At 38.1% G+C, this 72,089-nt stretch overlaps 1 protein-coding gene across 1 annotated transcript; it reads right to left on the bottom strand.

The window, feature by feature from the left end:
- Window positions 1-12,536: 12,536 nt before the first annotated feature.
- On the bottom strand, window positions 12,537-30,337 carry LOC107782128 (protein GID8 homolog). The gene is made up of 6 exons (XM_016602970.2): window positions 30,113-30,337; window positions 27,767-27,926; window positions 27,557-27,663; window positions 13,775-13,906; window positions 13,050-13,206; window positions 12,537-12,842 (listed from the first exon to the last, which is right to left on the bottom strand). Exons 1-6 carry the CDS (start codon window positions 30,161-30,163, stop codon window positions 12,721-12,723), a joined length of 729 nt encoding a protein of 242 aa, XP_016458456.1. The 5' UTR covers window positions 30,164-30,337; the 3' UTR covers window positions 12,537-12,720.
- Window positions 30,338-72,089: the final 41,752 nt, after the last annotated feature.

Below are 72,089 nucleotides of genomic sequence, written 5' to 3' on the forward strand. Positions count from 1 at the left end.
TACCCTACTACCCGACATGTCATCTAATTGTCGGACTTCCCATGTTTCAACTTTCAACCAACAAAATAGGACATTCAATCTCTCTCGGGAGTTGTCCCTGCCTATCAACGGCTACGATAACGTGCAACACTTTTTTGTATGATGATCACCGTCAGATCTTTTTAGTCCATTGTCAATCAATTAACGACACACTTTTTAGTCAAAAGAAACAACTCGCGCATGCGTTTGAACAGTAATCGCGCACGTGAAATCGCGTGTTGCGCAAAACTTTTTTTATTTATTGGTTTTACACACGGTTTCCGACTAAAGTCGTGCTCACGTTGAAATATACATTAATTCCTCTGTTTCAATTTACGTGAACCTATTTAAATAGGTACGAAATTTAAAAAATAAATAAAAACTTTTAAAATTTATGATTCTAAACAATTCAAAAAGGAACACAAAGTATTTGTGTGATTATAAAAGTTTCTCATTAAGGATAAAATTATAAATTTAAGCAAAATTATTTCCAAATTTAGAAAAGGGTCATTCTTTTTGAAACGGACCAAAAAAGAAATAGGTTCATAAACTGAAACGGAGATAGTACTTTTTAATAAAGATGATCTTATACTTATGTCTCGAACCTCAGAACTCTGGTTAAAAATGAATGAGTACTTACTACTATATCAGTGGCGTAGCCACATACATTAAAGGATGATCAACCGAATACCCTTTATCGAAAAATTATATTTTGTATATAAAAACTTATATTGTGTATATAGATTAAAAATTATTTGTTTTATATGTGAATATTAAATTTGGATACGCTTCTGCCTTTAGGAGCGTGCTATGCATGTGAAATTCAGTGGTCTAAGGTTTCTGTCAGATTGGGCTGTGCTCCTGGACCAATGGGCTTGATCAAGTACAGTTAGGGAAATTTCACAAATAGCCACTTTATACACTCTGTAATTGAATATCAGTCACCATGGAATTTCAATTTTACCAGTAAAATTTTAAAATATTGTCAGGAAGTTTCAATTTTTAGTGGCTATTTTTTAATTACAGCACAGAAAATTGATCCATGGGGACAATTCACAATGAATTGTTGTTAATCTACAAAAAAGACACAGATACAATGCTACAATTTCGGCGTCAAAACGGGTCGGCCCAGCTCAAGCCTCACGGGCTTTTAAATTTGGTGTGCTAGGGCGGGTGGGCGGGCTCGCCATCTAAATGGGCTTTAAAATGGCCAGCCCTAAGAGGGTCGCGGGTTAGGACGGGTCTGCCCTTTAATTTTTTTAGAAAATTTTTCTCTTTAAATTTTTAAATGTTTCTTTGTGGCAAAGTCTCTTAATCATATGAATGACTTCTGTTTGATTAGAGCATACATGAATCCTGATATTTAAAAAGGAATCTCGTAATTAAAATATAAATTTTTTATATCTCTAACTCTTCTTTTTTAATATCACAATGAATATTTTTCTAATACATTTCTTTCACTTTCCTAGGGTTCAGGGATTGTTTCAATAAATTTATATGTTGAGATTTTTTAATTTAGGTTTAACATCATTTGATGATTTCATCATTATAATCCATAAAAATTTTAAACTTCGTAAAATTTGCCAGTGTTGTCAATTTTCTTTGGGTATTAAAATTTGACATTTTTCTATATTGAAGAGCAGTTTAATTATTAATAATATACTAAAGTAACCAAACTAATCATTTGCCACTTAAAGTAATATTTTATTTTAAAAATAATTATAATTGGTCACTTAAAACTTTTCTAGTTCTATGTTAACTAAGCAAAAGAAAAACCAATCTTGTCATGCTGCATGCATATCAAAAATCTAAATTCTAGTTGATATGAAAGGGTAAATGAGCAATCTAAGATTGGGTAATGAGGATTATAATTAATAGTTTTTTAGCTCTTACTTTTTCTAAATATTAAATATTTAAATTTGAATTTAGTTAGTTTTTGGCCCAGGTCCAGCCTCAAGGGTCAGCGGGCTAACTTGGGTCGGGCTTATAAGTCTCAGTTTTAAATGGGCTAAAAAAATCTCAATTTTATCCAAATAGCAAGTTGGGTTGGGCTGGCCTCACGGACTAAGCCTATTTTGGCGGCTCTAGTAGTACGAATCTGAATTAGTCAGGATCCTAATAGTGGCGGAGCCATATGTACTAAAGCAGTGTCAACTGACATCCCTTTATCAGAAAATTACACTGTGTGACTACGTAAAATTATTTTCTTATGAATATATACTATATATTAATACTCTTTGGTTTCTTTATAAGTTTACTTCTTCATATTTTGACCGTTTTTCCCTCTTAGTAAAAACTTTAACGCCGTCGGTCACTGAATCTCAACAGAGATATAGAACACCAATGGAAATAAACCTTATAAAAAAATGGAAGTGATTGCTACTCATTGGTGTAAATTTATGATCCATCCTTTAATCAAGTGGTGAGCCATTGTGGACCTAATGGCTCGTGTGAGACTGAGCTCAACACTTACGTAGCTTGTTTTTCTGCTCAATCACTCATCGAGGGGTTCACGTGGTGTAGGCAAATACGAAAGCAAAAGTCTCTTCCTTTCTCTTCTTTTAATGATGTGGTTGCTTTTTGAGTCATTTTATAGCTTCACTTTGGGATTAACTTGATTTTTATAAAGGGATAATTACTTTTGCGATTAAATTTGTAAAGAATTTATCCTATGTTATGTTGAGATAAAATATATAAATAATCATGTGATTAATTATTATGGGATTGGAGTATTTTTTTAATCTCTATAGAAGGGTGGGATAATTAATCCTAAGATAACTAATCATTGGATAATTAATCATATGATAACTTATTTTCCAACCAAATGACCATTTATGTTTCTCTTAATTTCAATACAGAAGTTGAGATAGCTAATTTAATAGGATATTTCAACCTAGGGGTGTTCGTCGGTCTGTACGGTACGGTATTTAGACATTTCAGTTCGAGATTTTCGGTATTCGATTTCTTAAAATGCAATACCAATATCGTACCTAATTAAATTCGGTATGGTTCAGTTTTTCTCCTTTCGGTTTCGGTTTATTCGGTTTGAATACTAACTAGTGCATAGAGTCATAGACTGTAATATTCTAAATTAAAGTATTCAAATGTACAAAACTAAAAATATTTGTTGACAAAAGTTTTGTCCAAAATTAGCAAATATCAACCTAGAGAGAGAAAATTATACATAAAAGAATAGATTTGATCATTAGAAATGTCTTGTTACTTGCTTAGAGTTAATTGATGAACTTAGAGAATAAAAAAAAGATTTTTATATTTATGTTGTAATTAATAATATGTGTATTGTGTAATATAATATATATTTAGGTACGGTATCGGTATTTCGGTATTTCATTTTAAAATACCAAATACCATACCTAATACCATTTTTTTTAAACTTAAACCAAATACCATACCGGATACCAAAATTTTCGGTTTCGGTACGGTAATTCGGTATTTACCAAATTATGCACAACCCTATTTCAACCTATGAAATACTCTTGTCTATCCTATATTGGTACTCAAACGACCCCTTAATATTGGAAATTAGTAATGCTCTTCTTAGTTTCAATAATTGACTCGCATGCATGCATTTGAACATTCGACTTAGTTTGCAAAACTTTGCTTTTTGTAGTAATAGTTTTTGACTAGTTACTATAATTTAAGATGTTAATTTTTTTCATATAGTATTATGTTAGTGGTAGTAGAAGAAGATGCTAAAGTAATTATTGAAAAGGTAGTTTGTTACAGAAATATCACATCATATATAATGTAAAAAACTGAATTGCTAAATAAGTTTGTCTATATGTAAGTTTTTAAAAGTTCATTAAATAATGTTATAATCGAAATCGTGTCAATTATTTTAAAGTGCCTTAATTAAAAAAGAAAGACGTTCATATATATTGAGGAATATTATTTAATTTTAAAAGCAATCACTTCATACGCCAAAAAGAAATAGAAGAAAAATGTGCATTTTTTTTTTTTGTAAAAATGTGCAAATTAGGATATAGGAAATAGTTGTAAGCTGCGATGAGAATTTGACCTAAAGATTATAGTATTATTTGTTTATAATGCATTTAAAGATTAGCTAATTTCGCTCAAACTTCAGGACACAACGTTCAATAGTTTAAACCTCAAAATTCAAACTTCATTAGAAAATTGTATCCTGATGTTCGAATCTTATATCCTGATTTTTAAATTAGTAATTCAAAAATTCATGACACTTGTCCTGAAGTTTAGATGAATTGGCTAATATTTAAATATATTATAAATGTGAATATATTTTAAATACGGGCTTAAAAGTGACTATTGATGCACTTAGGGACTTGGGCCTTTAAAGGAAATATCAATGGGAAAATGACTGTATGTTATATACAAAGAATTTCCAAGTTTTAAATATTTTTACGGAACATCAATTGAATATCACAACGCTAATGAAATGAGTGGAGACAAGACGAAAAGCACATAATCATAGTTAAAGGCACTAAAAATGTCACCAAATATTCTATTCTAAAGCTAGTTAAATCCACAGAAAAATTAGAACAATAGATCAATCATATGTTAGTAAAAGAATAATAAAGCTACTTTAGAAGACAACGTTACAAGTTCGAGCTCTATCACAGACAAAAGTATATTGCTAGTATATAAGAAAAAGGAGATGAACTCATTAATATTCATAGAATGTTAAATTTTGTGCCCATTAAGATTACATGGTGTTCGGTATCTATATTAGAACCGTGACTCATTCAGATTTGCACCGCGTTCATTAAAAAGGGAAGTGCTCTCTGCTAAAAAAAAAGTAAACATTGTTAATGCAAATAATGCTAGGGATAATGAGATTTTACTGGGTTGTGTTGTTGATAGTGTCCAATGTTTGCAATTATTTATGCAGTCAAATCTCTCTATAACAGTTATCGTTTGTTCCGATATTATTATTTGGTTGCTATAGTGAAGTGTTGCTATAGATGACATATATTATAACATAACACAAAAATCGATTCCGACTAAAGTTTGATTTCATAATGAATGACTGTTATACAAAGTTGTTATAGAAAGGTCTCACTATATCATGTCAGAAATTATCGTGATTTTCATAATTGAGTGTGTCATTTATATATATGGTGAAAATAAAGGTTGCCTTTTATGTTTCTTGGTAAAAGGCTAAGACAACTAGCTGTAAATAAGAGAAAACTTGACGACATCAAACATAAAATAGTTTTCTGGGATATCTACAAGGAGAAATTTGTATAATGTCACATTCAAAATTAGTGTTGGTTTATATAATTCTGCACCAACAAGGAGGAACTCAAGATCACATCAACCAATGGCTTCATATGTGGCCTGTTAGATTTTTCTTTATTTTCATTTGTGTTATAAATATGAGTTTAATTTATATATACTGATGTTGTAAAGAATTTTTACAAAATTAGATAAATCAAAAACTATCTATAGTTTTAACCCTTCATTAAGAGTGAACTTATAATCTTGAAAATAAGATAAATTACTTGGTACGATAAGTGAAAGGTAGTCTTGACGCAACTGATAAAGTTGTTGTCATGTGACCAGGATGTCATGAGTTCGAGCCGTGGAAACGGCCTCTTGCAAAAATATAGGGTAAGACTGTGTACAATAGACTCTTGTAGTCCAACTCTTCCCCGGACCCCGCGCATAGCGAAAAATTAATACACCGAACTCCCTTTTTACTTGATACGATAAGTAAAATAAAAATTCTTTATGCCGTCTGCGAATACTTATTAAATGAGGTGAAGAGATATAATTAGTAAAATAAGTATATGCATAAGCACATATCGTACATTTATTAGTCTAGTGTAAATATTAAACGCGGATAAATTTTTATCCAGAAACCCCCTGCATGTTATCTAATCTCTATGGTGTGCATGCCATTACTGAAAAGGCTACAAAAAGATGAAGGTAGCAAATCCAAATGAGATACTCTTAAATATGATATATTAGTCAGTTTATCTAAAACTGGCAGCTGCATTAGAGGATGCAAATTACATGTTGGAATCTCACAACATGTTCTCGAGTCAATCATCAGTTCAGTGCTTTATACATATTCTACTATAATTTGCAATTATCAAGAAAGAATTGCTTTAATATCTTCTTTAATATATTATCTTAAAATAAGTACATACAATAAAGATCTTGAATGGGAGTTACGGTAAGTTATCTCCGTGTAACTTATAGATTACGGGTTTTAGATGTGGAACTAGCCACTAATACTTGTATTAGGGTTGACTGTGTGTAGAATATCCCTTTTGAGTGTGGCTCTTTCTCGAACCTTGTATAGATGCGAGATATTTTGTATACCGAACTGTATTTTTTTAATTTTATTTTACAACAAAGATCTTCTTTTATTCTATGTTGATCTGGCCCCAATTCTTATCGAAGATAATTCTGACTCTTAATCTTCAAAAAACAATTTGATTCTGTCCACCTGAACTGATACATCGTGCACTGAGAAACAATGACAAGCAATAAATTTCAATATTTAGTTTTGACTTGAGTTTAATCTTTATATTTAATAACTAACTTCTTTATGTTTGGTTTTGTTCACATATAGCATAGAAAATGTCTTATTTATTTTCTCTTATTGAATTTCGGGATCCTTAAGTAAATTTGAGTAACTTTTTGCTTACAAAAAATAATTTAATGACTTTCGTGGTTTAACGTTGAGTAATTTTTTTATGACAAAAAATAGTTTTATAATTTTAATATAATAAAGTATAAATTCCTTAAGATTGTTAGTCCCGCTAATATTACTGTATTTGTAAATAATAATTCTGCAAAATATAAGTTATCGTAATGAAACAGTAATTAATTCGAGCCCACTGAATTCACAGTGTTTCCTTAAGGAATTTAATCCCCTCCTAGTACCCAAGGTAATGGATTATTTCCTCCCAGGATAGAACGAATCACACACTGGTGTAGCGGTACTTCAAATCCCAGTGTTTCAGCGAACACAAAGTTCGGTAGCAAATCACACTTACAGTTGCTTTGTTTGAAGTTAAAACAATGCAGAACAAAGGAGTAGAAACTCAGAAAATCGTATGGAAATGATGAGATTTACTATTAACAAATAAATTTGGTCCAAAAAATTAATCAATCAATTGACCAAATCTGAAGCCGAAGCCGAAGCCGAGCGAGCGACGACGACGGCGCGAGGTGATATCACGAGAAAAGTATAAGGCAAAATATAAATTTGATCGGTCGATTTAATTACATTGCTAGCCAAAAAAAATGTATAAAATATATATATATATATATATATATATATAACAACAACAATAAAAAATTTAATGAAATCTCACAAGTGAGGTCTGAGTGGGTAATGAGTATGTTGATCTTATTCCTACTTTAAGAAGGTAGAGAGACTGTTTCCAATAAATCATCGGCTCATAAATAGTGAAAAAAAAGTTATAAACAGACAATAGCAACAATAAGGTAATAAGACAACGGAAACAAATGGTCTAGTGTACATTAAAAATGATCTAGGAATGCGAAAGTATAAAAATTGTATCAATACTACCGGTAAAAATGATGCATCGTGTAATAATATACATTTTATCGACAATTATTTTGGAAGTGGCTAAAAATATATATTTATCCAAAAGTATAATACTGCAACATAGAAAAAAAAACAGAAAAAATAAAAAATAGCCACAATTTCAAAAGTAATCGAAATTTAGCCATTTTTTCACGTAAGATAAAATCTGAACAAAACACCCTTAAAATTCAGAAATATTCAAGCAAGAGTTCGATTTTTTAGCATGTGAGCTTCTAACATATTATGCTAGAACTTTTTGTGTGGTGGAGTTCCAATATAATATGCGAAAAGTTTATACGCAGAAGCTCCATAATCCCGCATATTATGCTGGAACTTTTCTTGTTTCAACAAAATAATGATTATTTTTTAACGACTTTACAAATGCTAGCTATTTTTCGATTACCAATTCGAAAATTGGCTAGCCCATGTTATTTCTAAGGAAAAACAAAAAGATATATCCATTTCTGAGAGAATATTTTATTAGTGGGCTGAAAATTGTCTCATTGGACCTGTAAAGTCTTCTCTCTTCAAAAGTGGGTTGGTTTTGAGTATTTTCAAAAAGTTACAGTGGCGAAAATGCCAAAGTGGGCAAAGAGTCTGACCAATCGCAATCCAATTGCCAATTGCCAATTGCCAGTAAGCACTCACCAAAAGTTCATTCAGAATTCCAAGTTAGTCAATGCCAAAGTATTACTGCATTATTACTCATTTACAGTAATATTCATGTGTAACCTATAATAATAAATATTTTTTGAAAAGAAAAATCAGAAAAGTAGTATAAATATTATAAGTCAAAATCAACAGAAAAGTCATAATGGCTTTATAGCTTATAAGCAATTTTAATTACCAAAATTTATACAATTTTATCCTTAATATTTTTTTCTAATTCTCAAAATATTTTTCGCAAAACAAAAACACTAACCTCCTCTTCATTCCATATTCGGCGTTCCTCATTTTTTTTTACAAAGATACTTTATTTTATAAAAAATTTAAGAGCTTTTTTTTCATTTTAACAAAAGATCAACTTATCAACACTTTTTTTGCAAATAAATCAACTCCTTACTATCGATTTTAATACTTTTATCCAAACATGTAACTGCTTGTTTATAAATTCAGTTTCAGACCTTAAAAAAAATTTAATATTTAAAGTTTATTAACTATTTACAATCAGCTAAGCTAAACAGCTCTACGTTTGAAAGTATCCCTACACAAATAGCCGATCGGATTCAATGAGGAGGTTTTAATATGAAGGACAATATAGTTCAGGGGAATTTTGGGGACACCGAATAGTTTAAATAGAAAACTGACAAAAATGTGATAGTTTAAGGGGTTTTAGGATATTAACTCATTTACTTTTTCTAGCTGATATATATATATATATATATATATATATATATATATATATATATATATATATATATATTATAAACTATTTGTTTTTTGAGTTGAGGGTCTATCGGAAACAATATGTTTACCTCACACAAGGTCTGTGTACACCCACACCCTCCCAAACCTCACTTGTGAGATCATACTGGATATGTTATTGTTGTTGTTGTTGTTATTGCTTATGTAAGCAGTTTGATGGACGGTTATTTAGGTTAATTATTTAAATTTCTAAAACTCATATTTTTGAAAAATTCAAAGTTCGAACAAAAATTTAATTCTTAAATTCGTATCCCTATGGGCCACTAACAACCAACGTCTTCGGACGCTCTCTTAAAATCTATACTATTATCAGGTGATGCGAATATCAAAGGCAAAAGAATGGACTAATTTACACAGAGGCCCACAAGATAAGATGGGCCAAAGAAGAAAAGGGACAAAAAGGAATTTTGAATGAGAAATGTAGAAAAAGACGAAAACAGCTTTGTGTGTGCAGACAAGAAGGAAAGATAGGAATAGAAACCAACCAAATTTATACCATTTGTAAGATTGCCTTTTGGTGGAGACAAATGGAGTTTCAATAAAAAAAGGGTTCTTTGATTTGATGGATCAATGAGAGCTAATTTCCAAGAATAAAATCACGGACCTTAGCTTCCCCTCTTCTGACTTCATCTTTATATTCTTCAAAAAAAGATTAACCTAAATAGTTGTTCCTCCAATCGTTTAAGCTGAGATACACAAGGAATATATTATATATATATATATATATATAAATTATATATATATATATATATATAATAGTATATAATTAATACCAAATTCTAAAGATCACTTTTAGCCCGCGACCGAAACTATTTACATCCGATAATCGAGAAAGTGTATAATATTTGTATATCTTTTTTTTTGTGTATGTATATATATATATTAGCTATTATTTTGAGAGCAAGTATACGAGTAAAGATCAAAGCCCTAGAAACTAAGTTAGTCACATATATTGTTCATAGTAAACTATAAATCTATAATATATCTTTCATATACACTTAACTCGTTTGATGACCTTTGAGTAAATTTTAATTTAACATTTAAGTTTAACCATGAGAAATTAGACTGAGTTGGTGTAAATACATGATCGATACTAATAATTGAGAGAGTAAATACTTACCACATCAAGTGTTTATACAAATTCAATATATTTTACCATTATTAAGTAATGAATAAAAAAACGCACATTAATTATATTTGCATTATTGATTTAAATTTTAATATTTGTTGAAATTTTAATCATTTCTCGCATGTTAAAATGCTGGATTCAATTGAATATATATATGTTGAGTTTACATTGCCGCATAACTATTCACTATGGTTATGTAATAAAAATTTATATACAAAATCTATGTTATATATTTATTTATTTGATGCAAACACGTACTTATAATTTTTGCTCACATTCACCCTTGGTTTTTGTCACATTACAAGTTTACAACTAATTTGATAATGATACTACCATGTAGTGGGCTCTCTTCCCCACAGCCTCCCCACACCCACACCCACCCCACCCCACCCCCACCCCAACAAAATTCTTCTTTTTCTCTTTAATGGATCATGGAATTTGAGTCTCCCAATGCAAGAAAAAGTGTTACACTAAGAAGATACTGCAACTGGTAAGGGCACAGCTTCTTTAAAAGACCCAAAAATTTTGCATTTTCGTGTTTCTTTCCTGTTTCCATTTTACTTTCCATTGAATATAACCAAACCCCACAAAAAGAAAACAAAAAAAAATATTCGATTATTCTTAAAGTTTTTATAATATAAAGGCCCTCCCCATTCATCACACATAAACCAAACTTGCTTTCCTCACTCCCTTTTTAATCCAAGATTGCCATTTTCAAACACACTTTTGGCCTTTTTCTTTGTTCTTTGATATATATTGCTATATACAAATGTGAAAACCTGAACTAAACACAAAAAGACCAAAACTTGGTTCAAAGTGGGGGTTTCTTGGTTTTCTTTATTATATCATGGGTGGATTTGTGAGAAGTTTTTTATGGATAAACAACTATAGCAAGAAACAATGCAAGTGTTTATTTGGTAGAATGAGAGCAGCAGTAAAGAAAGCAGTGAAAAGCAATGGTGAAAGCAAAAGACAAGTTAAATTTCAGTATGATCCTTTAAGTTATGCTCTTAACTTTGATGATGGAAGCTTTAATTTGGGAATGAGAGATAGGATATTACACCAACAAGCTACTAAACTTCAGACTTGTTCTAAAACTAGTACTACTGCATTGGTTTATGTATTATGGGTGGAGACCTAAGAAGTCTTACCAATTCATTTGGTTGATTTCAGCTTCAATGTTACTCATTTTATTTGAATAGTTTGAGCTTTAATTTATGATACATTACTGCAGTCATTCTTTTCTTTTTAATAATGATAGTATTGGATCAGCTTACGCACACCTTGGTATTCTACCGAGCATGCTATTTCCCACCAGTACACACCAATACCAACCAAGGTGGTTGTTCAGTAAGTCCTACCCCTGATAGACGTTTGTCAAATAAGAGAGGATCTTAGGCCGAACAGATCACCGGCTCCGAACGCCTGCAATCGTGACTTTAGTTCAGGTGGTGTGAGGTGGGAGAGAAGGGAGGTCACAATTGGGGTTCCAAGCTTAGACAGATGGAAAATATTATTCCCTTAAATTTAAAAAAATTGTGGTGGGTTCCTATTGTTGCCAACAAGTGAGGTATAATTAGGATGATATAGTGTAGGGGTTTAGAAATTCAAACCTATGGCATTCATGCAACTAGGAATACAAATCTTGGTGGTTCTGTTCATATTAGGGGCATATATAACATATGATTTCAATACATCCTCAAACATATGTAGTGAGCAAATGAAACTTCATAAGAACCAGTTCGATATACCAAAAAGAAAAAAATTGAAGAATTTGGGTGTGTTTGGTACGAAGTAAAATATTTTTCAATTTTGTCCATTTGGTTGGCTTAAATGTTTTGAAAAACATTTTCCTCATGAACTCATTTTACTTCAATTGGAGGAAAATGTTTTCCAAAACTCTTTTTTCAACCTTCCTCGCCCTATTCCCCATTCCCGCCCTTTTTAGAATAATTAAATTATTGAAGAAAATAAAGGTTGGGTATTGTGTTTGAGGGGTCGGAGGGAGGGGAGGGGAGGAGAAGACATGAAACATGGGGATTTGGAGGAAGGGGTGAGGAGAGTAACATAAAAAATATTTTCTACTCTCTAACCAAACACTAAAATATTTTTCGGAAAAAGTTTTCCACTCACCAACCAAACAAGGAAAAATAAGTGATAATACCACTTATTTTCCATGAAAACATTTTCCTTCGTACCAAACACACCCTTTGTCCTAAAGTTTTGATTGATTTCTCAAATGGGTTCCAATGTATGTGTCTTTATTTTGAAGATTGAGAGATGAATGGATGAGATTCATAAGTTATGTTTGGTTAGTTAGGGAGCTTTGCATGAGATTCAAAAGCTTATTTTCTTTGTATGTTTTCCACAAATTCCATAGACATGTTATGATATGAAAAGTACAAACTAAATTTATGTAACCTTTGATACGATAAGAAAGTAAACTATGTTCATTTACATAGTAGAAACAGACACATACTTCAATCTAAGAAAACCATAATAAGCAGCTATAGTTCTTGAAAGTAGAAACAACATCTTGATACAGGCAACTTGAATCATGCATCAAGGAACATACAGTCATCCTTCAAACAGCAGGATCTTCCAGTGCAGCAGTCGATAAATCATTTATGCGCGGATAAACGGCTTTTTCACCAAGCTGGTTTTGTGCCCATATTAACATCTTCAATAGACTAGGAAGCTTTGGATCTGTTTAATCAAGATAAATCATATTAACATCTTCAATATTTATGGATCTTTTATACATAAATATTCTCAATTAGGTCGCATCACACAAGTATCTTTTCTTTGATTCGATGTCCCAAAAATAAAAAGAACAAAAGATTTTTCTCATATCTTCACAAAGAGATGAGAAGAATGACTAGCAATGTGATCGTTAATGAAAAGGAGACTAACCTTTTTCATGGCTTTGGCTAGTGAGGATTGCAGCATTTACCTCACTTGCGGTCTTTAGCCGCTGTGATACATCTAGAAGCTCTCCGACGGGGCAGTTGGATACATCTTCAAAGGCCAATAATGCAACAGTTTTCTCCAATTCTTCTAAGAAACTTTGCTGCAGAAAAGCAATTAAATCAATCATGTAATAAAGTGGTCGGGTTACATATAGGATTACGCCATCCAAAGCTTTTCTCTGAGAGTGAAAGTTGGTGTTAATCTCAAGCCGAGTCATCAGATGACAAAAGTAGATTTTGCCTCGCGTCCCATAATGCTCGGTAGCCTCCCCAACCTCTCCTAGGGAAGCCAACCAAGAGCAAGGACCCCTGGCGTCAGCGGCTTAGGCATGGAGACAGGGAAGATCACTTAAAAATTCAATAATCCTTTCAAATACTAAATTCCTACTTACATTTCCAAATATATGTAATTTACAAGATTAAACAGTCATCTAGATCAGGCTTGTATTGCCTTTTTTTAGGCATCCCCATGCATGAAATGCTCCCTAGCTAGTGAATGAGTGGAAACAGAGGACATACGCCAATCGCAGCCTTCCCCTTGCATTTCTGCAAAGGGTGTTCAAGCCTCAAACTCGTGGCCTACATGTTACTAAAGGAGCAACTCTGACATTGGCTAAAAAGCACAATTTTAGGGAAATCAAGAGGAGAGATCTATAAATTAATAGTTACATTTTCCTCTCCTCTCGGAGCGAGCTCCTCTTGAGCGAACTCCAAAGCCTCCTCAAGCTTCCCATTCCTTATCAACTCTATCAGCCTTTGCTGCTGGAGGTGGAAAAAGAGCTGGGGGTTTGTATCCAGGATCTGCATCCAAGAAGGTAAAACTATGTTATAATCAATCAAAATTATTAAGTGTATTATATCAACCTAAGTTGCAATTCACAATAAGTGGGCGTTCATTTTGCAAAATTTACTCCCGAGTCTGAAGAATCTCTTAATTAGTAAGTTCTTTAGATGATACAAGAGAAAGTTACGAGAAACGCAAAGGCAAAGCACACATGCTACAAATACGCACTTGCAGCACATAATAAAGAAAGGGCAGCCCGGAGCTTAGTGCAAGCTCCCGCTATGCGCGGGGTCCGGGGAAGGGCCGGACCACAAGGGTCTATAGTACGCAGCCTTACCCTGCATTTCTGCAAGAGGCTGTTTTCACGGCTTGAACCCGTGACCTCCTGGTCACATGACAACAACTTTACCAGTTACGCCAAGGGCAGCACATAACAATAAAACAAAGAAAAGATAAAAGAGAGAAGCACCTACCATAATTTTTTTCCTAGCGTAAGCTTAGGTTTATCACATCACTGATCTGATTTATAAGTGATAATGGCTATATGGAAGCAATGAATTCTCTTCCTTGAAGAGAGTCTGGGGTCTTTTACGATGCATAATAATACAAATTAGAAGATACATGCCCATGTAGAAAGTAAACTCATGGTCCCTCTTGGTCTCGTTGAAATTCTTACTAGAGAAGGAAAGTTGAAAGTTTCACATAGCGAGCATCTCATCTAAGTTCAGATCAAAGGAGGAAGTCGAGGCTTTGGATAGAAAGGATCTCTGTTACCCAGACAGTTCACAGATAGAATGGCTATGATCGAGAGGAAGCACTTCATTTTTATGCACTATTTCCTTGAAAAATTAGGATACAGAGTTCGGTTCAATTTTCAATATACAAAATCCCATTACTTCTTCAAGACTCTAGTTACCTTCCAGATAAAAGCACAGAACACGATAAGAAACATCAAGTAGACGCTTATATATGTTGTCTGCAGAAAAAGAAATTCAGAGTACTACATTTTACACCAAATAGGGGGCATTTTTTGTTCAAATTCACGGGAAACAAATATTATTTTTGTCCAAAAATTACTCCAATTGCAAACAAAACTTTTGTTCTGTTCATAGAAGGACCTTTCGTCCTCAACTTTTTGTTCCTTTTTCATTTCTATCCACAAAATCCTCCTTTAATCCCACAAAACTAGAACAATATAGAAAAGAGAAGGTAAAAAGTTACTACAACATTCAATCTCAAACTAGTTCGGATCGTCTATATAAATCCTATATATTATTATGCTCTATCTAGAGCCGTTCCACTCCACTTCTTTCTAATTTGTCTTTTAGGAGAAGAACTAATTATTCTTTAAATCTCATACATATCCTTAACATGCCATACAATAACCAAACTAAAAAGTAAAAAGACTCCTGATTAACAATAAACATAACCTAATGCAAGTGTGCCTTCTCTTTAATCACAATTAGTTTGCATCGCCTATATTATCCTTTGTCATATCTAAGTTATATGCACCGAAAGTGTAAGCAAAATTTTACACTATGAGTGTATTTTGACCTTTTATAGAAGATTGCTTCCTTTTTAAAAAGATTTCCAATTAATGTTTGTATGGAAAATTACGTTCAATTGCCTTTTTAAATGAAGTGTGCGTAGAACTTATACTCAAATGAAATCTGCTTGGATTAGAAAGATATTAAGTGTTCCAAGATTCTTCATCAAAAAAAAGGAAGTGTTCCGTGACAACATCCCTGCCTGTGATTTTATGTCTATTGCATACTATTTTAACACTTCCAATCATTGTGTTACACCTACAGAGTACAGACTAGTGCATTTGGAAGTTTACGTGGGACATGAACAATCAATCTCAGGCACCTTCTCCTATTATTTTCTCTATATGTACTACTTGCACCTTCTATCTAATATAATCATTTTTAATCTAGTCTAATCTTGGATGACCATATATCCATCTTAAAAACTGTATTCTTGCGACACTCGTCCTGTGAATATGTTGTGTCTCCTCCCATATAATACTTTTAGTCTCATGACCATTTTATGAAATTTGTCTTTCACTCTGGAAGGTATCTTCCTATCAAATACACTCCGCATAGCACGGCCAATTTCAGTCATCATATTTGATTCTATATGTTGCATCTCACTGGATATCTGGCTTCTTTTTTTCTTTTGAAACGGAAAAATCAGAATTCACTGAGGTGTAACCGTGTAACATATAGAATCAATTATGATATCTGATGTTTGCATTTAAAAATCGCAATCTCATTTAGTCTTACCTCAATGTCATTCTTCTTATGTGGGATAAATTGAAGACGACAAGTATAAGTTTGCTCTAATCAAACTAACAAGATACCAAATAGAGGATAAAATCTTCAAATTTCCTTAATATTTTTTAACCATATTAAAGAAGTGTTATACATATAGCCACGCTCATATCTTTTGGATGCTAATGCAAATTTCACGAATGTGCAGGAAAAGCACCTTGTCCGAGATGGACATATAGATATATAAGTGATATATTAAAACTTAAAAGAAAAGGCAGGTGGGCACAATAGCTCCTCCAAGCCAAGTATTTACGTACTCTGACCCTGATAGCAAATAAGCTAGCCCAGTTTTTCCCCACTATTTTCATGGAAGCATTTAGAAATTTCTATATTTAGCTCCGCCTAAGTCAGATGTGTAGTGTAGTACTCATTCTATATTATCTACTTTATGGAATTAAAAGAAAAAATATAAATTGCACCAAGGTTGTCGCCCAGTAGTCATTGAAGTGGGAGAAAACCATGGAGTTTGTATACGGTTAAGACCGGTATCAACCTTCGTATGATTAGTCAAGATTGGAACATAATGGACCGAAGATCATCTTCGTAATATCGGGTATGAGATCCGAAGCCAGGTTACCGGCAACATCCTCAACGCCAGTAAAAAGACCACAGAAGGGATCGTCCCCCTCATGAGGCCTGTCTAGTTTGAGGGCACCCCAAAGCTTGGGCTTCCCGAATCGCCCCTTCAGAAAATGTAGGAAAGGTGGGCGAGTCTTTGATTGTTGCTGCCAGGTGAGTCACTTGGGAAGTTCCCTTCGGTTCGAAGAGATTCGGGAACAACCCCTTCGGATACACCCCCAATCTGTTGGCTTCGATTGGAAACATCCTCGATCCGCAATGACTCAGGAACTCTGCCCGAATCCTTCTCCGATATACCCCCGATTTGAGCCGGAGCTGTATAAACCACCATCGATCCACCTGTCTGTGGAGCATCAGTGGTTTTCTTTGTTCGGGCCATCGGCACGAACTCCTCATTTTCCTCTTCCTCATCTTCATCTCTTAGGCGTTGAACCGACTCTGGGGTCAATGGGGTAGTATTCTTCTTCAACTTATGAGTCGACCTTGCCTTCGGTTTTGGATTCTCGGAAGTAGAGGCCCTTTTCCTCTTATATCCCTTCGGCGGTTCGGAAGCTGGGATCGAGGTCTTTTCCTCGCCGGGCAAGGACCTCAAAACTACGTCTCTATAGTATCGGCTATCGGACGCATCAAAGATACTAAATGGCCTCGACCTATGCAGACCGATCCTGCCCAGAGAAATCCCAATCAAATGTGCGAATATCATGGCACTCATGGCCACAGAACGGAAGATTGCAGGCAACTAAGAGAGGAGGTAGCTCGGTTATTCAACAAAAGGCACCTTCGAGAATTTTTAAGTGACAGGGCCAAAAATCATTTCAAAACAGGAATTTCAATAGACAAAACGAACAAGAAGAGCCACAACACATCATCCACATGATCATTGGTGGGATCGATACCCCCCAGGGGCCGGTGCTTAAATGCACTAAGATGTCGGTTGTAAGAGAAAAGCGATCTCGGACTCAGATTACACCCTTGAAGGAACCTTGTCCTTTAATAACGAAGACGCAGAAGGAATCATGCAACCACATAACGATGCACTGGTAATATCTGTACTTGTGAATAAAACTCAAGTTAAACGTGTGTTAATTGATCCAGGTAGTTCGGCCAACATCATTCGATCAAGGGTCGTAGAGCAACGCGGTCTACAGGACCAGGTCGTGCCCGCAACCTTGGTACTAAACGGATTCAATATGGCATGTGAAACTACTAAGGGCGAAATAATCTTGCCAGTAAACGTGGCCGGAACCATCCAAGAAACAAAGTTCCACGTGATCGAAGGCGATATGAGAAATAACGCCCTGTTCGGAAGGTCGTGGATCCACAATATGAGGGTTGTACCCTCGACCCTCCACCAGGTTTTGAAGTTCCCAACATCGAAGGGAATCAAAACGGTCTACGGGGAGCAACCGGCCGCAAAAGAAATGTTTGTCGTCGATGAAGTGATTCCGATGTCATCATTATCATCAGCAAAAGGATCGGATTCGAAGGAGGAACGAAATACCAAATAGCAATTACAAATGTCAACTTCGACCCAATTAGAGAATCATAAGACTGACGAAGATGATGAACATAGGATCTCTCGATCTTTCATGGTTCCCGATGATTCCGACGCCACTCAATCAACAATCTAAGAACTGGAGCAAGTCATACTAATCGAATATCTGCCCGAACGAAAGGCATACTTGGACACGGGGTTAGATCCCGAGCTCAGGAGAAAGCTTATTCAATTTCTTATAGCTAACATAGACTGTTTCGTTTGGTCCCATCTTGACATGACAGGGATCCCACCGGGAATCACCACTCATAAGCTAAGCTTAGACCCAAAATTCCACCCGGTAAAACAAAAAAGAAGGCCCCAGTCCGAGGTCAAACACGCCTTCATCAAAGACTAGGTAACCAAACTCCTTAAGATAGGGTCCATTCGGGAAGTAAAGTACCCTGAATGGCTAGCAAATGTGGTGGTAGTCCCTAAAAAAGGGAACAAACTTAGAATGTATATAGATTATAAAGACCTGAATAAAGTATGCCCTAAGAACTCTTTTCCTTTGCCTAATATCGATCGTATGATCGATGCCACGACCGGCCACGAGACTCTCAGTTTTCTCGATGCCTATTCCGGGTACAACCAAATACAGATGAACCCGGAGGATCAGGAAAAAACCTCATTTATCACTAAGTACGTGACCTACTGTTATAATGTAATGCCATTTGGCCTAAAAATGCTGGTGCAACTTATCAACGCCTAGTAAACAGAATATTCGAAAAGCAAATAAAAAAATCAATGGAAGTTTATATTGATGACATATTAGTTAAATCCCTGCGAGCAGAGGACCATTTAAAGCATTTGCAGGAAAATTTCGACATACTAAGGGAGTACAATATGAAGCTCAATCCCGAAAAATGTGCTTTCGGGGTTGGCTCGGGCAAGTTTCTCGGTTTCATGGTGTCCAATCGAGGAATCGAGATTAACCCCGATAAAATCAAAGCAATCGAGGACATCACAGTGGTAGATAATGTAAAGGTCGTGCAAAGGCTAACGGGGCGGATAGCCGCCCTGGGACGATTCATTTCGAGATCCTCGGATAGGAGCCACCGATTTTTCTCTTTGCTTAAAAAGAAAAGCAATTTTTCATGGATTCCGGAATGTCAGCAGGCTTTGGAAGAGCTAAAACAATATTTATCGAGCCCTCCGTTGCTTCATACCCCGAAGGCAGACGAACAACTTTATCTGTATCTAGCTATCTCGGAGATAGCGGTGAGTGGAGTCCTAATTCGAGAAGAACGAGGTACGCAATTCCCTATTTATTATGTCAGTCGAACTTTAGGCGGGGCCGAAACTAGATATCCACACTTAGAAAAATTAGCGCTTGCTTTAATAAGTGCCTCTAGGAAACTAAGACCATATTTTTAGTGCCATCCAATACATGTTGTAACAACTTATCCTCTACGAAATATGTTACACAAACCTAAGCTTTCAGGTCGATTGGCCAAATAGGCCATAAAGATTGGCGGGTACGACATCGAGTATCGACCTCGAACTGCCATCAAATCTCAAATCTTAGCAGACTTCGTGGCTGACTTTACGCCAGCCTTCGTACCCGAGATTGAAAAAGAATTACTGATAAAATCGGGTATCTCTTCGGGAGTCTGGACCCTCTTTACGGACGGTGCCTCGAACGCAAAGGGGTCCGGACTGGGCATCGTACTAAAATCGCCCACAGGTAATGTAGTTAGACAGTCTATTAAAACTACAAAATTGACTAACAATGAGGCCGAGTATGAGGCCGTGATTGCAGGTCTCGAACTAGCCAGAAGTTGGGGAGCCGAGAGGCCGAGTATGAGGCCGTGATTGCAGGTCTCGAACTAGCCAGAAGTTTGGGAGCCGAGGTCGTGGAGGCTAAATGTGATTCCCTCCTCGTGGTAAATCAAGTCAATGGGACTTTTGAAGTCCGAGAAGATCGAATGCAAAGGTACTTGGATAAATTACAAGTGACTCTACATCGATTTAAGGAATGAACTTTGCAACATATACTTCGGGAGCAGAACAGTGAGGCCGATGCTCTGGCAAACTTAGGTTCGTCGGTCGAAGATGACGAACTCAACTCGGGGACTGTCGTACAACTCATGAAATCGGTAATCGAAGCAGGTCATGCCGAGATAAACTCCACAAGTCTAACCTGGAATTGGAGAAACAAATATATAGAGTACTTCAAGAACGGGAAGCTGCCATCAGACCCAAAAGAATGGCGCACAAAGGCAGCACGGTTCACCTTGTCCGAAGACAGAAAGCTATTTAGGAGGACGTTCGATGGTCCACTGGCAATATGTTTGCGACCAGGAGACACTGATTACATCCTACATGAGATTCACGAGGGCACTTGTGGGAATCATTCCGGTGCCGATTCATTGGTCCACAAAACAATCAGAGCAGGATATTATTGGATCGATATGGATAAAGATGCAAGAGAGTTCATTCGAAAATGCGATAAATGTCAGAGACATGCGCTCATGATTCATCAACCCGGGGAACTTCTCCACTCGGTCCTAGCTCCTTGGCCTTTCATGAAATGGGGAATGGACATCGTCGGCCCCCTCCCATCGGCCCCAGTAAGGCTCAGTATATTTTGTTTATGACTGATTATTTCTATAAACGAGTTGAAGCACAGGCTTTCGAGAAAGTCAGAGAAAAGGAGGTGGTAGACTTCATTTGGGACAACATCATATGTCGGTTCGGGATGCCATCCGAGATTGTATGTGACAATAGAAAATAATTCATCGGAAGCAAAGTAACCAAATTTCTCAAAGACCACAAAATCAAAAGGATCCTATCAACACCTTATCATCCCAGCGGGAACGGACAGGCCGAATCGACCAACAAAACCATCATCCAAAATCTTAAGAAAAGATTAACCAACGCTAAAGGAAAATGGAGAGAAATACTACCCGAAGTCCTATGGGCATACCGCACAACATCGAAATCGAGTACCGGAGCGACACCATTCTCGTTGGTTTATGGCGCCGAAGCTCTTATCCTGGTTGAGGTCGTAGAACCTAGCATCAGATTTCGATATGCAACAAATGAGTCGAACAACGAGACGATGAACACGAGCCTAAAATTATTGGACGAAAAACGAGAAGCAGCTCTCGTCCGATTAGCCGCTCAAAAACAGCGGATCGAAAGGTATTATAATCGAAGAACCAATCTTCAATATTTTAAAATCGGGGACTTAGTGCTAAGGAAAGTCACCCTCAACACCTGAAATCCAAATGAAGGGAAACTGGGTCCTAACTGGGAAGGACCGTATCAGGTTCTCGAAATCGTCGGTAAAGGATCCTACAAGCTCGGTGTGATAAACGGCAAACAACTATCAAGCAATTGGAATGTGTCGCACCTAAAACGATACTACTGCTAAGGTACGACCCTCCTATGTTCATCTATATTTCGAAACTAACCCTTGAAGGAGTTCGACCAGGGACAAGGATGGATTATCTAACCCAAAGCCTTTAGGCCTGAAAGCACGCATTGCACTCTTTTTTCCTTAGACCGATTTTATCCCAAATGGGTTTTTCGGCAAGGTTTTTAATGAGGCAACCATTAATCGTGCTAACTTAGAACAATTCAACAGTATCCAACGCCTCTTTACAATCAACCTCGAATACTGGGGGGCATTACCGTCGAATATATCAAGTTCAATCGCCAAGTTCGATGAAAGGAAGTTACTTCATGACAACAGGGTTTCGATAGGAAAAATTGTAAGAGCCAAATGATCAAAACGAACCATGCTCGTGTAGTTTGCTCGATCCCTGGCACAAAATATGAACATGTGTATAATGACATAAAGAGAAATATCTCCTTTACCGATATCTCATATCTCAGAATCCATCCTCTATTTTGTGATCTATTATGCAAACAGGCTCAAGGGCCGACCATTACCCCATAAATCGGGGACTGCCAACCGAAAAGTCAACAAGATCAAGCCCCACATAAGCCTACGGGTTACGTTACTTCGAGTCCGAGCAAAACGCTCACTCGACCATAAAGCCTACGGGCTACAGCACTTCGAGTTCGAGCAATCACTCACTGGACTACTAAGCCTACGGGCTACATTACTTCGAGTCCGAGCAAAAGTTCACTCGTCTATTAAGCCTACGGGCTACATCACTTCGAGTTCGAGCAATCACTCACTCGACTATTAAGCCTACGGGCTACATCACTTCGAGTTCGAGCAAACGCTCACTCGACTACTAAGCATACGGGCTACATTACTTTGAGTCCGAGCAAACGCTCACTCGACTATTAAGCCTACGGGCTACATCACTTCGAGTTCGAGCAATCACAAACTCGACTATTAAGCCTACGGGCTACAACACTTCGAGTTCGAGCAATCACGCACTCGACTACTAAGCCTAGAGCTAATCTTATTTGGAGTTCGAACAATCACTCACTCGACCATAAAGCCTACGGGCTACAACACTTCGAGTTCGAGCAATCACTCACTCGACTACTAAGCCTAAGAGCTAATCTTATTTCGAGTTCGAGCAATCACTCACTCGACCATAAAGCCTACGAGCTACATTACTGCGAGTCCGAGCAAACGCTCACTCGACTATTAAGCCTAAGGGCTATTTTTAATTCAAGTTCGAGCAAACGTTCGCTCGGTTATAAAGGCTACAAGGTCCGACTTCGATCAAATTGCCTAAGGCCTCGAACTTATGAAAACTTTCATAAGGCATGAATGAAACAAAATCTTCACAATGCAAAGAATAAAACAGAGACAAATCGGGAAAGGAAAAGATCTTTATATATATATAAGAGTATATACAACGTCCGATCAGGACCCTACACAAAAAAATCAAAATGGAAAAAACCCTAAGTTTCCTGGTTATCTCCGGGGGCAGTCTCTTCTCCATCGGGCTCCTCCCCGCTCTCAGACCCACTCTTGCTCCCATCATCATCATCATCATCGGCTTCAAGCTCTTTAGCCTTTTTTATCTCTTCGGTAAGATCGAAACCTCGAGCATGGATCTCCTCGAGGGTTTCCCTCCGAGATTGGCATTTGGCGAGTTCAACAACCCAATATGCTCGAGTTTGAGCGGTCTCGGCTGCCTTTTTTGCTTGCACTTGAGTGGCTTCAGCATCGGCCCGATAGACGGCCACGAATGCATCCGCCTCAGCCTTTGCTTTTTCGGTTTCAGATTTGGCCTTGGCAAGTTCGAAAGCCAACCGAGCCTCGAGCTCCTCTATTTTTCTTGCTTGAACCGAGCTCTTCTCCTTCATGCCTTGAAGTTGTCTTTCGGCCGATGATAATTGGGCTCGAGCGGTCTCTTTTTCTACAGCGAGGCGGTCCATGCCTTCTTTCCACCCCAAGGTCTCAGCCCTTATCGTATCGACCTCCTCACGAAGCAACCCGATCACCTCAAGCTTCTGTTGCAGCTATGAGATCGAAATATTAGCCACCGTTCCCGAATCGAGCCCATGAGTTTTTAAGATTATCATTACCTGCTCGGTCAGGTCGGTCTAATCTTGGTATGCCTTGGCCAACTCAGCTCGGAGATCTTTGATCTCTTCCTCTTTCTGTCCATTAAGAAGTTTGAGGGCATTTCTCTCTTCCGAAAGCCCTCGAAAGTCGGCCTCACGTCGGCTCAGTTCCGTTCGAGACTTGGAAAACTCCTCTTGATGAAGAGCTAAAGCCTATACGAAAAAGAGAAAAAGTTAAGCAGAAAATAGAAAAACATGACATCAACAAAGGGAATCGAGACTTGCCCGATTCAGGGTTCGTTGAACCTCGAAGAAAAGACTCGACGCGTCACTCGGGCCGGCAGCATCCTCAATACCGGTAAACAAATCGCGAAAGGGGTCCTCTCCCTCATGGGCCTCGTCTACCAAGAGGGTCCCCAATGCTCGGGCTTCCCGAATCGCCCCTTCGGAAAAAGCAGGGAGAGTAGGCGCGTCTCCGATTACTATTGGCCCAAACGAGTCGCTTGGGGAGTTCTCCTCAGTTCGAAGAGCTTCAGGGTCGGCCCCTTCAGATATACCCACCGTTTGTTGACTTCGGTGGGAGGCATCCTCGATCTCCAACAACACGGGGACTTTGCCCGAGTCCTTCTCCGACATCCCCTCAGTTCGAGATGGAGCCTCATCAAACGCCATCGACCCCGCTGCCTTTGGGGCATCGATGGTTCTCTTCACTTGGGCCACCGGTATGGACCCGTCATTTTCTTCTTCCTCTTCGACTTCATCCCTTAGACGCCGAACTGATTCTTCGGTCAAAGGGATGGTGTTCTTCCTCGGCTAACGAGCCGTCTTTGTCTTAAGTGTTGGATCCTCAGAGGTAGAGGCCCTTTTTCTTTTGTTGTCCTTCGCCGGTTTTGGAACCGGGGCCAAAGTCTTTTCCTCGCCAGACGGGGGCCTCATAACCGCATCTTTGCCAAGGCCTACACACAAAAAAATTAGTTAAGTATAAGAAAAACATTTTGTTCAAATCATCAAAGACATGGGAAAGAGGCTTACCATGATTTTTGGCCTCCCATCGGCCCTTTGATAAATCGCGCCACGAGCGCTCGGCATATGTAGAGGTCGAAGCCAAGCCCCGTACCCAGCTCTTAAGGTTAGGAACTGCACTGGGCATCCAAGCAACCGCTGCATCGCAAAAAGGATATCGGTGAGAAAGAAACGAAAGAGCAAAACAATAGGAGGAGCTAACAGTAGAATTATACTTACGCTTCATGTTCCATTCCTCGGGAAATGGCATCTTCTCGGCCGGGATTAGGTCCGAAGTCTTCACTCGAACGAACCTGCCCATCCAGTCCCGGTCCTTGTCTTCGTCTATGCTCGAGAACATCACTTTGGTAGTCCGGCGTTGGAGTTTTATTAACCCAGCTCGATAGAGGCGGGGGCTGTACAATCTAATGAGGTGGTCGAGGGTGAAAGACATCCCCTCGACTTTGTTCACGAAGAAGCGGATCAGAATAACGATCCGCCAAAAAGAAGGGTGGATTTGGCCTAGAGTTACTCGATATTGGCGGCAAAAATCGATTACAACAGGGTCGAGGGGGCCTAACGTGAAAGGGCAAGTGTACACACTTAAAAACCCTTTCACATGAGTAGTAATATCTTCTTCGGGAGCCGGGATTATCACTTCTTTGTCCTCCCAGTTGCAATCTTTCCTTAACTGTTCAAAATGGCCCTCGGTTATCGAGCACATGTACCTCGATACTGGCTCGCATCGACCAGGAACCGGCGAAGCTTTGTCGATCTTAAAATCGAAGGTAAGAACACACACCCCGAGAACACACTCCTCAGGTCGTGGCTTCACCGGACGAGCCGCGAAGAGGAAACTTTTTCTTTCTAAGGAATGGTTTTTGACGTTTTCGCCATTAGGATTTGAAGATTGAAGATAGAGGAAGATGACAAGATTTGGTGTTCTGAAGAGGGATTTTGCAGTGAAAATCACAAATTTACAGATGAAGAACTCAGAAGATGCGAAAGGGAACTTAGAAGATTTGGAGATGTAAAGGTAAAAAGTGGTAAAAAGAAGGGCTATTTATAGGGTTGGCAATGACGGTTCAATGTCAACAATGGCCGATCATCGTCTGACACACATTTAATGCCTTGGTAAACTGAACCGACGGGACATCTATCATGTACGTCATGGTCGGGCTCGATAAAAATGTCAGTTTGAATCGAGTCATACCGTTGGAAAATCATGTCGTTTCTCGCCACATTCTTCTAGAGAAACGAGGGGACTATCTGTATACGGTCAAAACCAGTTTCGACTTTCGTATGATTAGTCAAGATTGGAACATAATGGACCGAAGGTTATCTTCGTAATATCGGGTATGAGGTCCGAAGCCAGGTTACCGAGCTCAAATTTCTGAGACAGATCAAATACCGAGCTCAAAGTCATTACCGAGCCCGAGTCCAAATCGAACTATGAAGTGAAGCGGTGTCGTCGAGCTTAAGAGCCAGAGACCGACCAATATCGAGCCCGATTCGATATCGAGCCCCGAGCCAATACTGAGTTCGAGTCAATATCGAGCTCGAGTTAATATCGAACTCTAAATCTGGAAATCGACCAATACCGAATCCGACCAAGATCGAGCCAAGAGACAAGAGCTGTTATAGCCGCACTACGGGAGAGAATCTTAGTGAAAATTAGGGAAAAGCTAATCTATCATGGGATCCCCACTATGTATTTTTAATTATATCTAAAATAGGATTCCTCCACTATAAGAGGGATAGCTACTATTTCTGTAAGGGATCCAACATTGAAGGCATTCTTACACACTCATATTATTCACAGAGAAAAACATACCGATATTCGTATAGAGATTATCCTTTTTGGGGCTTAGTACATTGATTCATCTTGCTTGTTCATAAGATATTTTCCACTCAACTTGATTTGTATTTCATTCTTTATAAGTCAATATTCAATATATTTCTACCTACTTTTCGATTTGTGCCGAGTTATACCATGTATCCTTAGAACTACGTATAAATTCAACTTTATCCGTTTTTCGGGTAAACAGAATCTCAGGTTCAAATCTCAATGGAGGCAAAAAAAAGTATTCCCTTCGTTTCAATTTATATGACACACCTTGACTTGGCTCGTAGTTTAAGAAAAAAAGAGAAACTTTTCAAATTTGTGGTCTTCAAAGTATAAAGAGTGAAGCCTTGTGTCTATAACATTTGTGTGGCTATAAAAGCTTCTCATTAAGGGAATGAAAATTTTAAAGTTAAATTATTTCCAAATATATAAATATGTCATTCTTTTTTAAACGGACTAATAAAGAAAATGTGTCACATAAATTGCAAACGAAGGGCATAGTGATTTCTTCTCATTTACCTAAGCCTTGGTGGGCATAATTACCCGGTACCTATGTTGATGGGAGGTAGCAGGTTCCCGGTGGAATAGTCGAGGTGCGTGTAAGCTGGGAAAACCTAAAACGAATACAAATTCATGACTTATCAACGGGGTAGCAAAATAATAAGGTAATTACAACACTAAACTAAGTGTTTCAGGGAACCTAAAACTAAGAGTAAATTCATTAAAGTGGAGGGTACACCTAGCTCATTCAAAACACAATTTCTATTGTGACTGTTATTACCTAACATGACTTCACCATTATGAAATGTCTTTGGCGTCAACTTAGAGAAACTTGCTCCACCCAAATATGATCAAAAGATGAAGATGAATTTGGTTCTGAATAATAAGGACAAAACGCATTGAAAACGGGAAAAAAGAGCATACATACCTCGGGATTCAAATCATTAACCTTCTCAATTGCATCCTCTACATTACCAGCCTGTACTGCCTTTTTAACTGCCATCCGATCAGTGATAGTAGCAAGATCTATATCAGCTATTCATTCATAAGGAGAAGCACAATCTTAGATGTACATATGCAACGGCACAAGTTCATACAATAACATAAAATGAGCAACCAAAAGATGATAGAAGGATACGATCTGTTCCAGATTCCATTCTGAACTTTTCTGCTGCTTCTACATAACCCTCTGTGACTAAAAAGTTCATCACTAATCTATTCATATCTTCTTTTCTAATTTTTACATCACTGAGCCTTTTCTCCCACTCTTCTCTTGTGATTACTTTCTTTGATGTTGCCTGCAAAGGAGGGAAAGGAAAAAATTCAAAATAAAATAAATGTGTCACTGCACCATCTAAACCTGTAAGTTTTGTGGCAGCAAAATTTTATATGAACAAAAAATGAAAAAAAAATTACAAGTAAATCCATATGCATCTTTTGGAAAGCCATTCAGCAGTAAGTATCTGACTCATATACATAATTGGACCAGAAATCAACTTAATTGGAATTATCACTACTATATCAAATAACATCAAGTACATTCGAAATCTCACGGGTCGTTTTAGGCAACATTGCTGACTAAGCATCGTATTCTTAAAACCTTTTAGGATATCAAGGCTTGATATCCTGAAGAATTGTATGATAAATGACAATGTAATACATAAAACTAAGATAAGTTAGTAAAAATGGACAAGTGTCACAGAAATGTTAAGCCCTGGAGGTAACCATCAAAGTAAAAAAGAAAGTTCTATAGAACGATTTTAGACCAACATTATTGTAAGGGAGTCTAAGGTCCAAAACATCGATAAGATGAGTGTCACATAAACGCGGATGTTAGAATGGCTGAGTTATCATAGAAAAATGATCACGCCCTAGAAAGTACAAGTAGCATACATGGAGGATACAATGATAACAAGGTCGCTTGAGATGATTCCTCGTGTTCCACATTGAGCTCCAGATGCATCGATCCAAAGTGTGAAATTATGGTGATTGAAGGGGTTAGAAGAGAACAAAGTAAAACAAAATCACATGAAAGAAGTTATCTTGAAGACTTATAATTTCTTAGAGAATCCGTGCACACATAGTGAAAAGAGTATAATGGAAGAGAAAGATATATATAGGTGATACTAACCAGTTAGGATTAAGGTTTAGTCATGTCATAAACTTTACTTCTAGGAGTTCGGGAAGGCTAGAAATAAACAAAGAGTGATAGAAAAGAATAAAATGCTTCCCATGTTCTTTTCTTTCACATCGGGAGAAGTAGAAGGAGACACCGTGCAAAAACTTAGGTCGTCCTGTAATCTCGTTAGAAGTTACATGCCAGAAGTTACATGCCAGTAAAAAAAAAATATAAAGAACTTCTAGTATTAGAGAACCTAAATTATGGAACATTAGATTGAGATGGGTCTAAATGGAGCGACATAGATAGTGATGATTCATATAGCTGACCTAACTATCTTAGGAGTGAGGTGCAACAATAACATTATTTGTTGTGTTGCAGTCCGTGGCGATCCCAAGATTTTGCACAAGCGGGTTCATTAAACACGACACCAATATAACAATTGAGATTTGCTCGACTATATTTTTTCTTTTTTTATTCGTGACAACAAAAGAAAGTCATCAATTTAAAGTTGATGTTTTTAGCTTTGGCAGTTGAGCAAGTTTTTTAAATTGACTTGCACGTTTCACGTTATAGAAGAGAAATGAAGTGTTAGGGCTCTAAAGTGAACTTAATAAGGGTAGTGCAGCCATACAAACATACCTAATAACCATCAAAAAGTAAAGACTGAGTGTTGTTATGTAGACTCGAACGCTGAACCATCTAGAGCATGTGAATCCACTTGACCACTACGCCACAAAGGTGTGCTATGTCAAGTGGATTCATTATTATTAAAATAAAGGTATTGTTTCTATTTCAGATGATAATTACATGTATACGTAGTATATTTTTCGACGAAGCGGGTTCATTTGAATCCTCTTTGATACACGTGGGTCCGCCCTTGGTTGCAGTATTAGTATCATGAATTTTCTGTGGGTTTAAGTTTTGTGGACCGTTTATGCAATCAGGTCATTAGTAACTCTATATGGTAAGATGTTAACTAAGAACCCACTAAATATGGTAAGCGACCTGCTATCTCAAGTTAAATTACATTGATAGTGTAAAGCTTTCAGTGTATAAAACTTAAATCCATTTTCTACATACTCCAGAATCTTTTATATGCATATAATAATATCTAAGTATAACTTAAACATGAAAATCTACAAATCATAACACCCTGAAAAAGGCATTAACGTGATTTCAGATCCGTGTCCTTTATCTTAAACCTACAGCCCTATTATGTACGAACCAATCAATCAACTATGCCTCAAATTAAATTAGTCCAGAGTAAACTATGTATTGCTAAATTTGTATAATTGGCGCAATGAAAAAATTAAGTCCAAAAAACAAAAGACGTAATTGAGAGGAAAACTGAAAGAACAATACCATGGCTTCGATTTCAGCTAATTGACGAATCACAATCCAGAACAGTGACATCAGTATTCAGAACTACCCATTAAAATTACCGGATCAGTCGCCGGAATTTCCTTTTTGGGTTCCGATTTTAGCCGCCTCCCGGCGGAAATGAAGTTGAATAAATTAACCGGGGGAAACTGAGTAGGGAAATTTCTAGTTTCTCTAAGAATATAAGTAAATATGTTTTATGTGTGCTTAAATTATAGAAGAACTATTTAGGTAAATATGATTCTTTTTATTTTATGAAAATTCTCTCGTGAGACTCAAGATTGGGATTTCCTAGTGAACAATACAAAACATGAATGAATTAAAACAATGTAAAAAAAAATTGTGATTATAATAATTTATTTTATTACATTAGATGCTTGGGTGTGCATATGGCATATATCAAACTCATTAAGTATATATACGTGGAGCCAAGACTCGAGTAAGAATAGTGAGAGGAGACTCGGACTACTTCGCAATCATGATAGGGTTAAACCAAGGATTAACTCTTAGCTTGTTTTTATATGTCGTAGTGATGTATGAATTGACAAGGCATATTCAAGGGGAGGTAATATGTATGTTATTTACAAATAACATAGTATTGGTTGGATGAGACAAAGGAGGGGGGAGAGTAACTAGACTAGAGGTTTGGAGACACGCCCTAAAGTCTAAAGGTTTCAGATTGAGCAGGACAATATTTGGACTGCAAATTCACTGATGCACTGCATGAGGTGGATATGAAAGTCAGGATTGATACACTAGTTATCCCAAAAAAAAGGAAGTTTTAAGTATCTGGGGTCAATAAACCCAAAAAGTTAGGAGATTGTTGATTATGTCACGTCATATTTGGAATTTGAGGGATAAAATAGAGGCTAGCATCTGGTGTCCTATGTGATAAGAAGGTGTCACCGAGACTTAAAGGTTCTAATAGAGTGGTTGTTAGACTAACTATATTGTATGGAGCAGAGTGTTGGCCAGTCAAGAATTCACACATTCAGAAAATAAAAGTAGCGAAAATGAGGATTCTTAGAATGATGTGTGCGCATACTCGGAAAGATAAGATTATAAACGAAGATGTGTGGGGTAAGGTGGAAATAGCCTATGTGGTGGAAAGATGAGGGAAGCGAGATTGAGGTAGTCCGGGCACGTGAAGAGGAGGAGCACAGATACCCCCTCCCCTCCTCCTCTCCTCCCCTCCCCATGAGAAGGTGTGAGAGGCTAGTAGTGATAGGTCTAAAGAGAGGTAAAGGTAGATCAGAGAATAATTGCGAAGAGGTGATTAAACAGGACATGGCATATTATCTATAGTTGACCGAAGACATGACTCTTGATAGAAAACCACGGAGTTCGAGGATTAGGGTAGAAGGTTAGTAATTGGTTGAGTGATTTTTCTCTCTTTTGTGGGAGGGCATGGATCTGGTTTAGAGCATTATATCTACTTCTCCTCCTCCTCCTCCTCCTCCTCCTCCTCCTCCTTATTATTATTATTACTAGATTTAGTGTACGTGCGTTGCACGTGTATTATGCGTTATGCACAAAAGAGCGTATTTTAATAGGTAGAATAAGAAAATTAAGTATAAAGGTAATTGATGATGCAACAAATATTTAAATGGTACACTGTCAAAATAGTGTATACAAAATTGAATAAGAATGAATTAAGTGTAATAGTGATGATGCAAAAAAGTTATCACATTAAAGAAGTAGTTGTATTCAACGTGTAGACACTAAATTGAGTGTTACAACAAAGGTTAGATGTGGTGATGTTGCTGGACCCATTAGTCAAATCGTTGCTTACCCCCTTGATGTCATATGTCGAAGAATGCTGATGTGCGCCAGGAAGAATGTTGCTTAAGTTGTTACTGGTAAGAGGAAGGCACCTCTAAAATAAAACAGCATTGTCGATTCACCGAAACAATTCAGATTTTGTAAAATAAATGTAATTATATAGTTGTAGTATATGTAAAATTCATATATAATATGTATACTTAATTTGTGTATAGTTGAGGAGATTTCATAAAAAAGAAAATACTTAATTTGTTCTTTCAAATACCGAATTGCATGTTGTTGCTTTGTATAATATTTCCTTGGTTGTTCTGCTCAAGAGGGAAGGAAAAATTAAAATGTTAGTTTAGGCTGAAAAAGCCTTTTGTTGCTTTGATATGGTTTCCCTTTCTATTTTTGGTGTCATGGTTTATTCAAAGCTCTCTTTTTAACTTTTCGTTTCTGCCTAAGAAATAGAAAATAGAGAAAATGAATACCAAATGCAGTACAAATGCAGACTATAAGTTCTCTAATTCAGGAAGAAACTCAAGTAGATCAAAATGCATTTCAAAACACCTATTAATAAAAATCATACTATTTTTTGGAAATGAGAACAAAAAGTTTTAGAGAACAACAACAACAAACCAGTATAATCTCACTAGTGGGGTCTGGGGAGAGTAGTGTGTACGCAGACCTTACCCCTACCCTGGGTACGCAGACCTTACCCCTACCCTGAGATAGTGAGGTTGTTTCCAATAGACCCTCGGCATCCTTCCCTCCAAGAACTCCCCACCTTGCTCTTGGGGTGACTCGAACTCACAACCTCTTGATTGGAAGTGGAGGGTGCTTACCATCAGAGCAACTCACCTTGTCTAAAGTTGATCCTGCATTAAATCAAAGCTTTTCTCTAACTGTTGCTGGTGTTGTTGTTTCGGTGGTAGATAATTCAACCACTCCTACCTTTCTCACTTGTTTCTACTTTCATTAAATGGACTTGCACTCATACTTTCAGTTTGCATTTTTATCGGACAAATTGATGATAATATGAAGGAAGAATAATTCTATGTTTTCACCATCTATTAGTTTCTTCCGTTCCTTTTTTATTACTAATTCTCTCTGGGAATCATAAAAATTTAGGCTGCGGGAATTATATAGACTAATCCCAATTGTCAAAAAAGCCCTTTTAATGCAACTATGAACAAATAAAGCTGAATTAAAAGACATCGTCTGAGACAGTGCAATTATTGCATAGTCGCAATAACACTCCGCATAGATGAACATAATTAGCTGAAATAGTACGAGTGATTGGAGTATCCTAATTCCTGGTTCAATTAGAACTAAAGGAACAAACAGTAAGGAAGTTCCCATGTATCAACTTTCAACATATTTATTATGCAGTTCCTCTTTATTTTTGAGTAACAAATTTGGTTTCAATACTTTTTACATGTCAAAGGATAATTTGTATCTCTCTAGGAGAACATTCACGTCTGATGGCTTTAAGCACTGGTTGCACGATGTCGAAGCTAGCAAAGGATAATGTTAACATTCTGTCTAATATCATTACCTTTTCATGTCAAAATTATGTTATTTTGGCTATTGCTTAAATGTCATAGTTATTTTTTAAAAAAGCATCATCATTAAATTGAACGTTGCACATAGATATCAATAATAACTTGAAATAGGTTTATATATTACATGAATTTTGTGCTTATTACTCATCTTTATTTCTTATATTGTAGTTGCGCACTAAAATGGTTATCCTGCATTTTGATATTACAAATTCAGGAAGAAATTTTATCAATATAAAGTGTTAAAAAAGCTGCTTAAGCATCTGCTAATGGATAACTACATAATAAATTGATGCATAAATGTTAACCCAATTAGATGCACCCCCTTTAAGGGATTGGGTAATCTAGAATTCTTTACTTTAATATTCTGTCAATACTGCTATATATTAAACTACTATATGTTGTTGCACAATATACCCTCTAATTGATTTGGTGGCAAAAGCTCCCTTTATTAACTAAGTTTTGAGATTTTCTTAATTTTTTTAGATGAAATTAGTGGCCAGACCAAAGCAATTTAATATTTAATTCACAATTGATAGAGTTGGAGGAACAACGATAACTAGCAGGTAAAATGGTTGTGACTACTCCAATCAATTCTACTGGATAGTTAGTTCACTTCAACCCCAACCCTCTTGTGATGATGATGTAACACATGATGTTGCCGTAGTAAGTAGTAGTACCATTGCCTAGGCAAGAAATAAACTATGAGATGTTACACATCAATATCGTTTACAGTGATTTAGAAAATATTACATGTAAATGAAAGATTGTGAAATTTGAGAAATCTCATGAGTGCATTGTACTACGGGAATAGGCCATAAGAGGCTAACTTATGAAAACTTCTGCTATGCATTTCTAATATAGAAGCTTATATCCTACACCATATATTAGACAATTGACCAGAATGGATCATACATTATATGCAATTACTTCATTGAAGAGGATGTTAGGAAGACATGAAAACTGAAGGCACATACTGTGCATATAATTGATTGTTGCTACATGTACCTGAAATATGTTCTTCTATGGGATCTGATAATGAGTAATGGAATATCTGGCATAAGTTTCTTATTCATTTAGGACTTCAATATTGGTGTTCTTCTCACACTTTTATTTCTTTCTCCAGTAACATTCGTCTTCCCTTTTGTTATATATATATATATATATATATATATATATATATATATATATATGTTGAAGCACCTAAAACATTTGATTTTCTTCTCTAGACTGGGTTTGCAAGAGCGAAAATTTGGTGCAACTTGCCATGGTTTGAAGCCCCAACTAGAATTCATGACATTTAACTTCTCAATGCATTGTTGGACCTTTTTCCCCCTTTTAATATCTGTTTTCGTATTCCTTTATTTTAATTATTATGGACATAAATATGTGAAGTCATTCATTAATTTCGCAAGTGAAGTATAGGTATTGAATTAGTTCAAAGTACCCATGAGCATTATATAATTCCTCTGAATTTATATGCTAAGAGGATAAAAAAATATTTGCAAATAGGACGGATTAGATTGGTTGTTGTGGAGTACATTTGTGAACTACATTGTTTTGTTCCGTCCCATTATTTTTTTAATAATTCTTTATATTTATGAAATGTATTGCAAATAGACGTAAAAAAGAATGTCAAGAAAAAACAAAAAATAAAAATAACAATCATATTGACTTGGTTATCGTTGGTCCCGTGCATAGCACGGGCTGCTCATTTCTAGTGTTATTTACAAATAACATAGTATTGGTTGGATGAGACACGGGGGGGGAGGGGGGGAGTAACTAGACTAGAGGTTTGGAAACACGCCCTAAAGTCTAAAGGTTTCAGATTGAGTAGAACAATATTTGGATTGTAGATTCAGTGATGCACTGCATGAGGTGGATATGAAAGTCAGGATTGATACACTAGTTATCCCCAAAAGAGGAAGTTTTAAGTATCTGGGGTCAATAAACCCAAAAAATTAGGAGATTCTTGATTATGTCACGTAATATTTGGAATTAGAGAGATAAAATAGAGGCTAGCATCTGGTGTCCTATGTGATAAGAAGGTGTCATCGAGACTTAAAGGTTCTAATAGAGTGGTTGTTAGACTAACTATATTGTATGGAGCAGAGTGTTGGCCAGTCAAGAATTCACACATTCAGAAAATGAAAGTAGCAAAAATGAGGATTCTTAGAGTGATGTGTGTGCATACTCGGAAAGATAAGATTATAAACGAAGATGTGTGGGGTAAGGTGGAAATAGCCTATATGGTGTAAAGATGAGGGAAGCGAAATTGAGGTGGTCCGGGCACGTGAAGAGGAGGAGCATAGATGCCCCCCTCCCCTCCTCCCCTCCCAATGAGAAGGTGTGAGAGGCTGGTAGTGATAGGTCTAAAGAGAGGTAAAGGTAGACCAGAGAATAATTACGGAGAGGTGATTAAACAGGACATGGCATATTATCTATAGTTGACCGAAGATATGACTCTAGATAGAAGACCACGGAGTTCGAGGATTAGGGTAGAAGGTTAGTAATTGGTTGAGTGATTTCTCTCTCTTTTGTGGGAGGGCATGGATCTAGTTTAGAGCATTATATCTACTTCTCCTCCTCCTCCTCCTCCTCCTCCTCCTTATTATTATTATTACTAGATTTAGTATACGTGCGTTGCACGTGTATTATGTGTTATACACTAAAGAACATATTTTAATAGGTAGAATAAGAAAATTAAGTATAAAGGTAATTGATGATGCAACAAACATTTAAATGGTACACTGTCAAAATAGTGTATACAAAATTGAATAAGAATGAATTAAGTGTAATAGTGATGATGTAAAAAAGTTATCACATTAAAGAAGTAGTTGTATTCAACGTGTAGACACTAAATTGAGTGTTACAACAAAGGTTGGATGTGGTGATGTTGCTGGACCCATTAGTCAAATCGTTGCTTACCCCCTTGATGTCATATGTCGAAGAATACTGATGGCGCCAGGAAGAATGTTGCTTAAGTTGTTACTGGTAAGAGGAAGGCACCTCTAAAATAAAACAGCATTGTCGATTCACCGAAACAATTCAGATTTTGTAAAATAAATGTAATTATATAGTTGTAGTATATGTAAAATTCATATATAATATGTATACTTAATTTGTGTATAGTTGAGGAGATTTCATTAAAAAAAAAATATTACTTATAAGAATAACAAAAGAACATCATACAATTACTACGCCAGAACAACAAATCAAAGCACACTCAATTGGGGGGTTTGTTAGAGTATACACACACATACATATACACGTTTGTGCATGAGTGTTCGAAAAGAGAACATACAGACACATTTTGCTTAATACAACACTTGTTTTATATAACTAATTGACATTCAATAATGAAATTACCGTTATCAATATTTAGCTGTTGAGGTTTTTTATTTAAGATGAAATAGTCTTAAAATGAGGGTGAATGAGAAATGGAGGGAAAAATAAAATTTTTGAGTAAAATTTTAAGTTTCCCCCTCTTGACAACGAGACATTGTCCCATATTGGAAGAGGAAAAGATTTTTGGTGGGTATATATATAATTGCTCTTCTTGTAGCTCTTAAAGAGTTAAGAAGAAAGCAAGCCTCGCGTCGTCGTCGTCGCTCGCTCGCTCGGCTCGGCTTCGGCTTCGGCTTCGGCTTCGGCTTCGGATTAGGATTTGGATTTGGATTTGGTCAAATGATCGATTGATTGATTAATTTTTTGGACCAAATTTATTTGTTAATAGTAAATATTAACGTAAGATTATCCGCATTTATAACGGATATGTTCCAATCCGTGTATTGACCACCACCTGTAATAGCAGCCGCCTAATGCTCTTCCCACCATGGCCAAGTGCTTGCTCCACAAACAAGCTAGTGCATGCTCCACAATGGAGGGTGGAGGGTCGTTCGTCTTCAAAGCTGACTGCTATAAATATGTGCAGCAGCTGTTGAAGAAAGGCACACAAACACCAAACTGAAAACGCTCAACTTTGGCTATACATTGCACTCCTTCCTCTCAGCATTTCCATACGATTTTCTGAGTTTCTACTCCTTTGTTCTGCATTATTTTAACTTCAAACAAAGCAACTGTAAGTGTGATTTGCTACCGAACTTTGTGTTCGCTGAAACACTGGGGTTTGAAGTACCGCTACACCAGTGTGTGATTCGTTCTATCCTGGGAGGAAATAATCCATAACCTTGGGTACTAGGAGGGAATTAAATTCCTTAAGGAAACACTGTGAATTCAGTGGGCTCGAATTATTTACTGTTTCATTACGATAACTTATATTTTACAGAATTATTATTTACAAATACAACAATATTGGCGGGACTAACAATCTTAAGGAATTTAAATATTTATTTCTGTATTTCTGTTATTCTTATTATTCTGCAAACTAAAACCTTTGTGGTTTTGTGTACTCCCGTTTTGGAGAGTAAAGCCTTCGTGGCGTTTTGTTAGAGATTAAAATCTACGTGATTTTTACTCCAGTTTGAAAACGTGTATTAAATGTTTGTTTGCGTCATTCTTTTACAGAAAAAATGACGACTGAAAGCGAAAACCAAGTTGTTCCGACGGTGACTGCCAACGCATCGACAAGCCGAACATCGGCGTTGGCACCGGCAGAAAAACCCAAAAAAATTTTCGGGATTGATTTCAAGCGCTGGAAGCAGAAGATGTTCTTCTACTTAACTACGTTATGTCTACAGAAGTTCATCAAGGAAGATGTTCCTGATCTGCAAGATAAAATTTCAGAGAATGAATGCTTTATCGTGATTGAAGCGTGGAAGCATTCTGATTTTTTATGCAAGAATTATATTCTTAGCGGACTGGATGATAATCTGTATAATGTATACAGTGGCGTGGAGACGTCAAAAGAATTGTGGAATGCGCTTGAAAAGAAATATAAAACTGAAGATGCCGAGATGAAGAAATTCGTTGCCGCAAAATTTTTGGACTACAAAATAGTAGATAGCAAGTCTGTTATTACCCAAGTCCAGGAATTGCAAGTGATTATTCATGATCTACTTGCTGAAGGTCTTGTCATCAATGAAGCATTCCAAGTAGCGGCAATGATTGAGAAGTTGCCTCCGTTGTGGAAGGACTTCAAAAATTATTTGAAACACAAACGAAAGAAAATGTCCCTTGAAGATCTCATTGTTCGGTTGAGAATCGAAGAGGACAATAAAGCTGCTGAAAGGAGAGGCCGTGAAAATTCAACAATAATGGGAGCAAATATTGTTGAAGATAACAAAAAGAGGAAGAAGGCTTCTGGTCCGAAATACAACCCAAGCAAGAAGCGGTTCAGTGGAAACTGCTACAACTGTGGGAAAATCGGACACAAATCTACGGAGTGTCGTGCTCCGAAGAAAGACAAGAAAAGGAGTCAAGCAAATATGGTAGTAAAGCATGATGATGTTGATAACTTATGTGCCATGCTTTCTGAATGTAACTTGGTGGGAAATCCTAAACTATGGTGGTTTGATTCAGGAGCCATTCGCCATGTTTGTGCAGTTAGAGAAGCTTTTGCTACTTATGCTCCTGCTGGACCCGGAGAGACAGTTTATATGGGAAATGCTTCAACAGCAAAAGTTGAAGGATATGGGAAGATATTTCTGAAAATGACTTCTGGCAAGGTCATGACTTTGAACAATGTCCTTCATGTTCCCGAAATGAGAAAGAATTTAGTCTCTACTGGACTTCTTGTTAAGCACAGTTTTAAGTGCATTTTTGTGTCCAACAAGGTTGTCATAAGTAAGAATGAAATATTTGTAGGAAAAGGTTACCTCACCGAGGGCCTTTTCAATCTGAATGTAATGGTTGTGGAAAACAATAATAATATTTCAGCTTCTTCTTACTTACTTGAGTCAAATGATTTATGGCATGTATGTTTGGGTCATGTCAATTATAAAACCTTGCGAAAAATGATTAACTTGGAAGTACTGCCTAAGTTTGAATGCGAAAAATCAAAATGTCAAACATGTGTGGAATCTAAGTATGTTAAACATCCTTATAAGTCAGTTGAAAGGAATTCAAATAGAATTAATTCACACAGATATTTGTGACATGAAGTCAATACCATCTCGCGGTGGAAAGAAGTATTTCATAACTTTTATTGACGATGGTACTCGATATTGCTATGTTTACTTACTGAATAGTAAAGATGAAGCAATAGACGCATTCAGGCAATACAAAAATGAAGTTGAAACGCAACTTAACAAGAAAGTAAAAATGATAAGAAGTGACAGGGGTGGTGAATATGAATCTCCTTTTGAAGAAATATGTTTAGAATATGGAATTATTCATCAAACAACAGCCCCTTACACGCCCCAATCTAATGGGATTGCGGAAAGAAAGAATCGCACATTAAAGGAGATGATGAACGCGTTGTTGATAAGTTCTGGTTTGCCACAGAACTTGTGGGGAAGCCATTCTTACGGCTAATCGAATATTAAATCGAGTGCCCCATAGCAAAACACAATCCATTCCATATGAAAAATGGAAAGGAAGGAAGCCCAACTTGAATTATTTTAAAGTATGGGGGTGTTTGGCAAAAGGGCAAGTTACTAAACCCAAAAGGGTAAAGATAGGACCGAAAACCATTGATTGTGTTTTCATAGGATATGCAACAAATAGTAAAGCATATCGATTTCTGGTTCATAAATCAAAAAATTCCGACATTCATAATAAATACGGTTATAGAATCAGATAATGCTGAGTTCTTTGAAAATATATATATCCGTATAAAAAGAAATGTGAGTCATTTGGTGAAGGATCTAAACGACCTCGGGAAGAAATAAAAGAAAGTATATGTAATCAGGAGGATCCAAGACGTAGTAAACGTCAAAGAACGTCTACTTCATTTGGACCAGATTTTGTGACTTTCTTATTGGAGAATGAGCCTCAAACATTTAAAGAAGTTATGACTTCTTCCGAATCATTATTTTGGAAAGAGGCAGTCAATAGTGAAATAGAATCCATATTGAACAACCATACATGGGAATTGGTTGATCTTCCTCCTGGAAATAAACCTTTGGATTATAAATGGATTTTTAAGAGAAAAATCAAAGATGATGGCACTATTGATAAATTTAAGGAAAGACTCGTAGTCAAAGGATATAGACAACGAGAAGGTCTAGACTACTTTGATACATACTCTCCAGTTACAAGAATTTCGTCCATATGGATGTTAGTAGCATTAGCTGCAGTGTATGGTCTTGAAATTCATCAAATGGATATTAAGACGGCCTTCTTAAATGGAGAGTTGGAGGAAGAAATTTACATGGAACAACCTGAAGGGTTTGTGGTTTCAGGTAAAGAAAAGAAGGTATGTAGACTTGTTAAGTCTCTTTACGGATTAAAACAAGCACCCAAACAATGGCATGCGAAGTTTGACCAAGCAATATTGTCAAATGGTTTTAAGATAAATGAATGTGATAAATGTGTGTACATTAAAAATATTTCAAATCACATAGTCATTGTTTGCCTATATGTGGATGATATGCTGATAATGAGTAATGACATTGCCAACATAAATGCTACTAAGCGTATGCTCAATAGCAAGTTTGATATGAAAGACTTGGGAGTTGCTGATTTAATTCTGGGAATTAAGATCCATAAGACTCCTCAAGGTCTGGCATTGTCACAATCTCATTATATTAAGACAGTACTTGAAAAATTCAAGCACTTGGGCTTTAAAGTTGTAAAGACTCCAATTGACGTGAATCTTGCATTAGCAAAGAATAAAGGCCAAAGTATATCACAATTGGATTATGCTCGTGTGTTGGGATGCTTAATGTATATCATGAATTGTACACGACCAGATATAGCTTGTGCTATAAGTAAACTGAGTCGATATACGAGCAATCCAGGCCAATCTCATTGGATGGCAATGAAACAAGTTTTGGGATATTTAGAACATACCCAGAACTTTGACTTGCACTACAGTAAATTCCCTGCGGTGATTGAGGGATACTGTGATGCAAATTGGATCACCGGTTCAATTGATTCTAAGTCCACGAGTGGATATGTATTCACTATTGGTGGAGGAGCGGTATCTTGAAAGTCGTCCAAACAAACATGTATTGCCCGCTCTACAATGGAGGCTGGATTCATAGCCTTAGATAAAGCCGGTGAAAAAGCTGAATGGCTCCGGAATTTCTTGAAAGACATTCCATTTTGGCCCAAACCGTTGGCACCAATATGCATACATTGTGATAGTCAAGCGGCAATTGGAAGGGCTGGGAGCGTTATGTATAACGGTAAATCTCGTCATATACGAGGAAGACATAAAACCGTTAGACAATTACTCTCTAGAGGAATCATCACGATTGACTATGTAAAGTCAAGTGATAATGTGTCGGATCCACTTATAAAAGGCCTAACTAGAGAGGTAGTTGAGAAATCATCAAGGAGAATGGGGCTATGGCCGAGAACAAGTCATTGTGGCGGTAACTCTACCTAGAAGATTGGAGATCCCAAGATCTAGGTTCAAGGAGATCAAACAAAGTCATTAATGACGGTTCAACATTGTCAAATAAAATTTTAGTCCGTTCTCGTGATGAGACAATGTTCAGTACCAAGGATAAAGCATTAAGGTTTTTTAATGATTTCTAAATTTGATACGGGGTATATCAAATAGTGTATCTACAGGATGACACGTTTAGGAATCACCTATGTAAGTGTGAAGTGTTAGCCGCTTCAAGGAGAACTTTGTAAGGCCAGTTCTCTACGCACTTATGAAATCAGGCGGTGTTCATGGCTGAAACGAACACAACAATGAGAACCAAAGATGGTTAAGGGTTGATTGTGTGACTTATGGTTGTCTAGGTATACACCAAAGATCGACGGTTCAAAGATATCAAATCTACCGATTGACCGAGTATATCCGACATAAGTTCACTACGGAAAGTTCAAAGGGAAACTTACTTATCCAGATGCGATTAATCATTGCTTGCAAATCACACAGTTTTTCCATGCATACTTCCGTGATATAGCCATTCCCCATTCATGTGGGGGATTGTTGAGGTTTTTTATTTAAGATGAAATAGTCTTAAAATGAGGGTGAATGGGAAATGGAGGGAAAAATAAAATTTTTGAGTAAAATTTTAAGTTTTTCCCTCTAGACAATGAGACATTGTCCCATATTGGAAGAGGAAAAGATTTTTGATGGGTATATATATAATTGCTCTTCTTGTAGCTCTTAAAGAGTTAAGAAGAAAGCAAGCCTCGCGCCGTCGTCGTCGTCGCTCGCTCGGCTCGTCATCATCGTCGCTCGCTCGGCTTCGGCTTCGGCTTCGGATTTGGATTTGGATTTGGTCAAATGATCGATTGATTGATTAATTTTTTGGACCAAATTTATTTGTTAATAGTAAATATTAACGTAAGATTATCCACATTTGTAACGGATATGTTCCAATCCGTGTATTGACCACCACCTGCAATAGCAGCCGCCTAATGCTCTTCCCATCATGGCCAAGTGCTTGCTCCACAAACAAGCTAGTGCATGCTCCACAATGGAGGGTGGAGGGTCGTTCATCTTCAAAGCTGACTGCTATAAATATGTGCAGCAGCTGTTGAAGAAAGACACACAAACACCAAACTGAAAATGCTCAACTTTGGCTATAAATTGCACTCCTTCCTCTCAGCATTTCCATACGATTTTCTGAGTTTCTACTCCTTTGTTCTGCATTGTTTTAACTTCAAACAAAGCAACTGTAAGTGTGATTTGCTACCGAACTTTGTGTTCGCTGAAACACTGGAGTTTGAAGTACCGCTACACCAGTGTGTGATTCGTTCTATCATGGGAGGAAATAATCCATAACCTTGGGTTTTAGGAGGGGATTAAATTCCTTAAGGAAACACTGTGAATTCAGTGAGCTCGAATTATTTACTGTTTCATTACGATAACTTATATTTTACAGAATTATTATTTACAAATACAGCAATATTGGCGGGACTAACAATAACTACTATCCAAATATCATAAATCATATAATAATAATAATATTTGCAGTGAATATTCATTGTAAACACTTAATATCGCAACGTTAGGACAAGTTTTATAGTTTTCTCACTTTGTCTTTTGTTTCCATGAGATATGTTATGTTATGGTGGTGAATCTTACCTAATATCTCTTTATAAACGATATTCTTGGTATATATTCTTTTCTTTCGCTTCGACTGCTCGGTCATGACCAAAACCTTTATTGTTGACATAGATATTCCCCTTGAGAGTGTAACATATAGTTGTCCATGTGAGAATACGTATTGCGGTAAGTACAGTCCCACATTAGGTATTGTTTGTCTTTGTGCTTTATTTATTTTCATAGAAAAGCATAGTCATATTGGAAATTATTTTCTGATAAATTTAAAGGATAACCTTCATTTTCTGGAGGCGAAAGTTGAATTTTATGAATAAACACATGTTTGGAAGCATTTTTGCCCATCATTATTTCTGCATTGATGATGTTGTTATCAAAACCTCTACATATCATTCTTGTATCATTACATAAGTCATTTGCAGGGTCCAAATTTCTTAGTACCAGGATCGGAGCATTTTTCTTCAAAACCAACATGTCTTATTTTTAAAGTACTTAGATGAATTCGCTGAAAAATAGAGAATAACAATTTGACACAAACCTGCAAACTCTAAAATACTCAACTAAATCTGCATTTGCAGATTGTAAAGATGAAGCTATTGTATGTAATACTATATATTAACATAATTTCCAATTTTTAAAGCTGAATGTTACAACTGCATGTAAGTTTCGAATATTGACTTGAATAATAGAACTCAATACTCTTAGAACCGAAAGGAACGCAGACAACTTTTGTGTAAAACTCTGAAGGAAAAATTGTATAAGATGAATTTGCAGGAGTATACATAATAGGATTACAGTAAGTTTAATAAATTTATCTCAATAAAAAAATATCGAGAGATTCTTTTAATATTGTCATAGTACATAATGAATTTGCAGAAAGACAGAGAATAGCAATTTGACACATACCTGTGGGGTGGAAGGCCACTTGGTGTTAAAGTATTTAAGTACTTTTCCTAGTAGTAGTTGTTGGTATCATCCTCTGCGGAGTCAAAAACTCAAAAAAGTTCTGCTTTCACCAGGAAACTTGGCAATTAACATCTCATTTAGTTGATCAACATACTCACTTCTGCTAGCCAAGATAGCCCTTTCTGTCATGTATTTTGCACAACTTGACTTTTCATCTAAAGATGGAAATATTTCTCTTATTAAATTATCCTTACCAGTACTATCACCGTCATATTTGACGATCAATTTTTCTGGAAGAAAGACCATATCATCTCTTATTGTAGGTTCCTTCCATTACCGATCCGTAGTAAGAAATTAAAACCAATGGTCGAAAAGTGATTGTTGCTTTCTTCAATAAAAGTATTCTCCTTAAACTCAATTTCAAGTTCCTTGTGCACTGATTGATAATTAGAATTAGCACTATTGATGCGTCCGTTTATGATGTAACAGATCTTGTTTTGTTGTAAATGTTCTTTCCACTTCATAATATAACCATTGAAAAGTGTAGCGTGAATTTTTGTTCCCTGTAAAAAGTTTCGCTTTAAGTTAATGTGATGGTTAAAACTAATATGAAATGACATGAAATAAAATATTGATATAAAATAATATTTACCTCTTCATCAACTAATGTCACAATTTTTCGAGTGCCTTGATTTGTTTTATTGTTGAACTCGTTTACTATTTCACTCCCAAACACTAAGACTCATATTACTCAGCACGAATCAGATACTCTTAGACTATTAATTGTGACACATTGGTCTAACAATTTCTTTTCACTGGCCATTACAGATGTACCTAAAATAAAGCATGCGTAAGAGTTTTATAAGTTATCAAAGTGACTAATTCAATAATTGATTATTTTTATGATATAAGGAAGATTGTTTACCTGAACAGATATAATTGGTGAAATCTGAGTGGTTCAAGCATGGCAATTGCAAATGACATAATTGTAAATCATGTAGTATTAATATTACACAGAATTAAGGAGATAGTCTAATTTTTTTTTTTTAACAAGCAACTTGAGCTGGCTTAGCAATAAGTATTATTAATTATACAAAAAAAAAATACTAATATTTAAGTAATAAGACTTAGATCGAATGTCTAACTAATTTTCTGTGATGAATTGCAATTGTTTAATAACATGTATTAAATTTGTAAATTACGTGAGATGTGAAATTAGTCGCGTCCAAAACATGAAACAAACAATTATATAATAAAAATTTCTTGATGCAACACTAAAGATAAATTCTCGATGCAACACTAAAAATTGGTGCATGTAAACGTGCTTGCAAAATACGAAATAGCAAAAGATGTTGATATTAGTAAAAGAAACAAAACCTGAAATCGCGGTGTTGGAATAGAGCGAAGTTTGACGATTAAATTGTGACATTATAGTTTTTTTGATAGAAGTATTTTGATACACAATTTGACACATGAAAGGAATTATATGCTCGTGGAGAATCTAATACTACAAAGTTTCCTAGTTTAGATAATTTAACAAATAATGTCTAACTTTTCTAGTGTACACGAAAATTACCAAATATTTACTACTCCAAAGAGTAAAGGGAATTTAACCAACTCCAATAGACATACGGTCATTTAATTTAATTAAAGTGAACCAAGTGTATCTTTCCGTTTCAAAAATTATACCAAATAATTAAGGCAAAATTTAATAACAAATAATTCTGGCAAAATATACCAAATAATCTCGTGAACATTCCAAGATTGTTAATAACTGGGGAAAACAAAATTAAGTAAATGAATATTTTTAAATATTAATGAAATACTTAAATTACTATATTGTCCAATGTGAACTGTATATTTTAAAGGGTAAAAAAAGCGAACGACATTTCGCTAAAGGCCTTCGTGCTTTTAATATAATATAGATTATTATTATTATTATTATTATTATTATTATTATTATTATTATTATTATTATTATTATTATTATTATTATTATTATTATTATTATCATCATCATCTTATTCTTCAATTTTATTAATACTGTTATTTTATTTGGTTTGGTTATCTTACTATTTTGCTACCAATACTTTTTTTTTTCTTAAGTATATTTATTATAGCATCTTTACTCTTGTATTTCTTTAACCTATTTTGGAAACGTTTTTCTTGAGTAGATGGTCTATTGAAAATAATCTATCTACCTAAACAAGGTAGGGGTGAGTTTTGCGTGTACTCTATCCTCCCCAGACCCCACTTAGGGGTTATTTTGGTAGAGTGTATACGAATAATGCTGAATATGGTATATTAGTAATGTTGGTATTAGTTATGCTTGCATTAGTTATGTTGGCATTAGTTATGCCTACATATTTCTTATCCATTATTTGGTTTGATGTATTAAAGTATTGCACAGTTTCTAAAAGAATTATTTGTTTACAAAAATACCCTCATAACCAATCCATCGCTATATCTTTTTAAAAGAAACATATTTTTAGAAATATGTTTTATATAAAAAAAAAAGTTTAAAAATTTATTTGATTTGTCTGCCTAATTGCAGTATAGAACTTAATATTTATTTGTAAAAAAAAAATATGCTAAGTATTTATTTATTTTCTAGGTGTTAGTTAGTTAGTTATTATGTAAATAAGCATAGTCCTACATGGAATATGAGTAATGTAGGTTTTGTATATTATTATAAATAGGGGTACTTGTATTATAGTTAACATTATCAACAATATAGTTTTTCTGTGCATTCTTACATGGTATCATTGTGGCAGTGAGAAAAATTCCGGGAAAGAAAACCCAGCCGAAAAACTCGTCGTGCTTCAATTCCGGCGACCTTTTTAGGGTTGTTTTTCGCCAAACCAGTTTCCATTGATGTTGTGAAACAACCAACACTACCACAAGGTTTCCCAACCCCCGGCGACCAAACCACAACAAACACCTCCGGCAGCCGATATCTCACGCGCCGATCAGAGAGTTTCTTTTCCGGCGAGATCTACTCCACGCGTCGGCGCGTGGAGCACTTTCTAGCCACTTTTTGACGAAATTTCTTCAGAACAGTTGGATCGCCCTCAAATTCCGAGCCTACCTATACTTTTATATTTTAATTTCGAGCACTTTGAAATTTTTTCGGCAACTACAGTACTTTTCCAGCAGCAGTACTTTGTTTTTCCGGCAACTACAATGATTCTTTGTTTTATTTGGTGCTAATTTTCTAGACCTTTTTCTCTAACAATGTCTTTGGGAGTTGATGCTTTTGGGTCTAAAAATACGAGTTCTGGAATTTCTGGTATTATGATTACCTCAGAACCTTTAATGAAAAGTTCAAACTACTTAGCTTGGGCTTCGTTTGTCGAATTATGGTGTAAAGGTCAAGGCGTTCAAGATCATTTAACAAAAAAAGGCTAGCGAAGGAGGTGAAAAGGCCAAAGAACTTTGGGAGAAGGTCGATGCTCAGTTATGTAGTATCTTGTAGCGATCTATTGATTCCAAGTTGATGCCCGTGTCCCGTCCATTCTAGACATGTTATTTAGTTTGGGAAAAGATTTGTACTTTATACACTAATGACATATCTCGTTTCTATGATGTAATATCGCGAATGACAAGCTTGAAGAAACAGGAATTGGATATGTCTACTTACTTGGGACAAGTATAGGCAGTCATGGAAGAATTTGAGAAGTTGATGCAAGTTTCTGCTAGTATTGAAAAGCAACAAAAGCAATGACAGAAGATGTTCTAGTTCTTACACTCGTGGGACTTCCTAATGACCTTGATTCAGTACGTAACCAGATTTTGGCTAGTCCGACTGTCTCTACAGTTGATGAATTATTCTCTCAATTACTTTGTCTTGCTGCAGCACCAAGTCACCCAGTGATCTCATCACAGACAATTGACTCATCTGTTCTCGCATCCCAGACACTGGAAAATTAGGCATCTAAAACTATGGAGAATAGAAGAGGAGGATGTCATTTTGGAAGATATAGACCCAAGTGTTCTTATTATCATAAACTTGGACACACTCGTGAAGTGTGCTATTATTTACATGGTCGACCACCCAAAAATATTTATGTTGCTCAGACCGAGACTAGAGGTAACCAGGAATTTTCTTTATCTGAAGGAGAATATAATGAGCTCCTTCAGTATCAAGCAAGTAAGCATACATCTCAATAAGTAGCCTCAGTTGCTCAGACTGATACTTCTGTTACTCGTAATTCTTTTGCTTGTGTTTCCCAGTCTAGTACTCTTGGACCATGGGTCATGGACTCAGACGTTTCTGATCATATCTCTGGTAATAAATCTTTTTTGTCGAATATTGTGTATTCACTGTCTCTTTCCACTGTTACGTTAGCCAATGGGATTCAAACTAAAGCAAAAGGAGTTGGACAAGCCAATCCCCTATCTTCTGCCACTCTAGATTTCGTTCTTTTATGCCTCTAACTGTCCTTTTAGTCTTACATTTGTTAGTTGTTTGACTCGTGCCCTCCATTGTGGTATATATTTTATTGATAATTCTTTTATTATGCAGGACCGCAGTACGGGACAGACGATTGGCACAGGGCGTAAATCAAAAGGCCTTTACTACCTTAACTCACTCAATCCCTCCAAAGCATGTATAGTTACAGATCATCCAGAGCTAATTCACAGACGTTTAGGACATCCGAGTTTATCCAAGCTTTAGAAGATGGTGCCTAGTTTGTCTAGTTTGTCTACATTAGATTGTGAGTCGTGTCGGCTTGGGAAACATACCCAAGCCTCATTTTCGCGTAGTGTTGAGAGTCATGCAGAGTCTGTTTTCTCTTTAGTTCATTCTGATATACGGGGTCCTAGTAGAGTCAGTTCAACCTTGGGATTTCGTTATTTTGTTTATTCCATTGATAATTATTCAAGATGTACTTGACTTTTCTTAATGAAAGATCGTTCTAAGTTGCTTTCTATATTCCAGAATTTTTGTGCTGAAATCAAAAATCAATTTGGTGTTTCTATTCGCACTTTTCTCAGTGATAATGCTTTAGAATATTTATCCTCTCAGTTTTAGCAGTTTATGACTTCTCAAAGAATTATTCATCAGACATCTTGTCCTTATACCCCTCAACAAAATGGGGTTTCAGAGAGAAAGAATAGGCACCTCATTGAGACTGCTCATACACTTCTCACTAAATCTCATGTTCCGTTGCGTTTTTGGGGCGATGCAGTTTTCACGGCTTGTTATTTGATTAATCAGATGCATTCATCTCCTATCTAGAATCAGATTCCGTATTCAGTGTTGTTTCCCTTGTCACCCTTATACTCTCTTCCCCTTCTGTTTTTGGGAGCACATGTTTCGTGCATAACTTAGCCCATGGGAAAGATAAGTTAGCTCTTCGTGCTATCAAGTGTGTCTTCCTTGGTTATTCTCGTGTTCAAAAGGGATATCATTGTTACTCACCTGATATTCGTAGGTACCTTATGTCATATGATGTCACATTTTTTGAGTCTAAACCTTTATTTACCTCTTCTAACCATCTTGATATATATGAGGTCTTACCTATACCGACCTTTGAGGAGTTTACGATAGATCCTCTTCCACATTCAGCCACATAAGTCTTACCTATACCAACCGTTGAGGAGTCTAGTGTTGCTCCTCCTAGCTCCCAACCGTTGAAAAGTCTAGTGTTGCTCCTCCTAGATCTCCAACCACAGGAACACCACTCTTGACTTATCATCGTCGTCCGCGCCCAGCATTAGGTCCAGTCGATTCACGTCCTGCACCTGACCCTGGTCCTACTGCGGACTTATCTCCAATAAACCAATTGTACTTCGGAAAGACATACAGACCACACTCAATCCTAATCCCCATTATGTCGGTTTAAGTTGTCATCATCTGTCATCACCCTACTATGCTTTTATATCTTATTTGTCCTCTGTTTCTATTCCTAAGTCTACATATGAAGCATTGTCTCGTCCAGGATAGCGACATGCTATGATTGACGAGATGTTGCTTTATATACAAGTGGTACTTGGGAGCTTGCTGCTCTTCCTTTGGGTAAATCTACTGTTGGTTGTCGTTGGGTTTATGCAGTCAAGGTTGGTCTGGATGGAAAGGTTGATCGACTTAAGGCATGTCTTGTTGCCAAGGGATATACTTAGATATTTGGGCTCGATTAAGGTAATACCTTCTCTCCCGTGGCTAAGATAGCATCATTCCGCCTTTTTTTTTTTTATCTATTGCTATTGTTCGTCATTGGCCTCTCTATCAGTTGGACATTAAGAATGATTTTCTACACGGTGACCTTGAGGGTGAAGTTTATATGGAGCAACCACCCGGGTTTGTTGCTCAGGTGGGGTCTCGCGGCCTTGTATGTCGATTGCGCCTGTCACTTTATGGTCTAAAGCAGTATCCTCAAGCCTGGTTTGGTAAGTTCAGCACAGTTATCCAGGAGTTTGGCATGACTAGTAGTGAAGCTTATCACTTTGTGTTTTATCGGCATTCTCCTTCAAGTCTTTGTATTTATATGGTGGTCTATGTTGACGATATTTTTATTATCAATAATGATCAGGATGGTATTACTAATTTGAAGTAACATCTCTTTCAACACTTTCAGACTAAGGATCTGGGCAGACTAAAGTATTTTTTGGGTATTGAGGTCGCTCAGTCTAGCTCGGGTATTGTGATCTCACAATGGAAGTATGCCTTAGACATTCTTGACGAGACATGAATGACAGGCTGTAGACCTATTGACACTCTGATGTATCCGAATTCTAAACTTCTACAGGACAAGGGGAGCCACTTAGCGATCCTATAAGATTGTCACGACCCAAAATCATAACCTGTCGTGATGGCGCCTATCTCAATACTAGGCAAGCCGATAACCTCAATAAATCACAATAACCTCTTAAGTTTGAAAATATAATATTTGAATTCCATAGAAAACCTCACATATATACGCATACAAAACACTCCCAAAACTCGGTGTCACTGAGTACATGGGCATCTAAATAATAATAACGTCTGAATGATAAACACACTGTCTGAAAATATGGAATAGTACAATAACCGAAAGGAAAGAGAGTCAAGATCTGCGGACGCCAAGCAGCTACCTTGATAGTCTCCAACGGAATAAACTCTGAAATCTAGTAGCCGCCGTATCCGGGAGCACCTGGATCTGCACACGAGGTGCATAGTATAGTATGAGTACAGGTGCATAGTATAGTATGAGTACAACCAACTCAATAAGTAATAAGACTAACATCTAGATTGAAAGTAGTGACGAGCTCAACAGGTACAGTCCAGTGTAAAAATAACAGTACAGAAATGTAGGCATGCTTTTATGTTTAATAGTTAAACTCAGTACAATTAAAATAGATAAATTCGGAATGATATGAGGTTTATGACATCTCTATGTCTACATGCCAATGTGCATATTGTATATGATGCACCTCAGTGAAAACATCGTGTACTCAAATCTTAAAATACTCAATCACTCAGTACTGTATATGGCCAATCCAACCCATGGAAGATCCATCCCATATATATATACACATCAACTGACAGTCAGTCACTCAGTACTATATAAGGACAATCCAACCCAGGGGAAGATCCATCCCCAAATATCAATGATTCGGACAAGATCCATGTCCAGGGAAAATCCATCCCTCAATATAAATGCTTCGGGCAAGATCCATCGCTCAATATATATATATATATATATATATATATATATATATATATATATATATATATATATATATATATATATATATATATCAACTGCGCTCATTGTGGTGTGTATAGACTCCAGAGGGGCTCCTTCATCCCAAGCGCTATAATAGCCAGATCCAGCATAAATAAATAAACATGCTGCGGCGTGCATCCCGATCCCATAAATATCACTCAAAATCTCCAGTCTCTCGGGCTCTCAATGACATAAAGAATCACCCCTGGATGATGATATGTATCAGTAAATGACAATAGAGATTGAGATATGATATGCAAGACAGATGTGACTCGGTACAAAATTATAAATTTAAACAAATAGTTTCACAGCAATACGACCCATGTGGGTCCCAAAATATATCGGCGTATAGCCTGAACATGATCTTTAATATGAGACTTGTGTCACGGAACCGTTTTTCTGAGGGTTCGGTGAGGGCAGCAAAGTTAGCTTGACTGCTACTTAGCTTCAGCCCTTAGATAATAAATAGCACAATCGTGCTAAGCAATGGCAATCACACGAAACAAGCAAGAAAACTATGAAAGAAAGACCAAGATTTGGGAGATAAGTGCCCTTTTCTGTTGTATTATCAAATATCTAATGCTTACAAAGAATGTGTATAAATCCTATTTATAGAAATTAAAATGGCTATACAAAGGGGGTGGTTGGCAGGGCTGTCCAGCAGCCTGGTGCATTCCAGCTTGGAAAGCTGCCTAGTGCATTCCAGCATGGAAAAGCTAGAAAGGCAGACTTAGAGGGATCCTGATATCAACCATGGCCCAGAATGTCAAAGATGCCTTTTCACTTTCGGCTGTTTGTCCCTTGGTCTGTTGACTTTCTGCCAAAGGTGCTTTTGATGGCATCTTATGATTTCTGTATGTCCCCAAGTATTTTCCCACTGATGGCTTTCCGAGATTTGGTCTCGGGCAAGCTACATCGTCGCTGGAATTACGAAAAATTAATAGGTGTGACGGCGGGGCGGTGCACTCTCCCCCACTTGAAATGGCGACGACCCCAGCGCCGCACAACTAAATATAATTGTGGACTTATTCCCTGAACTGCCACAAATCTTCGTACTTCTCCCATGATGCCTCCTCTAGCGAAGTTCCTTTCCAATGAACAAGGAACTGTGCGCTTGAATTGCCCCATCCTTTCCCACGGACCAACTGATGATCTATGATGACCTCCACTTGCTTGTCTGTTGCTGGTGGAGTAGTAGAAATTTGGCTTCGGTTGGACTGTGCCTGATCCTTGTCTTTCATGTCTTCGAAATATGGTTTCAATTGGCTAGCATAGAAGACAGGATAGATTTTCAGATGACGCGGCATGTCCAGTCGGTAAGAGATTATATCCACTTTGGCAATAATCTTGAATGGGCCCTTATATCGGCGAATCAGACTGTGATGTACGCCTCACAGGGATTTGAACTTCTGTGGATTCAATTTGACCACGACCTTGTCTCCACTCCTGTAATTGACTAGACGACACTTCCGGTCAGCAAATTTCTTCATTTTGCGGGCAGCCTTGTCAAGATACGACCTGGCTAGATCGGCTTGTTCCTCCCAAAATTTGGCCATGTGATAAGCATCCAGATTCTTCAATCCGACATTGACAGGAAATGATTGAGGAGTGTTGGGCTGTTGCCCAATTGCAAGCTCAAAGGGACTCTTCCCGGTCGCCTCGCTGCGTTGCAAATTGTAAGAGAATTGGGCTATATCCAGTAGCTTAGCCCAATCTCTTTGATTAGTGCTGACATAATGCCTCAGATAGCATTCGAGTAAGGCATTAATCCTTTCCGTCTATCCATTGGTTTGCGGATGGAAACTTGTTGAGAAGTGTAGTTCAGTTCCCAACAAGCTGAATAATTCCTTCCAGAATGCGCCGGTAAATCGAGGGTCTCGATCGCTTATTATGTGCTTAGGCACACCCCAATATTATACGATGTCCCTCAAGAATATACGTGTTGGCTCTTTAGATTTGCAACCAGTAGTGGTGGCCGAAAAGGTTACATATTTGGTGAATCTGTCGACGACCACCATAATGGTGCTGAATCTTTCTGAATTTGGCAGACACGTAATGAAGTCCATGGTTATGCTATCCCATGGCTTCTCCGCAACTGGAAGCGGCTCAAGTAACCCCCCCTGGGAGTTTGGATTCCACCTTGTCTTGTTGACAAACTAGACAAGTGCGCACGTATACCTCGATGTCGTCCCGCATCCGAGGCCAGTAATAAGAATACTCAATCAGGGCCAAAGGGCATTTTTTGCCCTGGATGACCTACCTAGGCAGTGTCATGACCTTCTTTCAGCAGAGTACGCCTGAGATTTGCCCATTTGGGCACATATACTCTTTTGCCAGTGGTGTACAAGAGACCATCTTCTTCCCAAAGTCTCTGAGTTTTGCCTTGACTGGCCAAGGCAAGAAGTTGTTTCGCCACGGGGTCATGTTGCATGCCCTCTTTGATGGTCTTGATGATGCCACTGTTTGCTGAGCTAACAATGGTTGCCAGTACTATCTTGCGACTCAAAGCATTGGCAACTACGTTAGCTTTCCCTTGTTTGTATTCCAAGGTGTAGTCGAATTCGGCCAAGAAATCTTGCCAACGGGCCTGCTTGGCAGATAGCTTCTTCTGGGTCTAGAAGTAGCTTGTTGCAACATTGTCAGTCTTGACAACAAAATGAGCCCCCAACAATTAGTGACGCCAAGTCCTTAGGCAATGGACTACGATCGTCATTTCCTTCTCCTGAATAGTGTAACGCCTCTCGGCGTCATTCAGCTTTCGACTCTCAAACACTATAGGATGGCCCTCTTGCATCAGTACGCCTCCTATAGCAAAGTCAGACGCATTAGTCTGGACTTCAAAAACTTTGGAGAAATCAGGCAGGGCCAATACGGGTTCCTTGGTGATTGCTGCCTTGAGTTTATCAAATGCCTCCTAGCAGATGTCACACCATTCCCACTCCCTGTCTTTCTTCAGCAAGTCGGTGAGTGGGGATGCAATAACCGAGTAACCAAAGATAAATCTCCGATAATAGTTGGCTAAGCCTAGGAAGGACCGAAGTTCCCATACCTTCGTTGGAGCTTCCCAGTCCTGGATAGCTTCCACCTTGTCCCTATCCATCCGGATTTCCCCATGGCTGATTGTATGCCCAAGGAATTGTATTGGGCTGTGCGAAGCCGGATTTTTCACGTTTTACGCACAAATCATTTTCCCTTAGTACCTTGAATACCTTGCGAAGGTGTTCCGCATGGTCTTCCATATTGTTGTTGTAAACCACAATACCATCTAAATAGATGACAAAGAACTGATCCAAGAAATGATGGAACAATTTGTTCATCAAAGTGCAGAATGTTGTAGGAGCGTTGGTCAAACCGAATGGCATTACTAACCATTAAAAAGCCCCATAGCGTGTAACACAAGTTGCTTTGGGCTCATCTCCGTCGGCAATCCACACTTGATAGTAGACTTTCCTGAAGTCCATCTTGGTAAATACCTTAGCCTGCCCCAAGCGGTCAAATAAATTAGCAATGAGAGGGATATGGTACTTGTTCTTCACAGTGACCTTGTTAAGGGCCCGATAATTAATACATAAGCGCATGGTACCCTCCTTCTTCTTCTAAAATAAGACAGGTGCTCCGTAAGGTGCCTTGGATGGACGTATGTGTCCAGCCTCTAACAACTCCTTGAGTTGCTTCCTCAATTCCTCTAATTTCGGGGGCGCCATGCGATAAGGCGACATGGCAGGTGGCTTCACCCCTGGAACAAGCTCGATCTGATGATCAGTTTCCCTTCGTGGTGGCAATTGTTTGGGAAGTTCTTCCGGCATCACGTCCTTATTATCTTCAAGGACCTGCTCAATGCAGGAAGGCATTGTTACTGCCTCAAGGGAATTCTCAACGATTCCCGTCAAGGTTGCAAGAAATGTTAGTTCCCCTTTCTTGAAACCTTTCACAAGTTGCATCGCAGATAGATGCATTCCATTTTGTGGTACCCGAACAAAGGGCATATTACACGAGCCTTCGGGATCGCTTATGTGAAGCTGGTTGATATGCTGCGCGATTAGTGCGTTGATCTCGAACCAAAAATCCAATCCCAGTAAGATGTCAAAGACGTCTATGGGGGCAACATTGAAGTCCGTCAATCCCTGCCAGCTTCCTAAAACAATGTGCACGTTAGGAGCAAAGCCATGAACAGTAGTGGTAAGGGCATTGACGGTCTTCATCAACATGTCACTGGATACAAAGACAAGTCCAAGCTCCCCGGCTCGTTCCTCCGTCACAAAATTATGTGTCGCACCTGTGTCCACCATGATGCGCACGTCTTTGCCGTTTAACTTGGCATCGACAAACAATGATTCACGAGGCCTCACACGAGGTGGTTGGGCAGCAACGTCGGCAAGGGTCATGTGGTTTATCAAGGGCATATGATTGAAAAAGCCTACAACCTTGTTCTTCCCTTGTCCTGCACTATCAACTGGTGCTCCACGCTCCTTGGGTTGCTTGCCGGTAGGCGCAACAGTTTGTCCTTGCTGCTGGTGGGCTGCAACAATTGCTCCTAGTTTGTTCAAGGTAGGGAAAAATCGAGCAACATGAGAAGGGTCTCTGCAAAGATAGCATACATCCCGTTGAGCAGCCTTTTGTGCGCCTCCTTTCCTCTTCTCATCATAATTCTTGCGATAATTAGAAGAGTGATTGTGGTTGCCCCTGTTATCGTTGTTCCGGTTGGGAACAAATTTACCTTTGCCTCGGTGGGTGTCCGTCTTTGGAGCAGCAACATCTTGGCTCCGATTTTTATTTCCCTTAGACTCTCCAGTCCGAAAATCTGACAATGATTCGGCTATTATAATAGCGTCATCGACGTTGTCGATCTGTCGCCTTTGTAATTCTTTTTTGGCCCAATACAGCAAGCCATCCAAGAAATGGAATAATGGATCCTCACTGGTCAAGTTGGGGATCTGAATGGTGACTTTTGTGAAATCCCTCACGTATTCACAGATGAAGGATGTTTGCCTAAGCTCCCTCAACTGTCGGCGAGCCTCGTGCACAACGTTTCGAGGGTAAAACTGTCATTTTAGCTCCTCTTTGAACTGCTTCCATGTGTCAATGGAGCACGTTCCTTTATCCATATCCGACTTCTTCCTGCGCCACCAAAGTATGGCCGTTTCTGCTAGGTACATGACTGCCGTTCAGATTTTGGCAGCATCGTTGGATATGCTCATATGTTCAAAATAAGCATCCAGTTGCCACAAGAAATTTTTCACGTTTTGAGCGCTTCTTTCACCCCGAAATTCTTTAGGTTTAGGAGCCTCAATACGTATTTCTCGGACAGTGATGGAACCTCGCCCGCTGGTTCCTGCTGTCTCCTCTAGACGCAGTTTTAAAGTTTCAACTTCTGCCTGTAAGGTAGACAAAGCCTCAGTGAGCTTGAGTTCAAGGTTGGTTAGCCCTTCGTCTTGCTCCTGAACGTTCCCTTTGACTTCGCCAAGTCCATCAAGGGCAACTAACTCAAGGAAACATATATTGTTTTCGGCAGCGGCAATATGACAGTGAAAGGCCGTCAGACCCTTTTCTACCATGTCAACCCTCTCATCGAGAGTTCTGGTTTCAGAAATTTCGGGTTCTACGTAGGGTAGCAACTCGCTATCAGGTGGAGATACGTCTCTGGCCCTACTTTTGTCCCGTTTTAGGCCCATACCTCTCTGTGGTTCTGGGTTCTCTTCAATGTGGGTTTCTTCTATGTTGCGATGTGAGTTCTTAGCCATGCAAGAACCTAGGCTCTGATACCAATTGTCACGGAACCCTTTTTTTGAGGGTTCGGTGAGGGCAGTGAAGTTAGCTTGACTGCTACTTAGCTTCAACCCTTAGACAATAAATAGCACAATCGTGCTAAGCAATGGCAATCACACGAAACAAGCAAGAAAGCTATGAAAGAAAGACCAAGATTTGAGAGGTAAGTGCCCTTTTATGTTGTATTATCAGCAGCCTGGTGCATTCCAGCTTGGAAAGCTGCTTGGTGCATTCCAACATGGAAAAGCTGGAAAGGCAGACTTAGAGGGATCCTGCTGTCAACCATGGCCCATAATGTCAAAGATGCCTTCCCACTTTCGGTTGTTTGTCCCTTGGTCTGCTAACTTTCTGCCAAAGGTGCTTTCTGATGGCATCTCATGATTTCTGTGTAGCCCCAAGTATTTTTCCACTGATGTCTGTTCGAGATTTGGGCTCGGGCAAGCCACGCTGTCGCTGGAATTGCGAAAAATTAATAGGTGTGACGGCGGGGCGGTGCTCTCTCCCCCACTTGAAATGGCGACGACCCCGGCACCGCACAACTGAAGATAATTATGGAATTATTCCCTGAACTGCCACAAATCTTTGTACTTCTCCCATGATACCTCCTTTGGCGAAGTTCCTTTCCAGTGAACAAGGAACTGTGCGCTTGAATTTTCCCATCATTTCCCACGGACCAACTGATAATCTATGATGGCCTCCACTTGCTTGTCTGTTGCTGGTGGAGTAGTAAAAATTTGGCTTCGACTGGACTGCGCCCGATCCTTGTCTTCCAAACGACCCCTTACTTTGATCATACTAGGTATATTGTTGTTGTTATTGTAACTATAATTACCTAGGTTTGTTATACAAACTAATCCACAAAAAGATCTTTTTTTTTCTTCGCTTATATGTGTAATCCTCTGACTTGGCTCCCTTATATTTTTTTTTTATAAATATGAGTTATATTTTATCTCTTCAACAAGTTTAATAATGATCAAGAATAAAATTATGAACGTTTATTTATTTTATTTATATTTTGTTTTCAAAATCTACATAACATGTGGCACAAGAGATTCATGACACGTTACCCGTGACATCTCTTACTCCGAAATATGAGTAGTAAAATTAGCTCATAAAAACATGTGACACCTAACCAGCACAAGTTTAGATAAAAAAATAAGTGGGTTGGATACTTTTGATCGTAAAAATTGCATGGGGCACCCTATTTGGTCGCCCCCTTTTAACTTATATCCGTTTTATTTTTCCGTTTGCATCCGTACCCATTTTTTTTAAAAGCGTTCTAAAAAAATAATTTTGCCCTTCAGGACTATTGACAAAACTGTAGACTGCAGGACAATACTTCAACATGTTTTGGCATGAAGTTTTAGCAAATGAACTAAATAACTTAAGCATATTTAGTCTGAAATTTTAGCAAATAAACTAAATAACTTCAGCATGCATTAGCAAAAACTCATTAAAAAATTACATATTGCAAGACAAAAACTGAAGCATGTTTAGTCTGAAGTTTTCGCAAATGAACTAAATAACTTCAGCATGTTTAAACTGAAGTTTTAACAAATGAACTAAATAACTTCAGTATGTTTAGTCTGAAGTTTTTGCAAATGAATTAAATAACTTCAACATGTTTAGACTGAAGTTTTGGATAAAACTCATGACAAAACTGTTAACTGCAGGATAAATAACTTCAGCATGCATTAGCATGAAGTTTTAGTTTCAATGTAAAACAACTTCAGATGTTACTGTAATTGGCTGAAATTTTATACCATCTCGCATGCTAATGAATAACCCCTGGTACTGTAAAACAACGTCATCTCCAAACGTTAGCATGCTGCTATGTTTATCAGTTGGTTTTACAATATGCTAATGCGAATGAGGTCATCTCCAAAGTAGCATGCTAATGCTAATACTATCAGGGGTGTAATTGTCATATTATTACGGATTTTTTATCAACTGGCTACCAAATCAATATTTTTTTTAAATAAGGTACATGTTAAAAGGTGACACAAATATAGGGTACGACTGCAAATCCCCTTTTAATCGCTTGTTAAAATGTAGTTGTCTTTTGAAATATAATTGAGCAATAGCTGCTTTTTAATACGAAAAAAATTAAGAGCAAAATACGCCTAGTTGAAATATGAAAAAACTTTAGTACAATGTGCTGAACATCGAAACTTTACAAGTGAAATTCCAAATACAGTGTACTAGAGTTGAGTTTGGAATGTGCAGTTCAAACTCGAGGAATAATTCATAAAGTTTGAACTATATCCTTCTCGAACTCCAAGACATATCACGGAGTTGCACTTGTTTAAGTTCTAACTCTAGAATATTGTTCTCTAGTTTCACCTTTATAGGTTTGAGCTTTAGAACAATGTGTTGGAGTTTGAATTGTATTATTGTAATTTTTAAGACATTGACTTCTGTTGTTTGTTTTTCCTTTTGAGTTTAGTTTCAAAGATTGGTACATTCGTTTTCTCCCTTCCAATTTCTAATTTGCCTCTTTCGTATTCATAAAAAAATCAATTGATCCATCTCAAAATGATTCTTTCTTTCGTTGTTCTCATTGGCATGTGTACATTCTATTTTTATATCTTTCTCTATTCCAAAGAAAATGAATCATTAAAATCTCTAGTTTTCATTTTTTTGAATCAGTCAATCAATTTGTTTAAGTACTCAATAACATGAATATGCATCATACGTCTGCGCGACAACAGTTAAAAGAACATTGTCTGATCGTTCTAAGATCTTTAATACTACAATAAACTCAATATATACGTATGCGCGATAACAGTTAAAAATGTACTCATTTGATCCCATCATACCTACATGAAACTTTCTTCAAGCCACTTGCGAGCATCCATCTTATTTATAACAAAAAAAAACTTTTATACTTCCAAATTCACTACGAGTTTTAAATGTTTACATATTTATTCGTAGTTATATTAAAATTCACCTGGTATAACAGCTATGATCACCAACCCAATATCAGTGTGGGATCATTCTCAGATCAATTTAGAAACATAGTAACTCTTGAGAAAATAAGTATAAGAATAATCAATATCTTCCATCTCATGTGAATATAATACAAAATTCATGATTTATTATATTTATTAAATAACAAAAAGATATGTAAAACTGTATACGGTCGGAATCGAGTTCGGCTACGACATGAAAGGACAGGCTCGGAACATGACAATGCAAGATTAAGATCGGCTACAAGTCACACCGGGCTAGAACCCGGGGTCAGAACACCCGCTTTCGAGAACATTGAGTCCGAGACCCCGGAGTGGACCCTAGCCCCGAACGAGCTCAGAGAAATATTGTTAGCATAATCAATGGAAGACCGAAATATCCGTAACGGGAAGATGTTGCGGCGGGAATCTCGGCGTGTATCACTAAGGAACATGCAATCAGCAAATCAAGGGATTTTTTTACCTTTTATAGAATTGTACCTAAAATAGGACTCCTCTATTATATAAAGGGTGGTCTCATAATTCATTAAACACATTGTAACACGCATTCCAAAACAATATATTATTATTATTTTTCTTTAAGCTCTTGTTCTTCTGTATCCTGACACTGATTGAAGGGTGATTAACCTCCCAAGGCTAAGATCGTCCAATTCGTGTGGTTTGCATTTAGTTCATCACTATTTATTTCAATTGCAATCTAATTTATTATTTTGTGTCAAGTTAGTCCACACATCCTTAAAACCACTTACAAATTCAATTGTTATCTGATTTTGAGGGTAAACAGTTTGGCGTCCACCGTAGGGCTAAGAATAAGAGTGATTATTTGATACAAGTCTCCATAACGCACACTACTTTACACTTGTTCTTTGAAGTGTCTCTAATTTCAGGTTAAAATTCAAGATGTCGAACTCCTAATCAGCACCCCTACATGTTGACAATGAGTCCGGTCATCATGATAAAAATAACAACATAGCGCCCGGTGGCGAGGTATCGCCCCTTGATCCCATCGGAATTTCGATCGCAGACCCAATCGACGCTAATTCACATGCGGCCATCGACATAAACCTACCTACCGACCCCGATAATAGCGTCCGTGGTGGAGACCGATCGACAGCTCAAAATACACAAAACATTTGAGGAGACGGGATCAGTTTACGGGTTATCTTCAAAATGTTGCAGGTTCAACAAGCGGCGATAGCTGAGTTACAGAACCAAAGCCGTGTACCAAGCAGAGTTGAACCCGATCCACCTCGGGAAGTTACCCCTAGGGACGAACATGTCGCAAAAAGGTCAAATGAAAATGAATCAGGGGCTAACCCTGAGATCATAAAGCTGCTCGAAGAACTGACAAAACTGGTAGAATCGGGGGAGAAGAAAATCGAAGCTAATGACAAAAAGGTGGAAACCTACAATTCCAGGGTAAACCAAATCACTGGAGCACATCCGATATTGAAAGGCCTGGATTCAAGAAGTTCATGGAATAACCTTTTCCTCCGAACGCGGATCCAAAGCCGATCTCTAAGAAATTTCGCATGCCCGAGATTGCTAAGTATAATGGAATGACCGACCCAAATAAACATGTAACCTCTTACATATAACACATGTGCCATCAAAGGAACGACTTGGAGGATGATGAGATAGAGCCTGTCCTATTGAAGAATTTCGGAGAGACCCTGTCAAAATGAGCTATGATATGGTATCACAACTTAGCTCCTAATTCTATTGACTCATTTGCTATGTTTGCGGATTCTTTCGTGAAAGCACATGCCGGGGCCATCAAGGTCGAGACCAGGAAATCGGACCTTTTCAAAGTGAAACAGAAGTATAACGAGATTCTCAAAGAGTTCGTGTCCCAGTTTCAAATGGAACGAATGGACCTGCCACCGGTTGCTGATGATTGGGATGTTCAAGCTTTCACCCAAGGGCTCAATGTTCGAAGCTCGGGGGCTTCACGGCAGTTGAAAAAACCCTAGTAGAATATCCAACCTTACTTGAGCCGATGTGCATAACCGATATCAATCAAAAATCATAGTCGAAGATGATCAACTCGGGGCCCCTTCGGGATCCGTTTATCCCATCAGAACCATTGACAGAGTCAATAGAGACACTGATCGTGAACCGAGATCAAACAGGGATCAATATCAGCCGTATAATAGAGACCGAAGAAGTTGTGGGCCCGGGAGGAACACTATGAGAAATGAAAGGAGAAGTGATCGAGGTCAGAGCAACCAGGACTCATGAGCAAAAACAGCTTCGACAGGCCCAATGGGCCTAAAGAAGCATTGAGGTTATTGGAATACAACTTTAACATCGATGTCGCCGCCATTGTATCAGCTATCGGACGCATCAAAGATACCAAATGGCCTCGACCTCTACAATCTGATCCAACCCAAAGGTATCCTAACCAGATGTAAAAATATCACGGCACTCACGACCACAGAACGGAGGACTGCCGACAGTTGAGAGAGGAAGTAGCCCGACTATTCAACAACGGGCATTTTTGAGAATTTCGGAGCGACCGAGCCAAGAATCATTTCAGGAATTAGGATTCTAACAAACAGACCGAACAAGAAGAACCTCAGCATATCATTAACATGATCATGGTGAGGTCGATGTCCCTTAGGGGCTGATGTTGAAGCGCACCAAAATGTCCATCACGAGGGAGAAACGAACTCGAGATTGCATACCGTAAGGAACCTTGTCTTTCAATGACGAGGACGCGGAAGGGATCGTGTAGCCACACAATGATGCACTAGTAATATCTGTACTCGAAAATAAAATTCGAGTTAAGCGTGTGTTAATTGATCTAGGTAGCTCGGACAACATCATCCGATCGAGGGTCGTGGAGCAGCTCCGTCTACGAGATCAAATCGTGCCTGCAGTCCGAGTTCTAAACGAATTCAACATGGCATGTGAAACCACTAAGGGTAAGATAACATTACCGGTGAACACCAACATGACCATCTAGGAAGCTAAGTTTTATGTGATCGAAGGAGACATGAGGTGCAACGCTTTGGTCGGGAGGCCATGGATCCACAACATGAGAGCAGTGTTGTAACGACCCGGCCAATTGTTTTAAAAGTTGTAGCCCTGTTTCCCTAATTACTACTCATTTTATACTTTATAACTGATATATAATTTGCCGGAGTAATTGGTTTAGGTCCAGAGAGATTTTAGAATGAATTGGAACACTTAGTTCCAAAGTTTAAAACTTAAGTTGAAAAGGTTGGTTGGATGTCGACCTATGTGTAAATGACCCCGGAATAGAATTTTGATGATTCCAATAGCTCCGTATAGTGATTTTGGACTTAAGAGCGTGTCTGAAATTTTATTTGGAATTTCGTAGTTAAATTAGGCTTGAAATGGCTAAAATAAGAAATTTAAGTTTGGAAGTTTGACCGGGGAGTTGACTTTTTGATATCCGGATCGGAATCCAGTTCTAAAATTTTTTATAGCTCCGTTATATCATTTATGACTTGTGTGCAAAATTTGAGGCCAATCGGACTTGATTTGATAGGTTTCGGCATCGAATATAGAAGTTGAAAATTCTTAAGTTTCATTAAGCTTGAATTAGGGTGTAAATTACAATTTTAGCGTTGTTTGATGTGATTTGAGGTTTCAAATAAGTTCGTATGATGTTTTAGGACTTATTGGTGTATTTGGTTGAGGTCCCGAGGGCCTCGGGTGAGTTTCAGATGGTTAACGGATCAAAAGTTTGACTTAAAGGGATGCTGCAATTTTCTTTTGCTCGAAATGCAGAAATCGAGACCATGATCGAAGCCCGAAAATCGAGCCCAGGATCGAAGCCCAAAAATCGAGCCCTGGGTCGAAGGCCAAGGCTGAGGGCCAGGATCGAAGCCAGGGTCGAGGCTCAGAATCGAGGGCCAGGATCGAAGGCTCATGATCGAGGGCCATGATCGAGGCTCAGGATCGAGGGCCATGATCGAAGGCTCAAGATCGAGGGCCATGATCGAAGTCCATAATCGAGGGCCATGATCGAGGGCCATGGTAGAGGCAGGACCGAGGGCTACCTAGACAGAATTATAAAATGGGGGACTTCATCCATTTGCCATTTTTGACAAATTGGAGCTTGATGAGAGGCGATTTTTGATAGATTTTTAAGGAAAAATATTTGGGTAAGTGATTCTAACTAGGATTTGGTCAATATACACAAATATATCATTGTTTTCACCATTTAATTAGTGTATTGAGATGGAAATTTGGGAAAATTTTAGAAATCTCATAGAAACGATTTTTTGAGATTTCTGTGCCGATTCGGAGTCAGATTTGAGTGAAACTGGTATGGTTGGACTCGTAATTGAATGGGTTATCGGATTTTGCGAGTTTCTCCGGATTTCGAGACGTGGGCCTCACATGCAATTTTTGAGTTAATTTCGGATTTTTATTGAAAAATGTAGCATTTTCTTATGAAATTAATTCCTATAATTTTTGTTGACTGTATCAAATTATTATGACTAGATTCGAGTCGATCGGAGTCGGAAAATCGAGGAAAAGGTATACTACTTGATTAAATGGGAGCAAATCGAGGTAAGTGACTTGTCTAACCTTGTGTGAGGGAAATTTTTCCTAGGATTGGTATTGATGTGATAATTGTAATGTGATGAAAGTCGTGTACACGAGGTGACGAATGTGTACACGGGCCAAATGTGAAGGATTATATTTTTAAATTGTGTAGACCACTGTTGCATATTAATTAAATTATTTTATCTTGTTATATTCTTCATCATTAATCTGATTTATATACTTTAAATTTGCTTGACCTTCTCCTGCTAATTGTTTTTACCTGTTTAGTTGAAATCTGGTTTCTTTTATTCTGTGCATTATTTGAAGGTGGAATTTTTTTAATTTAAATATTATTAATATGAAGTATTTGATATTTTAAATTTGGAACTGAGGCAACTTATTAAAAAAATTTAAAATATTATTTTTGCTAAGTTATTTATTCCCGAATATTTTGTGAGATTTTGTACTCATTGTGATTGAGCCGTGAGCTCTCTGTTGCGGAAAATATTGTTGATGTTGTTTATTTTGGCAAATTGAATTATTTGGGCACTTGAGATGCAAATTGTGATATTGATACGCATGCGGTGGTATAAGGTCTGTGTGTTGAAACGCATGCGGTGAGATAAGGGTGGCTTGATACGCGTGGCTAGTAGGGGAACTACTAGAAGTCATGAGGTGTAATAAGGATGGCTAAAACGCGAGATGCTATTTCGGAAAAATATTTTTCTTTAAAATTAAATGTGAAGGCTCCCGCGGTGATATAAGAAAATGAGATATTGTGAATTTATTTACGATTTGGGACTACGAGGCGGTACCTCGGGAGTGCCCTTGTTGATATTGATTTATGACCGCAGTTGCCTTTAATTATTGTTGTGATTTTCTTAAAATTGAAAAGAATTATGTTTTGTTTCCACGCGTTATTATTTGCCCTTATTTTGTGTAAATAAATGGTGACATACTACTTGATTTATTTTCATTGTCGTTTTATTTTTATTATATTGTTAAACATTTCACCTTGTCTTTTATTATTCTAGTAGGGCCTGACCTGAACTCGTCACTACTCTACTGAGGTTAGGCTTGGCACTTACTGGGTACCACTGTGGTGTACTCATACTACGCTTCTGCACATCTTTTTGTATAGATCCAGGTACATCCAACCAGTCCAGACATCAGTGAGCTACCTGTGTACGGAGACTTCGAGGTATATCTGTCAGCGTCCGCAGACTCCGGAATCCCCTTATATCATTATTATGTCATTTTCTTATTTTTCCTTAGACTATGATATATAGATACATTGAGGATAAATTCTTAGAAGCTTGTGACTTATTTCTACCGGGTTTTGAGAGTTATAATTATGTGAATTTGAAGATTATTTATTTCAGATTTCTATTGTTATTCCGCATTTATAGGCCTACCTAGTCTTAGAGACTAGGTGCCATCACGACATCCTACGGAGGGAATTTGGGATCGTGATAAATGCCCTCGACACTGCACCAGGTGCTAAAATTCCCAACACCCAGCAGAGTCAAAACAATTTATGGGGAATAACCGGCCGCCAAGGAAATGTTCGCGATAAATGAAGTAATCCCAGTATCCACAATCTAAACATCAGAGGATCCGAACCAGATGGTCAAAAACTGGGCCAAATAGCAATCACTGATACCAGCCTCGACAAAATCGGAGGAATGAGGGACAGACGAGGACGATGACTACGGGGTCCCCAGATCTTTCAAAGCCCCTGATGACTCCGACGCTACAAAATCAACGGTCGAGGAACTGGAACAAGTCGTATTGAGTGAACACTTGCCCGAGCGAAAGGTATACCTGGGCACGGGGTTAAGCCCCGAGCTCAGGAAAAAACTCATTCAATTTCTTATAGCTAATGGACATTGTTTCGCTTGCTCCCACCTTGATATGACAGGGATCCCGCCGGAGATAACCAATCACAAACTAAGCATGGACCCGAAGTTCCATCCGGTCAAGCAGAAGAGGAGATCCCAGTCCGAGGTCAAACATGCTTTCATCAAGGACGGGGTATCTAAACTCCTTAAAATAGGGTCCATTTGGGAGATTAAATTCCCGGATTGGTTAGCAAATGTAGTAGTAGTTCCCTAAAATGGGGAACAAATTAAGAATGTGTGTAGACTATAAGAAATTGAATAAGGCATGTCCCAATGACTCTTTCCCTTTGCCCAACATCGATCGCATGATCGACGCCATGGCCGGCCACGAGATCCTTAGTTTTCTTAATGCCTACTCCGGGTACAACCAAATACGGATGAACTCGAGTGATCAGGAAAAAACCTCATTCATCACTAAATACGGCACATACTGCTATAACGTGATGCCATTCGGGTTTAAAAACGCCGGTTCCACTTACCAACGCCTAGTAAACCGGATGTTTGAGGAACAAATAGGAAAATCAATTGAGGTTTACATTGACAATATGCTGGTTAAGTCTCTGCGAGCAGATGACCATTTAAAATATTTGCAGGAAACCTTCAGCATGTTGAAGAAATACAATATGAAGCTGAACCCGGAGAAATGTGCGTTTGGAGTTGGGTCAGGTAAATTCCTCGGATTCATGGTATCCAACCGGGAATAGAGATCAACCTCGACAATATCAAAGCCATCGAGATATCACGGTTATGGACAACGTGAAGGCCGTGCAAAGATTAAACGGGTGCATAGCCGCCTTGGGGCGATTCATCTCGAGGTCCTCCGACAAAAGCCACCGGTTCTTCACACTATTGAATAAGAAGAATAACTTCTCATGGACCCCGTAGTGCCAATGGGCCTTGGAGGAACTCAAGCGGTATCTATCGAGCCCACCACTGCTTCACACACCGAAGACAAACGAACAACTATACTTGTAATTGGCAGTATCAGAGATAGCGGTAAATGGAGTCCTGGTTCGGGAAGAGCAAGGTACGCAATTTCTAATTTACTATGTTAACAGGACCCTAGGTGTGAGGCCGAAACTAGGTACCCTCACCTAGAAAAATTGGCGCTCGCTTTGCTAAGTGCCTCTAGAAAGCTAAAACCATACTTCCAGTGTCACCCTATATGTGTCGTGACTACTTACTTGTTGAGAAATGTTATGCATAAGCCCGAACTCTCGGGCCGATTGGCCAAATAGGCTTATTGAATATCGACCCCGAACTGCCATTAAATCTCAAATTTTGGCAGACTTTACGGCCGACTTTACACCGGCCCTAATATCCGAGGTCGAAAGAGAGTTATTAATAAACTCAGGGACCTCCCCGGGGATCTGGACCCTCTTTACGGACGACGCCTCGAACGCAAAAGGGTCCGGACTTGGCATCGTATTGAAGCCACCAACATGCAATGTAGTTAGACAATCTATTAGGACTGTGAAATTGACTAACAACGAGGCCGAATATGAAGCCATGATTGTCTCGAACTAGACAAAATCTTGGGGGCAAAGGTGATCGAAGCCAAGTACGACTCCCTCCTCATGGTGAACCAAGTTAATGGGATGTTCGAGGTCAGAGAAGAATAAATGCAAAGGTACATGGATAAGTTGCAGGTAACATTACATCGATTCAAAGAATGGAATTTGCAACACATACCTCAAGATCAAAATAGTGAGGCAGATGCCCTTGCTAACTTAGGATCATCGGTCGAGGACGACGACTTTAACTCGGGGGCAGTCATACAAGTTATGAGGTCGGTAGTGGAAGAAGGCCATGCCGAGATTAACTCAATGAGCCTAACTTGGGACTGGAGAAATAAATATATAGAATATCTGAAGACCAGAAAACTGCCCTCAGATATAAAAGAGTCGAGGGCCTTGCGCACAAAGTCAACCCGGTTTAGCCTGTCCGAAAACGAAACACTATTCAGAAGAACATTCGATGTCCTACTCGTGATATGTCTAGGACTAGGGGATACCGAGTACGTTTTGAGGGAAATCCACGAAGGCACCTGTGAAAATCATTCAGGCGCCGAATCATTGGTTCGAAAAGTGATCAGAGCCGGCTACTATAGGATCGATATGGAGAAAGACGCGAAGGAGTTTGTACGAAAATGTGATGAATGTCAAAGACACGCTCCGATGATTCATCAGCCCGGGGAGCTGCTGCATTCGGTTTTGTCACCATGGCGGTTCATCAAGTGGGGAATGGATATCGTTGACCGCCTTCCCTGGGCACCCAGTAAGGCTCAATCTATATTGTTTATGATTGTTTATTTTTCTAAGTGGGTGGAAGCCCAGGCATGCGAAAAGATCAGGGAGAAAGAAGTCATCAGTTTTATTTGGGACCACATCATATGCCGGTTTGGAATGTCAGCTGAGATCGTATGCGACAATGTGAAGCAGTTCATCGGCAGCAAAGTAAGCAAATTTCTTGAAGATCATAAGATCAAAAGGATCTATCAACACCCTACCACTCTAGTGGGAATGGACAAGCAGAATCTACCAACAAAACCGTACTCCAAAACCTTAAAAAAAAGGTTGACCGACACCAAAGGAAAATGGAAGGAAATCCTACCCGAAGTCCTATGGGCACACCGTACGACCTCGGAGTCCAGTACAGGGGCCACCCTGTTCTCACTGGTTTACGGTGCCGAAACTCTAATACCGGTCAAAGCCGGAGTACCGAGTCTCGGGTTCCGATATACAACCAAGGAATCAAATGACGAGGCTATGAACACGAGCCTAGATCTATTAGACGAAAGGCACAAAGCATCCCTTGTCCAGTTGGCCGCCCAAAAATAGCGGATCGAGAGATATTACAATCGAAGGGCCAACCTTCGGCATTTCAATATCGCGGACTTGGTGCTAAGGAAGGTCCTAAATACCCGGAACCTGAACGAAGGGAAGTTGGGACCAAACTGGGAAGGCCCTTATCAAATTATCGAGATCAACGATAAAGGATCGTACAAACTCGGAACAATGAATGGTGAGCAACTATTGAACAACTGGAACATAGTTCACTTGAAGCGATATTACTGCTAAGGTAAGACCTCATTTATTTCCTTACATTTATTTGCACTCCGAACTAACACTTGTAGAAAATCATCAAAGAATGACACAATCTTTAGGCCTAAAAGCCCGCGTTGTACTCTTTCTCCCTTGAACCGGTTTTGTCCCAAATGGGTTTTCCGACAAGGTTTTTAACGAGGCAACAGTAAATCGTGCTAACTTAGAATTGAAGGCTGGTTATGAACTGGTATCAAAGATCACAACATCAGTATTCGAGACCTCTCTACGATCAGCCCAGAACACTAAGGGCATTTTCCTCGGATAACGGCTTTAGCAAGGAAAGAAATTTTATGATTGAATGGTGTAGTGTCGATCGATAGGATTTACTGTAAGAGCCAAACGGTCAAATAAACCATACCCGCATAGAATGCTCGAGCCCTGGCACAAAATTTGTGCACATGTGTAACTATTACGCATAAGAATAAAAAGAAGTTTCTACCTTGCGGATAAAGATCTTGTCCCTTAAGAATTTCTCTTTTTTCTTTCCTCTTAAGGAATTTCCTACATTCGATCCCCTAAAGGTATCGAGCCCAAGGGCCACCTTTATCCGTGTTCAAACGACCACTCCCAATCAGGGACTGCCGTCCAAAAACAAACTCGGACGGCTCGGGCTATCGGCCATCCCCATTCGGGGACTGTTATCTTAGGCAAGCCTGGATAACTCGAGGTGACAAGCCCACCGGGAAACATCGTTATGGCCATATTAAAATGGCTCGGAGACATCCGTGACCCGTAATAAAAAACAAGGCCTTAAATTTTTTTCTAAACCGGTTCTAAAGGCTACCCTCAGCAAACTATAATCTAAAAAGTTATAAGTACCTTGGGAAAAACTTCTGGTCATACCGAACCCCCACGATGCCTTAGACAAAATAATGTCAAAAGTAAGGCCTGTTCGAACCTCCGAACATGGCCGAACTAGTTCGTGCTAAGGCATTTCAATCATTGCAAATATAAATAATAAATCAAAGTACACAGCAAAACTCAGAGATTTTCGAAGGGAAAAACAAGCCTTATATTATATATACAGTCTTTAAAAAGGTCAAATGGTCTTGACAAAAAGTACAAAAGTACACAAGTACAAAAATACAAAAAAAATGTACAAGGCACTTAAACGGCCTGGTCTTTGCCGGAGCCCGCCTCGTCGCCAGGGCCTTCAGAGTTTCTTTCACCCTCGGATCCGCTCGAACCCTCGGAGTCCTCCTCGGGATAATCCAATCTATTGGCCTCAACTTTGAGCCCCTTAGCACTCTCGATTTAGGCCATCAAGTCGAAACCCCGAGCGTGACTCTCCTAGAGGGCCTCCCTTCGGGATTGCTGCTTTGCATGCTTGACAATATCTCTCATTCGGACCTGGTCCGCTTCGGCATCGGCCTTATATTGGACCACCATTTCGTCGGCATCGGCTTTAACAATAATGACCACTGACTTGGTCGTTTCCATCTCCTTAGCAAGATTTCTTCGATCAGAAACGGCTGCACTTAACTGAGACTGGAGCTTTTCAACCCTTTTGGCCTGCACCTCGGCCTTTTCTTTTGTCGCTCGAAGCTGGACTCAGCTGAAGTCAAACTACGCCCGAGCAGTCTCCTTTTCCGAAGCCAATCGGTCCATCTTGCCCCTAAATTCGTCGGTCTCGCCCTTGACATTGTCCTTCTCAG

Source organism: Nicotiana tabacum, chromosome 14, assembly GCF_000715075.1.
Source record: "Nicotiana tabacum cultivar K326 chromosome 14, ASM71507v2, whole genome shotgun sequence".
In the NCBI taxonomy this organism is placed as follows: Eukaryota; Viridiplantae; Streptophyta; class Magnoliopsida; order Solanales; family Solanaceae; genus Nicotiana; species Nicotiana tabacum.

Coding starts and splice junctions, on each gene's coding strand:
- LOC107782128 (XM_016602970.2), bottom strand. CDS start 30,163: ATGTCACTGTTCTGGATTGTGATTCGTCAATTAGCTGAAATCGAAGCC. Junction 27,664..27,766: donor AATGGAATCTGGAACAGATC/GTATCCTTCTAT, acceptor ATGAATGAATAG/CTGATATAGATCTTGCTACT. Junction 13,207..13,774: donor CTCCGAGAGGAGAGGAAAAT/GTAACTATTAAT, acceptor GCTTTTCTGCAG/CAAAGTTTCTTAGAAGAATT.